The sequence below is a fragment of the Onychomys torridus genome, unplaced genomic scaffold, assembly GCF_903995425.1.
Source record: "Onychomys torridus unplaced genomic scaffold, mOncTor1.1, whole genome shotgun sequence".
NCBI lineage: Eukaryota > Metazoa > Chordata > Mammalia > Rodentia > Cricetidae > Onychomys > Onychomys torridus.
Genome location: NW_023414046.1, coordinates 632552 through 699827, shown reverse-complemented (window position 1 = coordinate 699827; position 67276 = coordinate 632552). Strand labels below are relative to the sequence as shown.

General features: G+C 40.6%; 1 protein-coding gene and 1 pseudogene across 1 annotated transcript; one reads left to right on the top strand and one right to left on the bottom strand.

Annotated features, from left to right (window-relative positions):
• The first annotated feature begins 14711 nt into the window (after window positions 1-14711).
• On the top strand, window positions 14712-48380 carry LOC118576617 (annotated as a pseudogene).
• Window positions 48381-55911: 7531 nt separating this feature from the next.
• Window positions 55912-66702, bottom strand: LOC118576682 (zinc finger protein 54-like). Its single transcript, XM_036176893.1, has 4 exons — window positions 66463-66702; window positions 62029-62119; window positions 59943-60069; window positions 55912-58275 (listed from the first exon to the last, which is right to left on the bottom strand). Exons 2-4 carry the CDS (start codon window positions 62056-62058, stop codon window positions 56435-56437), a joined length of 1998 nt encoding a protein of 665 aa, XP_036032786.1. The 5' UTR covers window positions 62059-62119; window positions 66463-66702; the 3' UTR covers window positions 55912-56434.
• Between the last annotated feature and the right edge of the window lie 574 nt (window positions 66703-67276).

Genomic DNA, 67276 nt, shown 5'->3' with positions numbered 1-67276 from the left:
AGAGAAGATCTTAATGCCCTTTACGAACAAGTCAGGAGAAGAAGTTCCCTGTCCCATGGTGAAGTCTATAGCTCAGACTCAGCTCGTCCTTCTCGCTTTCCCCTGGATCACCAGGACGCCGAGTCGGGTGGTCTCGACGGGTGATCGCTTTAAATCTCCACCAGACCTTTGGACTTTCCTAGAGAAGGACGTTCAACTCCCAACGAGGCAAGGGTCGAGCCCCACATTGGGCGCCAGATGCCCCGGCCAGCGGGGTGTCAACGGGGCCACCCACCTGTGGGAGAGAATGAAAGGACAGGGCGACACAAAGAGACAGCAGCAAGACAGTATTCTGATCAAGCCGCCAAACTTTATTGTTCTCCACATGGCTTATATAGCATAAGGGGGGAAGGGGCAGGAAGGAGGGAAAGGGAAAAAAAGGGGCATGTAGAACATGGAAGGGGTGCAAGACGTGTGAGGCAGATAGTGCACCTGCGAGATATTGGCTAAGGTCACTGGTCAGGGGCAGTATATTCTGTTGGTAGGCTGCCTGACCCTGGAATGCTCTTTACCTTCGGTTGTCATGGCACCTGACTGTGGGATGTTCTCTTATCTTGGGAGGCCTCTGGTTACTGCTCTGGGAAGGGGCTTATGAGTTGTTCTTTGGTTTAGCTAGTACTTTCTATGGTTCATGTTTGGTTCCTGACATCTTGGTCCCTAACAATCTTCCATGACTGTAAAGTGAGGAATCACTCGGTGCAGACCTGGCTGCAAAGGATAAGGCTAGGTACTCCTTGGGATTTGAAAACAGTCACATATTCCAGGGCAGGAGTCCTGGGAAAGTCACCAGTCAACAGCACCTTAGCAGGAAATGCTGGGCGGGGACACAGGAGGGAAGGGCTCCAGGGTTGGATTAGTTTCTCTGCTGACATAAGAAAACTGGTTTTGAGTTTCTGCTGTGGATGTCTTGCCCTTGTCAATAAATTTCAGATTATATGATTTGGAATAATTAATTAATGAATTGATTGATTAATTATTATTAAGAAATTTTCTATTCATTTTACATACCAACCACAGATCCCCCCTCATCCCTCTTCCCACCCCCCTACCCACCCCCCATTGCCACCACCTGCAAGTCAAGATCTCTCATGGGGAGTCAGCAGAGTTTGGTACATTCAGTTGAGACGGGTCCAAGCCCTTCCCCTCTGCACCAAAGCTGCACAAGGTATCACACCTTAGGCATTAGGCTCCAAAAAGTCCAGTCATGCACCATGGATGGATCCTGATCTCCCTGCCTGGGAACCCTCCAAGCTAAACAACTGCATCACTTACCTAGAGGGCCTGGTCCAGTCCTATGGGGGTCCTACAAGTATTGGTCCACAGTTCATGGGTTTCCACTAGTTTGGCTGGTCATCTATGTACATTTTCCCATCATGATCGTGATGTCTCTTGCTCATAAAATCCTTCCTCTCTCTCATCGATTTGACTCCTAGAGCTCTGCCTGGCACCAGGCTATTGATCTCTGTACCTGCTTCCATCAGTAACTGAATGAAGGCTCTATGATGACAGTTGGGGTATTTACTAATCTGGTTACTGGAGTAGACCAGTTCAGGCACCTTCTTGACTATTGCTAGTAGTCTAAGGTGGAGTCACCCTTGTGGATTCCTGGGAACTTCCCTAGTACCCTGTTTCTTCCTGTTCCCATGATGTCTTCATTTATCATGGTATCTCTTTCCTTGCCCTCCCACTCTGCCCATGTTCCAGCTTGAACCTCCCATTTCCTTATGTTCTCATCCTCCATTCATTGTCTTCCATTACCCCCCCAACACACACACCCTGTTTGCTCATGTAGATCTCACCTATTTCTCCTTCTCTGGGCTATCTATGTGACCATCTTACATCTGTCAAAATGACTAAGATCAAAAACATGGAAGAAAACTTATGTTGGAGAGGATGTAAAGCAAGAGGAACACTCCTCCACTGTTGGTGGGAATGCAAACTTGTACAGCCACTTTGGAAATCAGTATGGCAATTTCTCAAAATATTGGGAATCAATCTTCCTCAAGACCCAGCTATACCACTCTTCGGCATATACTCAAGGAATGCTCAGTCATACCACAAGTACACATGTTCAACTATGTTCATAGCAGCATTATTCATAATAGCCAGAACCTGGAATTAACCTAGATGCCCCTCAACTGAAGAATGGGTAAAGAAAATGTGTTACATATACACAATGGAGTACTACTCAGCAGAGAAAAACAATGACATCATGAGGTTTGCGGGCAAATGCATAGAACTAGAAAATATCATCCTGAGTGAGGTCACCCAGACTCAGAAGGACAAACATGGTATGTGCTCACTCATAAGTGTATACTAGATTTAAAGCAAAGGATGACCAGACTGCAATCCACAGCTCCAGGGAGGCTACCTAGTTAGGAGCACCCTAGAAAGGGTGCATAGATTGCCCAATAATGGAGAAGTGGCTATCTACATGAGCAAACTGGAGGTGAGGGGGGAATGGAGGGCAAGGGACGGGGAATGAGAGCTTAGAGGAGTGGGAGGTTCGAGGTGGAACGGGAGTAGGGTGGGAGAGCAAAGAAAGAGATACCATGATAAATGAAGACACCATGGGATTAGGATAAAGCAGAGTGTTAGGGGTTGTTCCCAGGAATCCACAAGAATGACTCCACCATAGATTATTGGCAATAGTCAAGAGGGTGCCTGAGCTGACCTACTTTGGTGATCAGATGGCTGAACACCCTAACTGTCATCATACAGCCCTCATCCAGTGACTGATGGAAGCAGATGCTGAGATCCAACGGCCGGGTCGAGAAGTCCAATCATTGAGAGAGAGGAGGGATCATATGAGCAAGAGATATAGAGACCATGATTGGGAAACTAGCCAAACTAGTAGAAACGCATGAACTCTAGACCAATAGTCAAGGAACCCCCATGGTACTAGACTAGACCCTCTGGATAAGAGAGACAGTTGTTTAGCTTGAACTGTTTAGGAGACCCTCAGGCAGTGAGATAGGGACCTGTCCCTAGTTCATGAGCTGGCTTTTGGAGCCTGGTGCCTATGGTGAGACACTTCGTGCAATTGTGGTGCAGGGAGGAGGGGCTTGGAACTGCCTCAACTGAATGTACCAGGCTCTGCTGATTCACCATGGGAGACCTTGCCTAGGAGGAGGTGGGAATGGGGGGGGGGGGTGTGAGGGAAGGCTAGGGGGCGGGAGGAGGGAGGACAGGGGAATCTGTGGTTGGTATGTAAAATGAATAGAAAATATCTTAATTTTAAAAAAAGAATTAAAAATTCTATTATTAGTTCTCTGTGTGTGTGTCTCTGTCACACACACACACACACACACACACACACACACACACACACCATTATATAGACACACTCTGTGTATGTGCCTCAAAAATTGTACATTCTCACTTCCTACCTCTCTGCTATCCTGATCCACAATTCCAACTAATCTCTCTATTGTTCTCATCTCCATTCATTTTGTTTGGGACCCATTTCCTGAGATTAACCAGGGCTTCATTGAGACTGTGGGTTTGGAGCTACGTGCTGGATCCTGATTGGCTCAACAGAGATTCTTCTGAGCAGTGATTCTTCTTTAATCCATCCATTGCCAACATTTGAGGTGTAAAGGGTCGGCCCTGTGAGCCTTTCCCTTTCCTAGACTGCTTGTGGTCTAGTGTGAGGTCCATGCAGGTCAGTACAGTTTCCGTTGGTTACTGTTTACAACAGCTGTGTGGAGTCTAGAGGATGGCATGTCTTAGCCCTTCCTCCCCTTTCCCTTCTTAATCCCTTTCCTTGTCCTCCTATCAGTGTTCCCAGAACAACAGATGGGATGCTGTAACTGGCGTTTTTAGGGTTTGAACCACACACCTTATTTCTGCATCCGGGACAGCCAATAGTCTCTGCATTCACCACTGCTTTGATTTTTTTTTTTTCTTATATTTTATGTAAAAGCGCCATTAGCGTTACTCCCAAAAGAACTTGTTTGACTTGGTTTAATGACAAGACCACCATCTAGTGGTGAGAGCGGTACAGCACGGAATGAACTCAGCACTGGGCTGATAGCAATGGGCTGACCACTGACTTTTGGAGATGCCTATTTCATTTCAAACCCCAAGTTCCTGAAATGTCTCTTCCCAAGCACAGTTGCAGTATTTTGTGTTGGCTTGTCATGTTTGTGTTGGAGATGGTACGCTGGCATCTGAATTTAGCCTGTTATAGTTTGGTGTAAGTTGGAGCCCAAGAGGCTGGTAGTCAAGTCGAGGTTAGGCTGCCTGTCTTTTATCTGAAGGGCTCCAGACTTACTGTGGGGCTCAGATACCGGGGTGCAGCGTCCTCTTAGATCCAGTTCTGGTCCAGGCTGGCAGCAAGCATGTGGGGAGGCTGTGCAGAGCGGGTCCAGGGCAGCCTGACAGCTGGAGCTGTGTGAAAGGCAGCCTGAGACCCAGTAGGAGGGACCGGTCTCCGTTGGCTGTTGGAAAGATGTAGCCCATTGGCTGGGTGTAGAGGAAGCGAAAGCGTGGGAGGGGTTGGAGGACTGAAGTAAAGGAAAACTGGGACACAATGTGGGCCGGGGAAGTTGGAGAGGAACCAAAGCAAGCGGTATTGCGTGCCCATTCCCTGTCGCTGCTCCGGGTCCTGCCCAGTGGGGAGCCGCGTGGTGCAGACCTGGGTGCGGAGGACACGGCGGGGTGTCGCGGGGACACGAAATCTCCCGGAGCCGCAGTCTCCGCGCGGGCGGCCTGGGAAAGTCACAGTCACAGCGCAGTGGCGGGAACCGCAGCCCGGCGGCCCTGGAACCTCCCAGGTCAGAGGAGCTGCGGGGCTGGGACGCGGGAGGGAAGGACCAGGGTGCGAGCAGTTTCTCTGCTGTTCCTAAGGAAGCCGACTCTGAAGTTCTACTGTGAACATCTTTCCCTATGGTGTGTTTTAGATCATATGGAATAAGCCTGGTTGTTTTTTGTTTTGTTTTGTTTTGAATTAGTCTTCTGATTGCTAAAATATTCTTGTAAAAATAATCTAATCGGATATTTGAATTTATCTGTTAAGATTTGGAAGTACGATTCTCTTTGCAATGATGGAAACGACCAAGCTCTTGAAATTTACAATCATCCGTACTAACTAACTTCTGTGTTGTATCATTTCCCTATTCAAGAAAGTGGCACATTTAACCGGAGAGTTGGATTCTTCAAGAGCTCTTGGATTACAGTCATGAAAGGACGCCTGCAAATTTCATTGAATCTGAAAGTACATTTTTTTCACGTCCCACAGTATATATACTTGTAAACATTAACTTTTAAAGGTAAACTTTTATTCACCATTAATTTTCCATCTGAGACATATGTATACTGGAATGTAGATACAGCATTTTGAAAAGTGTCTCTGCCAGACCTGGTTGCCCATGCCTTTAATCCCAACACTCAGAAGGCAGAGGCAGGTGGATGCAGTCTGTTGGAGGATGGCAATGTATACATAGTGACTTCAGGGACAGCCAGCACTACACAGAAAAACCCTGTTTCGGGGAAAATATAAAACAACAACAAAAAGATGTAGAATTATATTAGAAAACACCCTTTGAATAATTACAATAAGTCATCTATATCAGAAAAATGTCTACAATAGTCTTTTGTCTCCTTAGTACAAGAAAAGAAAAGCACTCTGTCCATGGACACATGACCCTACTGTGACTTTGTGTGTGTGTGTGTGTGTGTGTGTGTGTGTGTGTGTGTGTGTGTGTTTTCTGTGTTTGAGACCTGAACTCACAGTGTTACTCTGTCTAGCCCAGAACTCACCATGTAGACCAGGCTGGACTGGAAAATACAGAATTCCACCCAAATGTTTCTCTCAAGTGCTAGGATTAGAGGTGTGCATCAACAGAATGATTCAAACTGTTGATTTTTCCTTTATGATCTGTGGACATCCAGTAGCGTGACTGTGGACTTCTCCCGGGGGAGGTGTGGCATGCCTGGACCCTGCCCTGAGGGCTTTGTACTGGCACCAGATGTTGCAGAATTGTAGTAGAATAGTTTCTGTGGCTGAGAATTATTTGCTTGCAGTCTCCCTCAATATTCTTGACAAACTACTGTGCAAGTGTGTGAGCTTTGTGTGGATGAGTCTCACATCCCACAGAATAATGTGAAATCCTCAAAGGAAAAAAGAAAATTTTCATGAAATGTTCTCTCTTCTTCCAGTGTGTCCCTTTGGGAGGTGTAAGGCTTCACCACTACAATTCAGAACCTCACTAGTGTATAATATTCTCTCCCCAAATTGTTCAGTACGATTTCTGCCCGAGTTTTGACCAAGCTGTGATTGGAAGTGGGATTCAAGTTACAATAACTAAAAATGTTTTCTAATTGTTTTCAGGATTCTGACACTGCAGGACAGTGTAGGGTCATGGAATCCTCAGTTTGGGTAGCTGTTGCCTTGCTTGCTGACCTTGACCTTGATGTCCTCCCTATGCTGATTCCATGCTGGTCTCCACTATCCTGAATGCTTAAGGGAAGTTCCTTGTTTGTGTGTCCTGCATTTGTGGGTTAACAGCTTAGATGTAAGAAACATCAGTAGCAAACTTCTGCCCTCCAGGGTTTCTCCCATTGTGCTGTAAGCCTATACTTAAGGTTTCCTCCCTTCAATAAATGGCACTTGGCATTCTGACACAAATGACCCGCTGTCTTTTGTCTCTGTTTTGGTGAATGGGTGGTCGTAGCATGAGCCATTAGGTTCTACCGGGATCCAAGAAAGAAGGGTAGAGCTGATGGACACCTGAAGGTAAGGCTGGCCAGCAGTTTAAAAAAAGAGACGAAGCCGGGTGGTGGTGGCACACACCTGTAATCCCAGCACTCGGGAGGCACAGGCAGGTGGATCTCGAGGCCAGCCTGGTCTACAAAGTGAGTTCCAGGACAGCCTCCAAAAGCTATAGAGAAAGTCTGGGGGGGGGGGGGGACCGGGCCGTGGGGCGGTGACTAGAAGGATGAATTGAAGTGGATGCAGCTAGCTCACAGTCAGTTAATTGGACTGCTGAAGCAGGAAGGCACCGAAATTAAGAAAGGGCAAGACAGCTAAAGATTTAAAATGTAAAAAAAAGGAAATCTTCCCAATAGGAAAGAGGGATGGAAAGGAAATTTCCCATTAGAAAAGGGAGAAAATTTTTAATCAAGAAAAAAGGATTTTCCCGGTAAAAAGGGGAAATTTTAGAAACTGAGTCTAAAGTTTTTAGGGCCCTGTAGAGGAAGGATGAAGGAAAGAGAAAAGCCTCTTCCCAGTGGTAATGGAGGAAGAAAGGGCTCTTTCCAATGTAGAAGTTTCAGAATAGCTAGAGCTCTGAGCTCTTTCTGCCTGCCAGCGTAGAGCGGCAGCATCTGAGTTACAGGGAGTTGGCAGGTAGGCCTCACTGCTGCTGGCTGAACAAGCAAGCAAGCCCAGAGGTTCAAGTTTTGTTGTCTATTTGCTTAATTTTGGTTTAAATGTTTTGTTTTGTTTTTCCCTCAGAGTGGGAATAATTCAATATTTAGGATCCCTTCATGGGAAATGGTTTTCTGTTTTTTTCCCCGTATGGTAGGAATAACTCATTATTAAGTACTCTCTTCATGGGAATAAGAGGAAGTTTAAATGGGAAAGGCGTGTGAGATGGCCAGGAGAAGCAGGCAGGCAGGCAGGCAGGCAGGCAGGCAGGCAGGGACACTGTGAGAGGTGGAGCTGCAATGGAGTGGGGTGGGGTGGGGTGGAGCCCAAGCCGCAGCCTCAGCCTGCACCAAGCAAGCAGAGGCCTGGAGAGGGACAGGCACTGAAAGTTTAAATAGGCCCAACAACTTCTGGTGAAAAATGGTTTTGGTCAGGACATGGAATGCTAATTCAATGCTGTTTGAATATCCAGGAATATTAATCATACATTGTATAAAGGATGTTCTGTTCTTTTGATTGTCTTAATAAATGTTTGGATGAACGTTTGGATTTTCATGGTAGATAAACTAAAGGAACAGAATTCATAATTTTGAACTATATATTAGGTATGCTCTTGTCTGTTGATCATTACTGAAAACTCGGCTCTTTAAGTTGCTTTCTAGAAATTCTTGGAAATTCTATAGATATATTAACACCTGAAATGGATTGGGTTGTTAGCTTATTAAATAATGTTGTTGCTAAGATAAACCCATAAAAATAATCTCTTACTGATAAAGAGGTTACAAAATTATTTTTCCAGTAAATAAAATACAGGTAAATTGTTTGGTCCACATTGTTAATAATTAATGATTTACATTAATGTGTTACTTGGGATCTATAAAAAAAGGATTGTCTTTTTAAGATTTTATAAAAATAATCAAGAGTATTACCTAAAGTTACCTCTTCAAATCCTATAGAGATTGTATTTAATGCTTTTATAATAGGCATATGTAAAAAGGACCATGGAAATAGAAGCTGGTGATAGAATTGTTCAATTATTACTGCTTTCATATTTTAAATGCAAAATGGCACCTATATGTAGAACTGGAGGCTTTGGAAGTACAGGAGAAAAGGTTGATAGATAATTACATGTCCACATGGTTGGGCTTGCCCGGCGGACCACCTAACTATTTCCGGTTCAGAATAGCCGTCTCTGGGTCAGTCATCTCGCCGGACCGGGACTCTGTGGCCTTACATGGTTGCGTAAAGCGTGTGCACAGCCATGTAATCTACGCGCATGCGTGGAGTACCCACAGGAGTCCCTGTACACATGCGCGGCCCAACCTTTAAAAAGCCGGTGCCATCTTGCATGAGTCTCTTTTCTCTCTCTGTCTCTCCCCTCACGTGTGTTTCACACAGGCCTGTCACCTCTATCCTCTTTAATAAAACTCTTCTGTGGTTTTGTCGTCTTCGGGACGTGTTCCTAGCACCAAATAAATAACTAACAAAGGTGTTTTGACAAATAGTTATTAATGATAAACAGCCTAAATTAAAAATAAAATTATATGGGATTGAGATTGAAAGATTACTGGATTCTGGTGCTAGATATATCTATAATTTCACAAGAATCCTGAGATCCCAACTGGCCTCTACTAGAAGTCAGGTACATGGAGGCTATTGCAAGATCTTAGAGCTGTAAATAAAACCATGCTTCTCATGGGAGCAACACAGCCTGGTTTGCCTGCCCCTGTGGCAATTCCTAAACATTGGCATTTAATTGTGATTGACTTATATGGATAATTTATTGGCTGCTAAAGATAAAAACTTGTTTTTGATGCCTTTTCTAAATTATAGGAGGTTCTTAGCCTGGCTAATTTACAAATAGCCCCAGAAAAGGTGCAAGTATCCTTTCCCTGCCATTATTTATAGATCTTTCTTCTCCCTTATTGTATTTGATATTCTGTTTTACTCATTCACTTACTGGAGTGTTTTAGCAAACAGGTCCTATTCTATGGGTACATCCCCCAGCTTATCCAGTGAAAACCATTACTCCTTTATCCTCAGGCTGTTGCTCAGATTACATTTAAGGGAATCAAGATCAGTGTTCAAACTTTTTGTAAGGAGCCAGATATTGTGGTGACCACGTACACCCAGTCTCAAATAGCATGGTTGCAAGCTAATGAAGGATGTAAAGAATCATTGTCTTCATGCTTTTGCTTATATTGGGAGTGCCTAAATGCATAAAGACTGATAATGGTCCCCCTACAGCAGTACGGGATTTTCAAAATTCTGCCAAGATTTTTCTATTGTTAATAAGACTGGTATTCCTTATATTCCTCAAGGACAGGCTATAGTAGAATGCTGCCATTGTGCCTTAAAAACATATATTGCTAAAGTAAAAAGGGGGGAGCTAGGGGCTCATGGCTCCTCTCCACATTCTATTGTTTCCCTTGTTTTATACATTTTAAAATTTTTATCAGTGGATTCTGCTGGAGTATCCATTACAGATAAGCAATAGAGGGCTCTTGTTGCAAATCATCCTCTGGTGCGATGGAAGGATCTTTCTACTGGTACTTGAGGAGACCTGGTCTGGTGTTGGTGTGGGCCCAGGGATCTGTCTGTGTCTTTCCACAGGACAATGAGGTTCCTCTTTGGGTTCCTGAGCACTGTGTGTGCCCTGTGGCTGCTGCCAAATCCCAACATGGCGAAGACCTATTGGGCCTTTGTGAAAAACTCTCCCCTTCTAATGCCAATGGGGACTGAGAGCCCAATATGTCCAGCCTTGGCAAGCATTAACATAAGCCTAGGAACTGTAGCCATGTGGTCGGATTCTTCAGAAGGTAATGTATGGTAACTGCTCTTTCAAGTATGTTTGAGAACGTGTCACCAGACACCTTGGAGATTAAGGATAACCCTGAAGGTCACTGGCCTTCATTTGTTAACAGTAGCATACCAGCTAAGCCTTTTCATTTTTGCAATCCTCTGCAAGCTGGTGTAGTACCTACTTTCCAGGAGTACTGTGCAACATTTATTGGCCACCTGAAATTCATCTAACCCCTTTTGAAGATACTTCAAAATCCATGAGCCTGAATGTAGCCCTTATGAGACCATTAGTTCTGCTCCTTGTTTGCTGTCTTTTTTTTTTTTTTCTTTATGGTTCTTAGTTGTTCTTTTACAGAGCTTCCATCAGCTTAAGTTGTGCTAGGATCAAGAAAAATGAGCCTTCGTGGTTCGTGTTCCTGGAGCTGTGTCCGTGCCAGTGGACTGTGGCAGTTAGACACAGATGATGCTCACACGTTCCATAAGAGAATTTGACACCGCTGTTGCTGTTATTGCAATGGCGGCCACTGCTGCTACTGTTTCTGGGATTGCCCTTTCACTATAGCTAGCACAGTGGAGACCCTGGCAGCAAAAGTAGCTACCATAGTTAATTACTCTTTCATTCTATTGGGCACGTTAAATTTAATTCAGTAGTTATATACATTTCAATTGGCTTTGAATGTTATAAATTTATAAACTCAAGTTCCATTTGTTTTGGGGATACCATCTTACAAGGACTCCAATTTGCAGTAAGGCTCGTTAAGGAAGGGAATGGCTCAATTGCCTTTAGCCTACTGCCTATGGGTGGGTTAGGACTTCTGTTGGTCTTTTCTGTGTCACACAGATTACAAGCCCAGCACCACTTTGAGATCCTTGGCAGCTGTTAACTCTACAACTCATGTGGTTGAGCCTGTATGATAATGAGCATTCAGAGATGGGTAACGGGGGGGGGGGGGGGGGGCACTCACCAACCTAAGGCAGAGCACCTGTGTGGCCAGGACAGGTGTTTCCATGACAGGTAAGGTGACCTGTTGATGTCCCATGCAACCGAAGTCAGAAGCTCATTTTTTAGTAAAAAGGGGGGACCTGTAAGGTCCTGGAACCCCCAATTTGGGTAGCTGTTGCCTTGCTTGCTGACCTTGACCTTGATGTCCTCCCTATGCTGATTCCCTGCCGGTCCCCACCCTCCTGAATGCTAAGGGAATTTCCTTGTTTATGTATCCCGCATTTGGGTGTTAACAGCTTAGATGTAAAATTGTAAACATCAGTAGCGAACTTCTGCACTCCCATTGTGCTGTAAGCCTGTATTTAAGGTTTCCTCCCTTCTTCAATAAAGGGCATTCAGCATTCTGCCCTTCTCTATAGTTAAATCCTCACCCGTTTTCCCATTTCCCCCTTCAGACACCTGTTCCCTGTTACTCCATCTCTGTTACTCCCCCACAGCCCACAGTGATCTCTTCTTACTTTTCTGGTTACTGCAGTCACTCCAGGTTGTGTGCTTATATCTGAAGATTTGTAGCTAGGAACTTCTAACTCAGTGTTTGTTTACTTGAGGATTGTCTATTTTGATTTTCAGTATGGCTAGTTTTTGTTTATGGCATTTTTCTTTCCTATGGTCTTGTTTATGTTGTTGCTGGTCAGATTATTGGTTGTATTCTTTCTCCATTTTGAGAAATAGTAGTTTGCTGTCTTGCTCTTAGATGATTACTCTCCAGTTCTCCTGTATTTCTCTCTTCTTCACATGAAATTTATTATTTCCCATGTTCTCATGGATGATTCTCTGACTCTCCTGTGTATGTTTTGCCTTTATTTATTTATCTGTAGTGCTGCTTTAGTGAAATCAAGTGTGTTAATTGCTGACTATCTTGACATGCACTTATGTCTCCAATTTTAAGAGCATAATTTTCTTTGTGTAACAAGATGTTTGATGATGATTTTCTCTTTAGGCTTCAAATGTCTTTTCATGCTCTCCTGTCTTTGGGGTCATTGACTAGACACCTGGTAGAATTCTATTGCTTGGGTATTTCATGTGGTCTGACATTGTTCTCTAACAGCTTTTACTATTAATTTTAACTCTTCCATTTTGATCCCTTTATTTGAAAAGAAAGCAACCATCTCTTCATTGTTCATAAAAGAGAAACAGTTAGAAATGGCTGATTCTCCAGTAAGGTCAGTGGTCGTTTCCACTCTTTATCTAAAAATGTTATACTTTCATGTATTAAAAGCCTTTAATTTTCTGATTCTGATAATTTTAAAAAAAATTATGAATAATTCTGCAGAGAGACAAACAACAAAATCACACACTGAAGTTAAACAGTCCCAATGACTATGCAACTCAGTGTCCTTTTATACAATTAGAGTCATCATAGGGAAGAGAAGCTCTGGAGCCTCACAAGGGATTTTATATTTTCACAATCAAATATATTTTGATTTCCTTATCTACCACCAAAACCCAAAAAAACTTTGACAGAATTAGAACTAGAAACTTAGCTGTACATCCTTTTCTTTAACTTGTGTCCATTACCTGCATTCAGTCCCTGATAATTTAACTTTTCTTGTTCTTTCTTCTCCATGTTATATTGTGTCCATATTTGCACTGTTTCTATATACATATAGTATTGGGTGGATTCTGCATATGAATGAAAATGTGGTGTCTCTTTTCTAAAAGTGTATGACTGCACTTAATATTACACATTTTGGATCCATCCATTTTCCTTCAGATTCTTTTTCTTTTTTTTCTTTTTTTTTCCTTCTATTTTTTTCCTTCAGATTCTTATTTTTCTCTTCAGCTGAATTGTTCTCCATTTTATTCAGTTTTCATTGTTCATTCATCTATTGATAGATAACTATTCTGATTCCCATACTTTTCCTTCAGTGATTAAAACACAAGTAAACATGGGGTATAAATATCTCTGTGGTGGGGTGTGTTGTTCTCTGGGTATATGGCCAGGAGTGAAAGAGCTGAGTCATATGTAACTTCTCTCTTCAGCTTTTTCATTATCTCCAAACTGATTCCCACAGTGGCTGTATTAATTTGTGCCATCCCTTCATCAGCAGTGAATAAGGTTTTCTTTCTCTCCATATCCCCTGGAAAATGTGTTGTCAGGTTAGTTGATGACAGCCATTCTACCTAAAGTGAGGCAGTATTTCCAAGTAGTTTTCATGTGTGTTTCCGTGGTGGCCTTTTTGGGATCCTGAACATTGGCCATTTGAGGTCCTGTCTTTAAAAAGTGTCTATTTGGTCCATTTGACCATATATTGACTCGCAGTTTTATTTCCTCAGTATTTAGTTAATTTAATTTTTGGTAAATTCTTGTGATGAGCCGTATCCAAAATATCACTGATACAGCTGTACCCTAAACATTTTGTGAGTTTTTTTTTTTAACTTCCCTAAATTGTGTGTGTGTGTGTGTGTGTGTGTGTGTGTGTGTGTGTGTGTGTGTGTGTGCTGGCGCGCATGCGTGCCTGCTGAGGTCCAGAAGAGGGCACGGATCCCCTGGAGTTGGAGTTATCAACCCTCTGACATGGGTACTGAACTCATGTCCTCTGGAAGATCATTCAGTGCTCTTAACCACTGAGCCACCTCTCCAGCCCCGTTTTTTGTTTGTTTGTTTGTTTGTTTTTTAGCTGAGGATTGAACCCAGGGCCTTGCGCTTGCTATGCGAACACTCTGCTACTGAGCTAAATCCCCAACCCTTCCCTAAGTTTTTATTGGTCTTTGGGAGTGTAGGGACATATTCTTCAAAACTTCTGAAATTATTATTTGTCTCTATTGACTTATGCATATTATTAGGAAAATTTTGGATTATAGCAAATATGTCTGCTGCAGAGTTTTTTATCTGTTCTTAGTGGCCCAAATATTCTCATAAAATTAATTCAATAGAAATCTTATGTTAATGTTAAAATGACAGAATACAGTGCTGTTACAATTTTTGCTAGGGTGGAAAAAAAAACAAAAATTTTGGCTATAAAATCAGTCCTATATTCTGTCTTCTATCCCTACCCCTTGCTATTTAATGGAATAGCATTGTACCTAGAGTTTAAACATCACAACTGAGCCTGTTAGAATAGAGTCATGTAAGGCCCAAGTACACACAGGACTGATTTGGGTTTTAGCATGATCTATAGTAACTGCAATTAAAGCACATTTCCTCATCATGAATTTTCCTTCTGAGACATGTCTGTTGTGATCCTGTATAACATAAACACAGCATCCAATAAAAGATAACTGTGTGCAGACCTTAAATATATTTCTTGTTTCATGTATACTGCTTGTAAGACTATTGTCTCATCCTGTTTTCACAGAGTTAGAACATTCATGGTAGAATGTGACTATATTTGAAATCATCTTTTTGAGTAATTACCTTAGCTCACCTACATTCCATCTCCTTATATCTAGGAAAGCACATCCAGGTAACAAGTGGTCAAACCATACTTCTTTGTTTCAGGGTCTGATGACATTCAGGGATGTAGCTGTGGACATCCCCCAAGAGGATTGGGAATGCCTTCTACTCAGAAGGCTTTGTGCATTGATGTAATGGTGGAGAATTACAACAACCTGGTCTTTGTGGGTGAGAACACTTTGCTTGTATAATTCCTAACCCATCTTTTGTTTGTTGACTTCATAGAATGTAAAATCTGTTAAGCTGTCCTGAAAAAGATACAGGAAATAAGGTAAAATTTAGTAGTAGGCAAAAACTTTTTTATGCTATTTAGTTTTCTCTTTCCTTTTCCCATTCCAGAGGTGTCATCCACCCTTCATTTTGGTTCCAAGATTCATCCATAAACTCAGTAGCATATATTTCCACTCATATCTTCAAGCTCCATGTCCATTATTACAATTGACATAATTTTAGTGTGAAAGATATACACACCGAAAATAATAAATATACTGAAGACTTTGAAAACACATATCAATCAAGAAATCTTGCCTAAATTCCTCTGCTTTTTGTTTTCATGTACTGAGCTTAGTACAGTCTTAAGACTCCTGTATTCTTTGTAAAAGTTTTGGCATGGGTCATGGGCTACCTCAAAGAACATGTGGATTATGTATTGGAGGTAGGCATGATTGCCTGTCTGGAAAGAATGAGATTGTCCTGGTATGTGGAGAGAGGAGAGTAGCCATAACTAGGTTGGGCTCCTGAATGAGCAGGAAAACAATGAAGGCTTCCATGAAAGAGAAAGCAAAAGCCCACAATGGTTTTGCCATATTCAATTCCACTTGAAAGAATTCCTGATCATTTAACTTAGTGTTGTGCCTGGCTCCAGGACATATCAGTCTGTTATAATAGCTGTTAGAAGGATTGTGCCTATTGCACTTGAACTATGGTGACTTAATACTAGTACAAAATGAGTTTTATTTGATTCTGCTGAAATCAGATTGGAATAATTTTACAAAATTTTAAGTCTAACCTGAGTTCATGAAGTAGGATTATTCTGTAATTGCATTCCTTGTATGTATATCTTCATATTATATCCTTCATTTTCTTCCCAGTGGAGAATACACAGACACCCTTCTGGGAAATAATCCCAAGGGTCGGTGTATAGAGTGGACTTGAGAATAATCCTATGAGGAAAGTTAACAAATATACAGCAGTGTGTGGAAATAGTGGAGGTTAGAAATAAGCGATAGCTGCCCATGACAGCCCTGCCTCAAATGATCTAGAGCCTCTGATGTCTACCAGAACTCTGTTTTTGCACCCATTACTTTTGAAGAATCTAGTGTGTTTTTCTAGAGAGAAAAATAAGCCCTTTGATGCTTTTAAGTAAGACTTTAATCTTGAAAGGAATTGGGTCTTCTGGACAGTATTCTTCATTTCCTATCACTTAGTAAGTATAACCTAGGATTAGATTAAACTACTCTGCATTAATTTCTGAGAAGAAATATTTAAAGATAGGGACATGTATTCTAAATATAATCAGTCAGCTCTATCCCAAAGCTAACGCGCGCAAAAGGTTTATTTATTTATTATAGTGTTCTGCCTGCATGTATCCCTGCAGGCCAGAAGAGGGCACCAGATCTCATTGCAGATGTTTGTGAGCCACCATGTGGTTGCTGGGAATTGAACTCAGGACCTCTGGAAGAGCAACCAGTGCTCTTAACCACTGAGCCATCTCTCCAGCCCCCAAAGCTAATTCTTGGCTGTCAATTCTTTTTTACATCTTTTTCCCAGTTAGAGATTTTTTTAAAAAAAGATGAGATATCTGTTACAAATCACTGACCTTTGGAGGCTGTCATGCTGTTTTTGTGAGAATCCATATAATAATAATGAATGAAAAATGTCCACTATTGGGAGTTCTAATCTAAATAGTGCCAGGTTCATTTATCTTAAAAGTGAACTTAGGAAGACAGTAATTTACCGCATGTTTATTATTGTAACAAGTCCTATTAATCTAATTGTACTTATTTTCAGAGAACTATTGCAAATGTCATTCTGTCCATCAACATGTGAAGACTGAAACAGAGTCTTGTCAGTGTAATGAGCTTGGCAAATTGCTTCATGACCCCTCCATAAATGCAGTTTATAAAATAAGTGAAACTACAGAAATCTCTAATAACTGAAGATGCAGTAATCACAGGGATGCCCTTATTGACTCTTCAAATCCAGATAAACATGAAAGCATGCACACTGGAGAAGAACCTTGCAAATCTAAAAACTGTGAGAAAATCTTTAAATTTGAGTTCCAATATTACTCAAGATCAGAGACTCTACACTACAAAGAAAGAGCACAGGCAGCGAGAATATGATGATTATTTCAGTGCTGCATACAGTCTTTTGCAACAAACTATCTACATTGGAGAGACACCACACCAGTGTGGGAAATGTGGGAAATGTTTCAAGACTGCCTCGTACCTCAGTGTACATCAGAGAATTATACTGGAATTAAACCCTACAAGTGCAACGTTTGTGAAACATCCTTTACCTAGTTGTCAAGTCTTAAAATACATCAAAGACTTCTTACTGGAGAGAAACCTTACAAATGCAAAGAATGTGGTAATCCCTTTTTTGAATTATCACTTCTTAACAGGCATTACATAATCCATACTGGTGAAAAGCCTTACAAATGTGAGGTATGTGACAAATCCTTTACCTTGAACTCAACCCTTAGAAGACATCAGAAAATTCTTTACTGGGGAGAAACCTTACAAATGTAAGGAATGTGACAAATCCTTTATCGAACACTCAGATCTTAGAATACATCAGAGTGTTCATACTGGAGAGAAACTTTGCAGATGTAAGGAATGTGACAAGTCTTATACTAGCTGCTCAGGCCTTAGAAGACATCGGAAAATTCATACTGGAGAGAAACTTCACAAATGCAAAGACTGTGACACATCCTTTATCCATATTGCAAGGCTTAGAAAACATCAGAGAGTTCATACTGGAGAGAGACCTTACAGTTGTAAGGAATGTCACAAATCTTTTACTAGGTGTGAATATCTTAGAGCACATCAGAAAATTCATACTGGAAAGAAACCTTACAAATGCAAACTATGACATATTCTATATACATATTACAAGACTTAGAAGACATCAGAAAATGCATACTAGGATGAGAAATAGCATTGTAAATAATGTGATATAGCATTTATATGCTATTCTCTGCTTACAAATCACAACAATGTATGTAATAGAAACACAAAGACCAGAAATTTTTGAAAGCCTTTAATGAGGTTTAAATCTTAGAAAATATCAGAGTTTATGCTAAAATAAAATTCTCCAAATGTTACTCTAGTAAAAGCTTCTTATTTCTTTTAATGTGTACGTGTGTTTTGCTTCTGAGAGCTGCTGGTAGCAAAAGGACATGAGAATATACAGCAGGTGACAACTAGTGTTCAGAAGGTCATCCTGTCAGAACCAAGGATTCTGGTGGAGGGTAACATCATGCAAGGCATTTCAGAACTACTCCCTTTTGAATGAACTGGCTGTTTTCTTTTGTAAATTTCTTGTGCAATAACAGCTATGATACCTTCCCATTACGATGCATTTTCATAATATATATGTAATCTCATGATTACACCTCAGTCTTATGGGCACATATATCTGTGGGTGGTCAGGTAGATAACTTTTCATTTAGCTGTATAATTTGATATATAGAAAATATACTGGGATATGATTCATAGCCAGATCTGTAGCATGAATCTTAAAAGGTCTTATTAATAAAATCAAACCTGAAGCCAGGTATTTGGGTGAATGCTGGAAGATCAGAGAAGCAGAACAAGCCATAGCTACCTCACCTGGCCAACTTCTCAGCTGATCCTATTTCCTCAGACTGGAAGGCTCTCTCTCCTCATATCCAAATGGCACTCAGCTGAACTGCTTCGCAAAAGACTGAAAGCTTAACCTGCCTAAAAAGCTTCTAGTTTCTGGTCTTCACACCTTATATACTTTTCTGCTTTCTGCCATCATTCACTGGGATTAAAAGCTCACTTTCTGGGATTAAAGGTGTGAGTCACCATGCTTTGCTGTATCCTTCAACACAGAGATCCAGGTAGTTCTCTGCCTCTGGAATGCTAGGATTAAAGGCGTGAGTGCCACCATTTTCTAGCCTCTGTATCTAGTGGCTGTTCTGTTCTCTGACCCCAGATAAGTTTATTAGGGTGCACAATATTTTGGGGAACACAATACCACCACACAGATCCATTTTCCCATGATACTGTAGACACTTAAAGCCTGCTTTGTTCTATTTGCTCAGACTAACAGAATAATAATTTCTCTGCAGTCTAACACAAACTGCACATGTTTACCTCATTTTTACCTCAGAGTAACTTCAAACTAGACTAAAGGCCTTTTGACATAAATCATAAGTTTAAAACTTTACAGTTATACATAAGGTCAAAGCCTCAGGTGTCTAACACAACAGACCTTAAGAAAAGCCTGCCAATTCTTCACCTGCCAAGTCTGCTGATAAAAAGCTATGGCTCAGAATTTGACATATTGCACTCCCTCTTGTCCTGAGACTTTGGAACCTTGTGTTACTATGATAATGACTCTGCTCCTTAATGATCTATTCCAGGAATGTCCTATAACATTGAGGGTTTTGAAACTTCTCAGGATTGCAAGGAGTCTCCTGTTAGAAATATGAGGAGCTGCTCTAGGTCCCACCCCTGGGCACCAGCCATCCCAGGAAGACCTGCCCAACTTGGCCCCAGTTTCTGACCATTCAGCAGGCCCAGCAGGAAGGCTCCTCTTTTCCAAGACTGCAGGCAGACCCTGCAATCTCCACATCCAGCCCCCACACCCATCTGCCTGAGACCCCAGCCACTTCCTGAGACTCAGAGACCAACCCCCAGCTTCCATTCTGCCCCAGAACTCCCACCTGGACCAGAGGTGAGTGGCTGGGGTCACACCCAGAGAGGCCCACACCTAGGTCCAAGCCCTGGGCACCAGCCATTCCCAGAAAGACCTGCCCAACTTGGCCCCAGTTTCCAGCCATTTGGCAGGCACTGAGAGAAGGCTCCAGTTTTCCAAGACTGCAGGCAGACCCTGCAATCTCCACACCCTGCCCACACACCCATCTGCCCGAGACCCCAGCCACTTTCTGAGACTCAGAGACCAGCCCCCAGCTCCCATCTACCCCAGAACGCCCATCCATCAGGACCAGAGAGATACCAGTCACTTCTGGAGACTTAGAAAACAGCCCCTGGCTTCCATCCTGTCCTGGAACTCCTATCTGGACCACAGTCCCCAGCTACCATCTGACCTGGAACTCCCATCCTGCCCTAGAACTCCCATCTGGACAAGAGGAGCTCCCATCTGGACAAAATAAGGAGACCCCAGGGACTTCCTGAGACTCAGCCTTCAGCCCCCAGCTCCCATACAGCCAGCACTCTCATCTGGACCAGAGCTCCCATCCGGGCCCAGAGGTTCCATCTGGACCAGAGAGAGGCTCCATAAATCTGTGAGCTCTACCTGGACCAAGTGCACTGATAAGACCAAGAACAAATCCATAAGGAGATGGGCAGACGTCAAAGAAGAAGTACATACAACAAAATAAAGAGCCATACAGCATCACCAGAACCTAGCAATTCTCCAACAGCTAGACCTGAACATCATGAAATGGAAGAAGAAGAAGAAGAAAACAACCTTATAAGGAACATCATGAAGAGGCTAGAGCCTTATATAGAAGAAATCAAAAATAAAGTAGAGGAACAGACAAGCAAAACATGGGAAGAACAATATTAAAAACTAGAGGAAAGGACAATTAAAGCAGAAGAAAACAATAAGTCCTTGAAAGAAAATTATGAAAAAGCAAGGGAAACAGTCCAAGACCTGAAGAGGGAAATAGAAAAAATGAAGAAGACACTAGCAGAAGGAATGCTGGAAATAGAGAATCTGAGTAAACAAACAGGAACTTCAGATGCAAGTATAACCAACAGAATGCAAGAGATGGTGTTGGAGATACGATAGAAGAAATGGATTCATCAGTCAAAGAAAACACTAAAGTCAAAAAAGTCATGACCCAAAATGTCCAAGAAATTTGGGACACCATGAAAAGACCAAACCTCTGAATAATAGGGATCAAGGAAGGAGAAGAATACCAACTCAAAGGCACAAAAAATATATTTAACATGATCATAGAAGAAAACTTTCCCAACTTAAAGAAGGAAATGCCTATGAAGATACAAGAAGCCTATAGAACACCAAACAGACTAGACCCCCCAAAAAAGTCCCCTCACCACATATAATTAAATAACTAAATGTACAGAATAAAGAAAGAATATTAAGGGCAGCAAAATAAAAAGGCCAAGTGACTTATAAAGGCAAATCCATCAGAATAACACCCAATTTCTCAATGGAGACTTTGAAAGCCAGAAGGACCTGGACAGATATAATGCAGACACTAAGAGACCATGGATGCCAGCCTAGACTAATATACCCAGCAAAACTTTCAGTCATCATAGATGGAGTGAACAAGACCTTCCAAGACAAAACCAGATTTAAACAATACTTATCCACAAACCCAGCACTACAGAAAGCACTAGAAGGAAAATTCCAACTTAGAGAAGTCAGATACACACTTGAAAACACAGGCAATAGATAACACCACAGCAGTAAACCCCAAAGAAGAGAAGTACACACACACACACTACCATGAAAAAATAAAAATAATAACAGGAACGAACAATCACTGGTCATTAATATCCCTTAATATCAATGGACTTAATTCATCTGTAAAAAGAAACAGACTAACAGAATTGATATGAAAACAGGACCCATCTTTCTGCTGCATACAAGAAACACACCTCAAATTCAAAGACAGACACCTCCTAAGAATAAAAGGCTGGGAAAAGACTTTCCAATCAAATGGTCTTAAGAAGCAAGCTGGTGTAGCCATCCTAATATCCAGCAAAATAAACTTGAAACTAAAATCAATCAAAAGAGATGATGAAGGACATTACATATTCATTGCAGGAAAGATCCACCAAGATGAAGTCTCAATTCTGAACATTTATGCCCCAAACACAAGGGCACCCACATATGTAAAAGAAACATTACTAAAGCTTAAATCACATATAAAACCCCACACATTAATAGTGGGAGACATCAACATCCCTCTATCACCTCTGGACAGATCGGCCAAATTGAAACTTAACAGAGAAATAATGGACTTAAATGAAATTGTGACTCAAATGGACTTAATCGATATCTACAGAACATTCCACCTGGAAAAAAAAAAGAATATACCTTCTTCTCAGCACCCCATGGAACCTTCTCTAAAATCGAACATATACTTGGCCACAAAGCAAATCTCAACAGATACAAAACAATTGGAATAACCTCCTGTGTTCTATCAGACCACCATGGTTTAAAGTTAGATGTCAACAACAACAACAAAAAAAAAAAAAACTACAGAAAACCTACAATCTCATGGAAACTGAATAATGCTCAACTGAATCACCAATGGGTTAAGGAAGAAAGAAAGAAAGAAATTAAAGACTTCCTAGAGATCAATGAAAATTAATACACCACATACCCAAACTTATGAGACACTGTGAAAGCAGTGCTAAGAGGAAAATTCATAGCACTAAATGCCCACATAAAGAAGCTGGAGAAATCTCACACTAGTGACTTGACAGCACAGCTGAAAGCTCTTGAACAGGAAGAAGCAAAGAGTCCCAGGAGGAACAGATGCCAGGAAATTATCAAATTGAGAGCTGAAATCAATAAAATAGAAATAAAGAGAACAATACAAAGGATTAATGAAACAAAGAGTTGGTTCTTTGAGAAAATCAACAAGATAGAAAAGCCCTTATCCAAACTAACCAAAAGACAGAGAGAGAGCATCCAAATTAACAAAATCAGAAATAAAAAGGGGGACATAACAACAGACAATGAGGAAATCCAGAGACTCATCAGGTCATACTTCAAAAACCTCTACTCCACAAAACTGGAAAATCTAAAAGAAATGGATAATTTTCTGGATAGGTACCACATACCTAAGTTAAATCAAGACCCGATACACCATTTAAATAGTCCTATAATCCCTAAGGAAACAGAATCAGTCACTAAAAGTCTCCCAACCAAAAAAAAAAAAAAAAAAAAAAAAAAAAAAGCCCTGGACCTGATGTTTTCACTGCAGAATTCTACCAGATCTTCAAAGAAGACTTAATACCAATACTCTTTAAATTGTTCCGCACAATAGAAGCAGAAGGTATATTACCAAACTCCTTCTATGAGGCTACAATTACCCTGATCCCTAAACCAAACAAAGATGCAACAAAGAAAGAGAACTGCAGACTGATCTCCCTCATGAACATTGATACAAAAATACTCAATAAAATTCTGGTAAACAGACACCAAGAACACATCAAAATAATTATCCACCATGATCAAGGAGGATTCATCCCAGGGATGCAAGTGTGGTTCAATATTCGAAAGTCCGTCAATGTAATACACCATATAAACAAACTAAAAGAAAAAAACCACATGATCATCTCACTAGATGCAGAAAAGGCATTTGACAAAATCCAACACCCCTTCACGATAAAGGTCTTGGAGCGGTCAGGAATACAGGGAACATACCTATACATAATAAAGGCAATCTACAACAAGCCAACAGCCAACATCAAATTAAATGGAGAGAAACTCAAAGCAAAACCACTAAAATCAGGAACAAGGCAAGGCTATCCCCTTTCCCCATACTTATTCAATATAGTACTTGAAGTTCTAGCCAGAGCAATAGCACAACATAAGGAGATTAAGGGGATACAAATTGGAAAGTAAGAAGTCAAGCTTTCCCTATTTGCAGATGACATGACAGTATACATGAGTGACCCACAAAATTCAACCAAGGAACTGATACATCTTAGAAACACCTTCAGCAACATAGCAGGATACAAGATCAACTCAAAAAAAATCAGTATCCCTCCTATATACAATAGACAAACAGGCTGAGAAGGAAATCAGAGATACATCACCCTTTACAATAGCCACAAATAATATAAAATACCTTGGGGTTACTCTAACTAAGCATGTGAAGGACCTATATGAGAATAACTTTAAGTCCCTGAAAAAAGAAATTGAAGAAGATGTCAGAAAATGGAAATATCTCCCATGCTTATGGATAGGCAGGATTAATATAGTAAAAATGGCAATCTTACCAAAAGCAAAAGCAATCTACAGATTCAATGCAATCCCTATCAAATTACCAACACAATTCTTCACAGATCTGGAAAGAATCATACTCAACTTCATATGGAAAAACAAAAAACCCAGGATAGCCAAAGGATCCTGTACAATAAAACAACCTCTGGAGGCATCACGATCCCCAACCTCAACCTCTACTATTCAGCTACAGTAATAAAAACAGCTTGGTACTGGCATAAAAACTGACATGTGGACCAATGGAATCGAATTGAAGACCCTGACATTAACCCGCACACCTATGATCATATAATTTTTGACAAAGAAGCCAAAAATGTACAATGGAAAAGAGAAAGCATCTTCAACAAATGGTGCTGGCATAACTGGATGTCAATATGTAGAAGGCTGTAAATAGATCCATATCTGTCATCGTGCACAAAACTTAAGTCCAAGTTGATCATAGACCTCAACATAAATCCAGTTACTGTGAACCTGATAGAAGAGAAAGTAGGAAGTACTCTTGAATGCATTGGCACCAGAGAGCACCTTCTAAATATAACACCAGTAGCATAGACACTGAGAGAAACAATCAATCAATGGGACCTGTTGAAACTGAGAAGCTTTTGTAGAGCAAAGGACACCGTCAACAAGACGAAGTGACAGCCTACAGAATGGGAAAAGGTCTTCACCAACCCCACATCTGACAGAGGGCTGATATCCAGAATATATAAAGAACTCAAGAAATTAGACATCAAAATGCCCAACAGTCCAATTAAGAAATGGGCTATAGAACTAAACAGAGAATTCTCCACAGAGGAAGTTCAAATGGCTGAAAGACATTTAAGGAAATGTTCAACATCCCTAATTATCCGGGAAATGCATATCAAAATGACTCTGAGATACCACCTTACACCCTTCAGAGTGGCTAAGAAAAAAAACACACAAGACAGCTTATGCTGGAGATGATGTGGAGCAGGGGGAACTTTCTTCCACTGCTGGTGGGAATGCAAGCTTGTACAGTCACTTTGGAAATCAATATGGTGCTTCCTTAGAAAACTGGGAATCCATCTCCCCCAAGACCCAGCTGTAGCACTCTTGGGCATATACCCAATGATTGCTCAATCATACCACAAGGGCATTTGCTCAGCTATGTTCATATCAGCATTGTTTGTAATAGCCAGAACCTGGAAACAACCTAGATGCCCTTCAACTGAAGAATGGGTAAAGAAAATATGGTACATATACACAATGGAGTACTACTCAGCAGAGAAAAACAATGACATCATGAGGTTTGCAGGCAAATGGATGGATCTAGAAAAAATCATCCTGAGTAAGGTAACTCAGACTCAGAAGGACAAACATGGTATGTACTCACTCATAGGAGCATACTAGATGTAAAACAATGATGACTAGACTGCTACAGAACTCCAGGGAGGCTACCTAGAAAATGGGACCCTAGGAAAGACACGGGGATCACCCAATGACCGAGAAATGAATGAGATCTACATGAACAACCTGGACGACAGTGAGAACAATGAAGAGCAAGATTCAAGGGAAAGAAAGCTTAGGGGAGCAGGAGATCCCAGCTGGATCAAGAACAGAAAGGGAGAAAGAGGAATAACAGACCATGATAAATGATGACCACATGAGAACAGGAATAGGCAGAGTGCTGGAGAGGTCCCCAGAAATCCACAATGATACATCCTCTGTAGATTGATGGCAATGGTTGAGAGAAAGCCTGATCTGACCTAGTCTAGTGATCAGATGGCCAAACATCCTAACTGTTGTGCTGGAACTCTCATCCAATAACTGATGGAAGTGGATGCAGAGATCCTCAGCCAGGCCCCAGGTGGATCTCCAAGAGTCCAACTGGCGAGAAAGAGGAGGGATTGTATGAGCAAGAAATGTTGAGACCAAGATTGGAGAGGCACAGGGACAAATAGCCAAACTAATGGAAGCACATGAATTATGAACCAAAGGCTGTGGAGGATCAGCTGGATCAGGTCCTCTGGATAAGTGAGACAATTGAATAGCTTGAACTGTTTGGGAGGCACCCAGTCTGTGGGACCAGGACCTGTCCTTAGTTTCATGAGCTGGCTGTTTGGAACCTTGGGCTTACACAGTGATACATGCTCAGCCTGGAAGGAGGTGACAGGACCTGCCTGTACTGAATCCACCAGGTTTAAATGAATCCTAGGGGTGTCTTGGCCCTGGAGGAGATGGGAATGGAGGGGAGAGGCTGGGGGAAGGTGGGGAAGGGGGGTAAAATTTAAAAAAAAATATTGTACAAAAATACTAAAATAAAAATGATTTAAATGTAAAAGCTAAAAAAAAAAAGAAATACGAGAATGAGAGCAGAAATAAAAAATAAGTAGAACTAAGTGTCATAAATTGTGGCACAGGTATTTGAGTTCACAAGGATCCATAGAAAGAAGACTCAGAGGCACCTTAAGAATGAATTTAAACCGGGTTTTGGTGTCACACACCTTTAATCCCAGCACTCAAGAGGCAGAGGCAGGTGGATCTCTGTGAGTTCGAGGCCAGGCTGGTCTACAGAGTGAGATCCAGGAAAGGCACAAAGCTACACAGAGAAACCCTGTCTCAAAAAAACAAAAATAAAAAAAAATAAAAAATGAAAAATAAATAAATAAAGAATGAATCTAGCCTTTCATGGCTGCAGGGGGTCCCAGTCTCTAAGGATTGAAGCACTTTCCCTTTGCCCCGGGCATTTTTTTTATTTTTCTCAATATTTATACTTTAGCAACTTGATTTCCTTACGCTCAAAACTACCTGAAAGGAGCTCCCAAAGATACAATGCCAAGTGCAAATTCCTCGATTTATCAGGAATCACAGTTTGCCCAGTTTCCTGAACTAAGTTTTGCATAGGTCTTTGTATCCTTGAGAGACTCAGAGACAAAATTCACACAGGGCAACAAGAAAAACAAAAGGTATTGTTTAAACAAAAGATGGATTAGAGTTAGGTACTAGTCTCTGGAACCAGGCTAGGATAGCACAGCAGGAATGCAGCCACAGATCCCCCTTTCTATCTATGAAAATTAATTATCTTGACAGTTATGCACCCTCACAACAAATATAGCCTTGTTTCTATCTGTCTTACAATCTTACACAAGTACACCAAAACACATTTTAAAGCCAATAAAGTTTCTATTGCTAGAACAAGAGCAACACCTGCTAGGATAAGGAATCTATTAAAGTGATTCATAGAATTAAATGAGGTATTTGCTAGACTTCCCATAATATCCATTCCTGTCATATTAGGAATAACTTTTTTGCAAAGAGTTTCTTCAATTTCTTTCTGTAAATCATAAACCATCTTGCTCATGGCAGATTTTTATCAACTTCAATAGAATCCACAATTCTGTGGAAACATAAGCATAACCCCAGCCCCATCATAACACCTCCCCTTTTTGCAAAGCAGAAGTCATAGCATACTTATAGTATATAGGTTGATATAAATCAGCAGTTTTTACCATGGTCCAATGCCTTTCTGCTGCTGTTGTCTCTGTATCATTAACATTTAGAAAATTTAAGGTTAAATAGGCATTATGCAGTCTTATCTCTGGGGGGTCCTCATATCCCACTTAATGTTATGCCCAGATTGACAGGATCCCCCAAAAGAACACCAGAGAGACCGAATTCCATATGTTAAAGCAAAGAGCCTTTATTTTCAAGCTCGGAGCTTGGGCTCCCTGTCCAATGAAGCAGTGAGAGCAGAGAGCCCAGAAGCCATTCATGGTGGGGATTTTATTATAGCAGAGGTTGGGGTGAGGGGATTTCCAGGGTCCAGGACCATGATTGGCTGATATTTGTCTAAGGATATAGAGAATGTTTGGAATGTCAGGTATTTTCTCTTAGATGCAGGCCCCTCTGGGTGGGGTCAGCTTATGGCTTTTCCTGGGTCCAGGTGTTGCTTGCCAGAAGCTGTGTCTGGGCCTCTAAGCCTGTCATGGCAGCTATGTGGTCAAGCTATTTGCCCCCCTCCCCAAATTTCCCTTCACAAGTACCAATGACAGGACTCAATTGTGAGTCCTATCTGTCAAGGGGTTCAACGGTATTGGGACCTAAGAACCATTAGCTAACTTATTTTTCTAGGGCAACAACATCTTTATCTATTGCCATTCTTAAGGTCTTGTAGTTCTGATCTTTGAGTACAACCAGATTATGATCTTATATAATGTCTCTTTGATTCTGCACAAAGAAGGTCAAATGTCTTATCTTATTGCAAAACCATTTTAGTTAATAAATTTATCAGGTTGGGGATTTAGCTCAGTGGTAGAGCGCTTGCCTAGCAAGCACAAGGCCCTGGGATTGGTCCTCAGCTCAAAAAAAATATCAATTGACAACTCTGTACCTATTTTCTTGGTATGTCAATGGGCATTATAGTTGGCCATCTTGCCTCTATACCAGGGAGTTTATTTTTGACCCAGAATTTCAGCCTATTATGTACAGGGAACATAAAATGATCTACTCTCTTCTGGAACTGCTTCTAGCTGACATTGGGGTGCCATTGTCAGGGCCCCAAAATGGCTGAAAGGATAGTCAAAAGCTGAGCAATGAGACATTTGTCAGAAGTGTGTGGTTATCTGACCCAGCTGTGGAGACAGGGAACAACTACATTGGCTGGGCTGGTCCACATCAGCTTTTAGCAAGTCCAAAGCTCATAGTTGTCTGGAGCAGTGTAGTCAGCAACTGAAGCTTACAGTGTTGTGCCCAGATTGTGACCCCCAGAGAAACCACCAAAGAAGAGCATGCCAGAATGCAAAAGCAAGGTTTAGTTTGGGATATCCAAAAGCAATACAAGCTTAGGCAGGGACTTCGTCCAACAGATCCAGTGCAGTGGAGGCTGGAGGAAGTAGCCACATCTCTGCAAGCTCAGTTTTTAAAGGTAAAAAACACAATGTTACATCATTTAGGGGTGCTAGGATGGGAACAATTCTGATTGGCTCGCTTCTAGGGGCTTTCTAGAAATCATGGCTTAATCTTACTTCTAAGGGAATGGTTACCCGCCACCATTTCTCATTGGCTGCCCTCAGGTGGGGACATTTCTATGGTCAGTTACCCTGGAAACCTGGGTTGGAAAATTCTTTGGTCAAACAGTTGCCTAGGGAACCAGGGAGAAGACATTCCATAGTCCGGCAATCATTACCTTGTGACTACCTTGTGACTCTGTACTTTTACACTTCCTGGCTTCTGGAATCTGGGCTGACTGGTTTCAGTAACTCATGACCTATTCCAGTAACTCATGGCCTGTTCCAGTAACTCATGGCCTGTACCCAAAAGGAGAAATCTTAGGTCTTAGTTTTAGGATGAAAGCATTTTGGTCTTATTTCTAAGATGGCTCATTTTGGTCTCACAGGAGGTGTCTGCCAGCCAAGTCAAAATCTGTTGTGACAAACATAAACTGGAACAGAAGTTGAAATTTATGAACTTATTTGGAGGTGTTAGGCCCACATTTTTAGTAACTGGGAATAGCAGGAGTACTAAAACCAGGAAAGAGAAAAAAAAATACAATCCTTAGAAATAGAAAAGTGCCGCTGGGTGGTGGTGGTGGTGGTAGTGGTGGTGGTGGTGGTGGTGGTGGTGCATGCCTTTAATCCCAGCACTCGGGAGGAAGAGGCAGGTGGATCACTGTGAGTTCAAGGCCAGCCTGGGCTGCCAAGTGAGTTCCAGGAAAGTCACAAAGCTACACAGGGAAACCCTGTCTCAAAAAAACCAAATAAATAAATAAATAAATCTAAAATGTTGAGCTTGTGACTGAACAGTAAGTAGTCATTGCTCTACCAGCTTATCAGAACTCTATTAAATGTTAAGCTCTGAACTGTTATATCATAGAAGGGAAAAGCAATCTGAAAGTTTTTTCATAATCTAAATCACTTATTTATACCTTTACAACTTGCATTTATGTCTTAAATCATTTTCTGAGATCTTCAAAGCTTATAAACTTTCATATTGTCAGACCTTTATATATCTTAAAACATTTTCTTAAAAATGAGCTAACAAGCTGTAAGCTATAGCCTTACAGAAGGATCTGGTTGTCTGATGCTGTCAAGCTGACAAAGTTATAGCTAGCCTAGCCATCAGTACTATCAGAGATCAGAGAAGGGTAAACTATATCTGAGTGCAAACCAAGCAGCTTCCAATTCTATAAATGACAGGGGCCTGTCCATACCCATGTCTCCATAGTGTTGGAGGCACCAATCAGAACAGCATCAATCTTCATTGGCCATCAGGCACATAAAGCAGAATTTTTTCTGTGGAAGAGAGACCCAGGGAAGACTCTTCTTACTTTGTCTAGGCAAAAGAGTGCAATCAATTACAGTGTCCTGCTGCTTGTCCACAGTCTGGGCTGGGTCTTGGCCTGGTGGCAGACATTGCATTGGGGCATCTTGCCCGGTGGTCAGTATTACCATGATCCAGGCAGAGATGTTGTGGCACCTCATATGTAATCTTCTTTGGAGACCTTGGGTTGCTGCTAAGATCTGGGAGTCTGTCTGCTATAATAAACTTTTAGATCAACATTTTAAACGCCATATTATTATTTCTGAAGTATGAGAGCTATTCAGAGATATATCTGAATAGACAAACTTTCTTTGTAGTTAGTTGTTTTAAGCTCAACCCTGAAAACATAAGCAAGGAACTGAGTAAAGCTTATCCCTGTAATTAATTACATTATTACTTAGTATGACTACAATTAAAGAACTTGATTATTTATGACTGACTATTTACGTATGTTCTCTAACAGTCTACAATAAGTAGCCTTAAAAACAATGATTTTCAAATTGAAGCTCTTCTAATATCAAATATAGATTCAGTAAAGAAACCAAAACAAAAAGCAATATAAAACATTTATATGACTCAGTTTATCCAAATAACTTAAGCTCAAAATATGGAGAAAAAAAAGAGGTTAGGCATACAGTCTTAGTCCCGAATAGACCTTGAGTAAGGAGAAATATTCTACAAGTCACTGGTTCTCAATTTTCCCAATGCTATTTCATAACTGCAGTTTTGCCACTGTTATAAATCTCAATGTAAACATCTGGCATACAGGTGGTCCCAGGCCACCCCGGTAAAAAGGTTTTTCCAACCCCCAGAAGGTCAGTACTCATCGAGTCAGAAGCTGTTCCAAGTCATTTGCCTAGGTCATTGTCTTGCTGCATCACCAGAAATGAACATCCCAATTCCTGGTGACTATCACCTCAGTGGCCCTTAAATTACAAAGTTTAGCTGCCAGAGCAAGGTATATTCTTGTGTATAAAATCATTGAGGTGCAGCTTTAATATTTATCAAATATCTTATTTATTAAACACATGTAGTCATCTATTTGAATTCTCTAGAAGCTTGCTGTTAAACACTTGGCAAAGACATAAGAGCTTAAGTGTAAATCTCTAAGTTAGCTTTTTGTTAACCTGAATAAATCCTTATAACCTTAGTAAAAGATGGCTGCCAGCCACATAAGCTGCCTACACCTACCTATGAAGTCACCAGCCAAGATGGAGGAAAGACATGTGGTTGCTGCTTAAAGCATGTTTTTCTAAACAATAATTACTTGTACACATATGCACAGTTGAATCCAACTTGTATACACATACATACAGTTAAAGCTAGCATAGATTTATATAGAGAGAAGTTCAAGTCACATACATATCTACATACACACACACACACATATATATCTCCATTTTTAACATAAACAGTTTGCAGTAAAGAATCATCAGCTAGGGTTGGGGATTTAGCTCAGTGGTACAGTGCTTGCCTAGCAAGTGCAAGGCCCTGGGTTCGATCCTCAGCTTTAAAAAAAAAAAAAGAATAATCAGCTAACTTTAAAATGAAAACCAACCAGAATTAACTTTCAACTTCAGTATTTGAAGGTACAAGAAACCACAACAAACATAGTTCACATGCATCCCCTTTGACCTTCTACACCTTCCCTCCTTTCCTTTGATTCCCCAGACTTTTACTTCAGACAAATTCCACTTTTCCTTTCCTTCTCTTTATTATTTTAGTTTCCTGCTTTCTCTCTTATTTTTAAAACACAGAAACTCTTACCAAAGTCTTTCTTGTGATTTCTCTCAGTGGTCTAAAATACATTGTAAAGCCACAGAAATACATGCATATACCATAACAAGAATCTCTAAATTTGTGTCCACATTGTTACTGGCATGCAGAATCTATTGAATATGAATGGTCAAGGCAGCTCTGGCTAAAGCATGATAACTTAGCCACTGTAGCATAGCAACCATAGGCAGTGACATTTCGTTCTGCCCTTGGAGCCAAACTGTAGTCAGGTTTAGAAGGCAGTCTCAGGGTGGGTCATGGAAGCCCCACCCATCAGCAAGACAGAAGAAGGTAATGGCACGCAGCATGAGTACAAAAGATCAGATTGCTTTCACCCCCAGACTCTCAAGTGCATGAGAGCAGCAGCTGGAAGGGACTCTGTGTCTGGCCAGGCCCTTCTGGAGTTATGACCACAGAGGGGCAGTTCTCTTCAGCCCCAAGTCCCACAGTGCACCTTGGTCCATGCTAAGTGAGTCCCCACCACCAGCAGCTCCTGCCTTCTCCGCAACACTGCAAAATCTCCACCTTGTGGCTCCTCATGCGGAGGTCGGCCTCGAACCCGCTGTGTTTGGGTAAGTGGTGTCCACAGCCTACCCCAGAAGCTGGCCACACTGAGTCCCAACATCTGCTGCCCATACTGTGCTTCACCACAACCATGAGTTACCCTGCCTGCTGCCTGCACTCTGGCCAGAGAACAAGGAGGCAATGGGGCAGGAGCATTCTTGGTGTGCCCCAGGCCAAACAAAGGGATCCTCCATCCCTTCCGCTGGCCATCTAGGCCCAAAGGCTATCCATCAAGGGTCACAATTTACATGTACAAGCCCAGGCATAAAACATGCATACCTGTGGCCATTTTCTCACACATTCATAGAGGCAGGACATTCCAACAGAAAAGCAAAACATTTTCCCAGGGAAACAGTGTCAGCTGATCACGAAGAAATGTGGGGTTTTCTACCCCAACTGCCGGAATCTGAAATGCCCTTCAGCCTGTTGTGATCACAGTCCTTGGGTGTGTGCACCCTTTAACTGTTCCTTATCACAATCCCCGATTTAGGCATGCCACAGAAATGAAACTGAATACAGGCTAGCAGGACAGACAGACACTTACTGGCTGGCTTCAGGCTCTATGGGCAGTGGTTCCAGTGGGCTTGGGGGATCCCTGATGGACCCCAAATGTTATGCCCAGACCCCTAAAAGACCACCATGGAGACCAAACCCCACATATAAAAGCAAAGAACCTTTATTTTCAAGCTCGGAGCTTGGGCTCTGTGTGATGCAGCAATGAAAGCAGAGAGCCCAGACACCAGGCAGGGTGGAGTTTTTATCAAAGCAGAGGTTGTGTGGTGAGGGGATTTCCAGGATTCAGGACCCTGCTGTGGGATAATACTTTTTGTACACTAGGTTAATAAAATGCTGATTGGCCAGTAGCCAGGCAGGAAGTATAGGTGGGATAAGCAGATAAGGAGAATTCTGGGAAGAGGAAGGCTAAGTCAGGAGATGCCAGCCTGCTGTCCACGGAGCAGCATGTAATTGCACACAGGTAAAGCCACAGAACATGTAGCAACATATAGATTAACGGAAATGGGCCGAGTTTAAGTGTAAGAGCTAGTCAATCATAAGCCTGAGATAATGGTTGAGCAGTTTTAATTAATATAAGTCTATGTGTTTGCTTGGGTCTGAGCAGCTGTGGACTGGGCAGGACAAAGAAAACTTCAGCTACAGGACCCTGATTGGCTGACATTTGTCTAGGGTATAGGGAGTGTTTGGAATGTCAGGTATTTCCACTTAGATGCAGGCCCCAGTGGGTAGGATCAGCTTATAGCTTTTCCTGGGTCCAGGTATTGCCTGCCAGAGCTGTGTCTGAGCCTCTAAGCCTATCATGGCAGCTGTGTGGTCAAGCTGTTTTGCCCCCTCCCACATGTTTAACAAGAATCTCTTTTAGGGTGTGGTTAGATCTCTCTATAATTGCTTGTCCTGTAGGATTGTATGGTATCCCAGTAACATGTTTTAAGTTACAATGTGCAAAACAGCAAGGCGGTGATGGTGTATGCCTTTACACCTGGCAGAGCCAGGTGGATCTCTGTGAGCTCGAGGCCAGCCTGGACTACAGAGTGAGTTCCAGGAAAAGGCGCAGAGCTACACAGAGAAACCCTGTCTCGGAAAAAAAAAAAAATGTGCAAAACATTGTTTTATTTTACTGGAAACATAAGCTGGGACATATTGGACATTATCTTAATTTATGCTGGGATGCCCATTACAGCCATTTTTTCTAATAAATGTATAATTATAGAATCTGCCTTTTCAGAACTAAAGGGAGACGCCCATTGGAACTCAGAATAAGTATCAATGATATAATGAACATATTTTAATTTTCCAAAATCTACTAAATGAAATACATCCATTTGCCAAATTTTATTCTCTTGAGTACCTTTAGGATTCTAGCAGGTAAAGCAACTTGGTTATAAAAACAACAAGCAGGACAGTTTTTTATAATTTCCTTAGCTTGTTGCCAACTAATAGAAATTTTTTTCTTTAAGCTCCTACTATTAATGTGGTGTTTCTTATGAAATTCTGAGACTTCTAACACAGAACCTATCAACAATTGATCAATTTCTGCATTTCCTTCTGCTAATGGCCCAGACAATCCAGTGTGGAATTGAATATGGGTAATATAAAGTGGGCAATCTCTTTCTTGGATTGTCTGTTGTAGTTGTACAAATAATAAAGTTAGTTCTGAATTATCAGGAATAAATTCAGCAGTCTCTATGTTCAACACAACCCTTTCAACATATTGAGAATCAGTATTCATGGTGAGAGGCTCCTTAAAGTCTAATAAAACCATCAGAATGGCTTACAGCTCAGATTTTTGAACTGAGTCATATGGACTTTGAACAATCTTACTGATGGCTTATTACCAGCCATTCCTCATTTATTTGCATCAGTAAAAATGTAGGAGCCCCCAAAGCAGGTGCCCATTTTATTATGCAGGAAAAATCCATTCAGTTCTTTTTGTAAACTGAATTTGCTTACTTTGTGGATATTTGTTGTTCATTTCTCCCAAGAAATTACTACAAGCCCTTTGCCAATCATTAATCTCTCACAATTACCTAATTTCAGTATTGGTATAGGATACCACAATTTCAGCTGGATTCATACCTGACAATTGTCAAAGTCTTAATCTTCCCTTTATGATTAGTTTAGAAACTTTTTCTATATAGGTTTTTAATTTTTTACTCAGTTTGTAAGCCAAGAAAATCCACGCCATAATCCTCTCTTGGCATAATGAGTCCAGTAGGGGAATGATTTTAAAGTAAAATTACTGAACTACACCTTTTTGTAAGGTCTAATCTATCCACATAGGTGTTTTGTAATTTTTGTTCTACCAGGGCTAATTCTTTTCAGCCTCAGCTGTTAACTGTCTTGGACTGATTAAATCTGAGTCACCTTGCAAGATTTGAAACAAATTAGTTAATTCTTGAGTAGATAATCCAATTGTAGGCCATAACCAGTTAATATCATGCAATAATTTTTAAAAATCATTAGGAATATGCAGGCAATCTCCCCTAATATATACCTTCTGAGGCTGAATTCTCAGTTTTCTTAATTTATAGGCTAAAAAGCTAAGATAATCTCCTCTTTGTAATTTTTTAGGAGAAATTTGTAATCCCCAACAGGGTGAATTTTTCTGTACTACATTAAACATTTTTTCTAAAGAACCTGTATCAAAAGCAACAAATAAAATATCATCCATAGATAAATAATAGACTAAGGCAATTATTTACAATTCATTTCCAGTGGTTGATTTACAAAATATTGACACAAAGTTGGGATACTGGCAGTGGTCCCTACTCTAAATTTGGATAGCCAATTCCTGTCCTATCTTGCCTTTGTACAACCTACATAGCCTGTGACCTATCCTTTTAATTCTTCCCAATGCTCTTGCAATTAAACATCAATTTAAACATCCCAATTTAGACAGTTCAATTTAAACATCAATTTATGATCTGTTTCTGAAATTATAGGAATATTAATTTGAGCTCCTCATTGTTGTAACAAATCTGTTCCCCATAAATTTGACTATATCAGCCATATAAGGCTTTAATATCCCTTCCTGTCTTCCAGCCCTATACATTTAATCTACTCTACACTCTTGTTTTACTTGAGATAAGGTTACAATGCCTACAAATTGATTGGAGACTTGTAGTAGAGGCCAGTTGGGATCCCAGGATTCTTGTGAGATACATCAATATCAGAATCCAATAATCCTTCAGTCTCAATCCCATTAAGTTTTATGTTTAATTTAAGGTCATTCATCATTGATAAATGTTTGTCAAAACATTTTTTTCCTGTACTTACAAAGCCTCCAGTTCTACATATAGGCACCACTTTGCCTTTAAGATATAGAAGTAATAATAATTGAGCAATTCTATCATCAGCTTCTATCTGCATAGCCTTTTTTCATAAGCCATTAAAGACATACAAAATAGGGGCTGGAGAGATGGTTCAGTAGTTAAGAGGTTCCAGAGGTCCTGAGTTCAATTCCCAGCATCCACATGGCAGCTAACAACTGTCTGTAACTCTAAGATCTGACACCCTCACACAGACATACATGCAGGCAAAAAACCAATGTATATAAAAGAATAATAAATAAATTTTTAAAAAAGACATACAAAAGAATTAAAGGCAATCTCTAGAGGATTTTAAGAGGGACCTTTAGGCAATACTTTGGAGTATTTTTATAAAATCTTAAAAAGAAGATTCTTTTTTTATAGATCCCAAGTATTATGTTAATTCAACTGACAAATTATTAACAATGTGGATCAAACAATTTATCTGTATTTTATTTAGTGGAAAATTATTTTTTAACCTCTTCAATGAGATTATTTTCTATGGGTTTTTATCCTAGCAACTACATTATTTAATAAGCTAACACCCCAGTCTGTTTCAGGTGTTACATTTCTATAGAATTTAAACAAGAATTTCTAGAAAGCAGCTTAAAGAATAGTGCCAAATTCTCAGTAACGAGCAACAGAAAAGAATATACCTAATATATAGTTTAAAATTATAAATCCTGTTTCTTTAGTTTATCTATCATGAAAATCAAACATCCATCCAAACATTTATTAGACAATCAAAAGAGGATAATATCCTTTATATAAGGAATGATTAATATCTCTGGAAATTCAGACAGCATAAACTTAGCATTCCATGTCCTGACTGCAACTGTTCTTCACTAGAATTGGGGCCCATTTAAACTTCCTCTTTCTCCCATGAAAGGACTACTGATAATGAGTTATTCCCACCATTAGGGGAAAACAAAAAACATTTCCCATGAAGGGATCTTTAATATTGAGTTATTCCTGCTCTGAGGGAAAAATAAAAAACTTTAAACCAAAGTTAAGCAAACAGACAACAAAAGTCTGAGCTCCCAGCTTGCTATTCAGCCAGAAGCAGTGAGCCTGTTGTACCCATTTCATGAAGCCCCCAGAGACCACCAAGGAGCCCTTTTCCGATGCAAGCACATAAAGGTCCTTTTTATTCAGGTTCAACCTCGGCCACCACACAGCAGATGGAAGGAAATGTGGCAGTGGCCATGAGTGCAGGTATAGAGGGTTTTTATAGGAAAAAAACACAAGCCGGGAATTGGCAATTTGGGATTGGGTAGAAGGGCAAGGTGATTTTTTGAAACTATTGGTCTACTTTTGGCGGGGAACCACAATCTGCACAATTGCTGAAGGATTATCTGGACTGCTCAGCAAGATTATCTAGATATCTCCAAGGGCCATAAACCACAGACAGGATCCTGTTAAGCTTTCCTTTCCTGTATAAACAGCAGACAAGATGTCTGCAGGAGTATTTGAATCCTGTTAAGCTTTCCTTTAAACAGCAGACATGATGTCTGCAGGAGGATGATGCTCTGTATCTATTCGAGTTATCATGGCATATTTCTGAGCCTGTAAAGTTAAGTCTAGGCCTTCACAAGCTCACCTGTTGATTCTTTGTAATTCAAATGCTGCCACTCTGTGCTGAGAGGCAGGAGCTCAGAGTTTTGGCTCTCCTGAAATTTTGATACAGGAAAGAGCCTTTTTTTTTCTTCCTCTATTTTTGCTGGTGTGGAACCAAAATAAAACCAAAATGCTTTCACCCTAAAACTAAGGCCTAAGATTTCTCCTTTTAGGTACAGGACATGAGTTACTGGAAATAGGCCAAGAGTTACTGAAATCACTCTGTCCAGATTCCAGAAACCAGAAAATTTAAAGTAGAGTCACAAGGCAGTCATGAGACAATGACTGCCTGACTATGGAATGTCCTCTTCTTGGTTCCCTAGGTAACTGACCACATAATGTCCCAACCCTAGTCTACATAGTGACTGTGTAATCACCAGATGTCCCTGTTGGTTAAGCTCATGGCCATGCCAACGGAAGAGAACACTGGATGTTGCAGTGGCGGAAGAATCATGAGCCATGGTTACCTTTTTAGAGCTTTATTAGAAGAGAGGAGAGAAAGAGACAGAGAGAGAGAGAGAGAGAGAGAGAGAGAGAGAGAGAGAGGAGAGAGATCACACAGAAGACAGAGGGAATATGGGGAGAGAGGGAGCACAGAAAGGGCACGCCCGCTTTTTAGGCTGGGACTCCATCGCAGGCTGGTGACATAATAAGGACATAATCCTTATATCCTAGAATTTCACTTATTAAAAAAAAAAGCAGGTAGATTGGAATGGGGGCATCGATTCTCTCAAAAGCTGTTTGGACAAGCCGGCAGTGGCGGCACATGCCTTTTTTAAATTTTTTGTATTATTATGTGTTTTAATTTTATACATCAGCCATGGGTTCCCCTGTCCTCCCCCCTCCCACTCCCACCCCCACTTCCCCCAGCCCCTCCCCTCCATTCCCATGTCCTCCAGGACCAAGACACCCCTGGGGATTCATTTAAACCTGGTGGATTCAGTACAGGCAGGTCCTGTCCCCTCCTTCCAGGCTGAGCATGTGTCCCTGTATAAGCCCAAGGTTCCAAACAGTCAGCTCATGCACTAAGGACAGGCCCTGGTCCCACAGACTGGGTGCCTCCCAAACAGGTCAAGCTATTCAATTGTCTCACTTATCCAGAGGGCCTGATCCAGCTAGGGGCTCCACAGACTTTCCTGTGTCTTTCCTAGGGTCCCGTTTTCTAGGTAGCCTCCCTGGAGTTGTGTAGCACTCTAGTCATCTTTGTTTTATATCTAGTATCCTCCTATGAGTGAGTACATACCATGTTTGTCCTTCTGAGTCTGGGTTACCTCACTCAGGATGATTTTTTCTCCATTGTGTATATGTACCATATTTTCTTTACCCATTCTTCAGTTGAAGGGCATCTAGGTTGTTTCCAAGTTCTGGCTATTACAAACAATTCTGATATGAACATAGCTGAGCAAATGCCCTTGTGGTATGATTGTGCATTCCTTGCTTATATGCCCAAGAGTGCTACAGCTGGGTCTTGGGGGAGATGGATTCCCAGTTTTCTAAGGAAGCACCATATTGATTTCCAAAGTGACTGTACAAGCTTGCATTCCCACCAGCAGTGGAAGAAAGTTCCCCCTGCTCCACATCATCTCCAGCATAAGCTGACTTCTGTGTTTTTGATCTTAGCCACTCTGACAGGTGTAAGGTATCTCAGAGTCATTTTGATATGCATTTCCTGGATAATTGGGGATGTTGAACATTTCCTTAAATGTCTTTCAGCCATTTGAACTTCCTCTGTGGAGAATTCTCTGTTTAGTTCTATAGCCCATTTCTTAATTGGACTGTTGGGCATTTTGTTGTCTAATTTCTTGAGTTCTTTATATATTCTGGATATCAGCCCTCTGTCAGATGTGGGGTTGGTGAAGACCTTTTCCCATTCTGTAGGCTGTCACTTTGTCTTGTTGACTGTGTCCCTTGCTCTACAAAAGCTTCTCAGTTTCAACAGGTCCCATTGATTGATTGTTTCTCTCAGTGTCTATGCTACTGGTGTTATATTTAGAAAGTGATCTCCAGTGCCAATGCATTCAAGAGTACTTCCTACTTTCTCTTCTACCAGGTTCAGAGTAACTGGATTTATGTTGAGGTCTTTGATCCACTTGGACTTAAGTTTTGTGCATGGTGACAGATATGGATCTATTTGCAGCCTTCTACACATTGACATCCAGTTATGCCAGCACCATTTGTTGAAGATGCTTTCTCTTTTCCATTGTACATTTTTGGCTTCTTTGTCAAAAATTATATGTCCATAGGTGTGCAGGTTAATGTCAGGGTCTTCAATTCGATTCCATTGGTCCACATGTCAGTTTTTATGCCAGTACCAAGCTGTTTTTATTACTGTAGCTCTATAGTAGAGCTTCAGGTCGGGGATTGTGATGCCTCCAGAAGTTGTTTTATTGCACAGGATTCTTTTGGCTATCCTGGGTTTTTTGTTTTTCCATATGAAGTTGAGTATGATTCTTTCCAGATCTGTGAAGAATTGTGTTGGTAATTTGATGGGGATTGCATTGAATCTGTAGATTGCTTTTGGTAAGATCACCATTTTTACTATGTTAATCCTACCTATCCATGAGCATGGGAGATCTTTCCATTTTCTGACATCTTCTTCAATTTCTTTTTTCAGGGACTTAAAGTTATTCTCATATAGGTCCTTCACATGCTGAGTTAGAGTAACCCCAAGATATTTTATATCATTTGTGGCTATTGTAAAGGGTGATGTATCTCTGATTTCCTTCTCAGCCTGTTTGTTTAATGTATATAGGAGGGATACTGATTTTTTTGAGTTGATCTTGTATCCTGCTATGTTGCTGAAGGTGTTTCTAAGATGTATCAGTTCCTTGGTTGAATTTTTGGGGTCACTCATGTATACTATCATGTCATCTGCAAATAGGGAGAGCTTGACTTCTTCCTTTCCAATTTGTATCCCCTTAATCTCCTTATGTTGTCTTATTGCTCTGGCTAGAACTTCAAGTACTATATTGAATAAGTATGGGGAGAGGGGACAGCCTTGCCTTGTTCCTGAGTTTAGTAGTATTGCTTTGAGTTTCTCTCCATTTAATTTGATGTTGGCTGTTGGCTTGCTGTAGATTGTCTTTATTATGTTTAGGTATGTTCCCTGTATTCCTGACCGCTCCAAGACCTTTATCGTGAAGGGGTGTTGGATTTTGTCAAATGCCTTTTCTCCATCTAGTGAGATGATCATGTGGTTTTTTTCTTTGAATTTGTTTATATGGTGTATTACATTGATGGACTTTCGTATATTGAACCACCCTTGCATCCCTGGGATGAAGCCTACTTGAACATGGTGGATAATTGTTTTGATGTGTTCTTGGAGTCTGTTTGCCAAATTTTATTGAGTATTTTTGCATCAATGTTCATGAGGGAGATCGGTCTCTAGTTCTCTTTCTTTGTTGCATCTTTGTTTGGTTTAGGAATCAGGGTAACTGTAGCCTCATAGAAGGAGTTTGGTAATATACTTTCTGCTTCCATTGTGTGGAACAATTTAAAAAGTATTGGTATTAAGACTTCTTTGAAGATCTGGTAGAATTCTGCAGTGAAACCATTTGATCCAGGGCTTTTTTTGGTTGGGAGACTTTTAATGACTGATTCTATTTCCTTAGGGGTTATTGGACTATTTAAATGGTTTATCTGGTCTTGATTTAACTTAGTATGTGGTACCTATCCAGAAAATTATCCATTTCTTTTAGATTTTCCAGTTTTGTGGAGTATAGGTTTTTGAAGTATGACCTGATGAGTCTCTGGATTTCCTCATTGTCTGTTGTTATGTCCCCCTTTTCATTTCTGATTTTGTTAATTTGGATGCTCTTTCTCTGTCTTTTCAGTAGTTTGGATAAGGGCTTGTCTATCATGTTGTTCTTCTCAAAGAACCAACTCTTTGTTTCCTTAATCTTTTGTATTGTTGTATTTATTTCTATTTTATTGATTTCAGCTCTCAGTTTGATAATTTCCTGGCATCTGTTCCTCCTGGGAGACTTTGCTTCTTCTTATTCAAGGGCTTTCAGATGTTCTGTCAAGTCACTAGCATGAGATTTCTCCAGTTTCTTTATGTGGGCATTCAGTGCTATGAATTTGCTTCTGAGCACTGCTTTCATAGTATCCCATAAGTTTGGGTATGTGGTGTATTCATTTTCATTGATCTCTCGGAAGTCTTTAATTTCTGTCTTTCTTTCTTCCTTAACCCATTGGTGATTCAGTTGAGCATTATTCAGTTTCCATGAGATTGTAGGTTTTCTGTAGTTTTTTCTGTTGTTGAAATCTAACTTTAAATCATGGTGGTCTGACAGAACAAAGGAGGTTATTCCAATTGTTTTGTATCTGTTGAGATTTGCCTTGTTGCCAAGTATGTGTTTGATTTTAGAGAAGGTTCCATGGGGTGCTGAGAAGAAGGCGGATCTTTGTGAGTTCAAGGCCAGCCTGGTGGACACAGCCAGTTCCAGGAAAGGCGCAAAGCTACACAGAGAAACTCTGTCTCAAAAAACCAAAAAGAGAGAGAGAGAGAGAGAGAGAGAGAGAGAGAGAGAGAGAGGAAAGAAAGAAAGAAAGAAAGAAAGAAAGAAAGAAAGAAAGAAAGAAAGAAAGAAAGCTGTTGGACTGTTGGTTGGCTCTTGGGGGAATGGGGAAGGGGAGTCTTCTGAGGTAGACAGACATTGTGGGATTCTGTCTGCCATCCATTGCTCTGGAGACATGTATCCCTCTTTGCTGTGGCTGGGAACCTTCTGTCTGACAAGATGCTGGTGATACAGAAAAAAAAGCTTAGAGAGAAAAGAATCATTATTATTTTATGTCGGCACTTATCTGAGATAGATCCAGCCTGTCTAGATGGATCTCTGAAACATGTTAAGCTTTATCAGAGACAGATTATTTTAAAGCACCTGTTTCCTTTACTAGTTTGGCATCCAGGAGACAGGTGATCAATTGTTAAAAGCATCTCACAGTAATTTATGTTTACATTAAAGTCTTTTTTGTAGCGCCCAGATGCTTTTGGGTCTGGGGGTGTAAATACCTTTTAGCTATTCCAATTTTTTACTTGATGATCTCTGCACTCTGGTTCTATGGTGGTCCTGTACCATTAGTTGAACAGTGAGTTAGAACAGGCAACTGGGAAGAGAAAAGTTTGTGGTGCATGAGAACTTATTTTTTGGAATTAGGGACAAGGCAAAGATCAGGGCCCTGTCTCTGTTCATGCGATAAACACAGGCAGTAGATCTGGAGTGAGACAATGAAATGAAAGCTCTTCTCTTAGTTGGAAATCTTTTTTATTAAGGAACTCTGAAAGTGCAATTAAATCTGGTGAGGTGGGTAAGGCTGTCCTCTGTACCCGACAATAGAGAAAGGAGAAGTGACATCCCAAAACTCCCAGGAACAAGTCAGTGGTTTGGGTATCCAGAAGGGAAGAAATGGATCACTTCCCTGCTGCGTTCTGGGTTCCCTGCCATGTCTGTAGCCAACCCTAGATCTGCTGGAGGTCTTAGCTTGATGTACCCTTGCATCTTGGTGCCTAGGGGCAGTCAGCTGACTGGTTTTTGTTGTTGTTGTTTGTTTTTTGTTTGTTTGTTTGTTTTTTAAGGCAGTACTTTTAACAAGGCTGTTGATCGCTTGGTAGGGTATTTGCTAGCCTGTGGCCTTTTTCCTCACTTAAAACAGGGACCCAATAGCTTTCAGGAATCAGCGAGTGCCAGCACTTGGCAATTTTGTTTTCAGGCTTTTGTCTCTTCCCTGGCACACCTTAAATGCCACAGATGACTCTTTTGCTGTAGCAGTAACTGTGTGCAGGTCTGTCTGTCAAAGAGAAAAGCATCAATCTGGGAGAGTCCGCTCCCCAGCATCAGAGCAGTCCCTTAAGAGAAAGTGTTGTCTTCCAGCTGGGACTAAGTCTTTCAAAGATTTTTTCAAGAGGAAACCAAAACTGTGCTGCAGAGATGGCTCAGGTTGTTGAAATAAGCATCGAGAAGGACAGTGACTCGTGTACCATCCTGGGAAGCAGGCTTGCCTGAAGAGACTCCTACTCTCAAACATTCCTGCTCCAAAAAGACCCAGAGTACATTGGATACTGAGAAAAAGTTTGGTAGAACTCGAAGCAGTCTTGAGAGGCTAGAGCTGCACTATGGAGTCAGCTCCATGCAAGACATAGACAGTGTTTCCAACCAGGTGGTCAGGAGCCGCTCTCCAAGGCAGAGGATCCAAGACACTGTGGGTTTGTGTTTTCCCATGACAACTTGCAGCATGCAGTCAAGCCTCTCTTTTCCAATAAAAGAGAAATTCATCGTTCTGAATTAATGCTGGAGAAATGCCCTTTTCCTGCTGGCTCAAAAGTGGCATTTGATTAAACAGCTCCTGTGAGACCACATTCAATATTTTTTTTTTGATACATTGGATCCCTCACTAGTGTCTTCAGAAGATGAAGAAGATAGGCTCTGAGAGAGAAGACGGCTCAGTACAGAGGAAGGGGTGGACCCCCCTCCCAATGCACAAATACACACCTTTGAAGCCACCGCACAGGTTAATCCCTTGTGTAAACTAGGACCAAAGTTAGCCCCGGGGATGAAGGAAATAAGTGGAGATGGTGCTGCAGTTCCGCAGTGCCACAAGTGAATTAATTGTGTCTCAGAAGAGAATTCAACCACCCTGTGTCTGCAGACTAGGAGGCAGAAGCAGCACCAGGTGTCCGGGGAAAGCCACTGGCTCATTAGCAGATTGGAAAGTTCATAGGCGGATTGCACAGCCTTGTGCCGGATTTGCTTCAGATCACAGGGAATCTCTGTTACTGGGGTGTGATAGACTGAATGGAAGCAGAAGTCCTTCCAGAAGGAAAACCTGAAGGCATGTTTTTCCTCAGGGACTCTGCACGGGAGGTCTCCCTCTTCTCAGGGAGCTTCTACCACCTCAACAGAGCCCTGCACGCCCAAATCAAACAGTGGAACCACAACTTCCGCTTCGATGCCCATGATCCTTGTGTATTTCACTCCTCCACTGTCACAGGACTTCTGGAACATTACAAAGACCCCAGATCTTGCACGTTTTTTGAACCATTGCTTACAATATTACTGATTAGGACTTTTCCTTCTATCCTGCAGTGTATCTGCCCTGCAGTGATCTGCAGTTGTACTATGCATGATGGGATTGGTGGGCTCCCTCGGCCATCAGTGTCACCGGATTTTTTAAAAGAGTATCACTATAAACAGCTAGTTAGAGCAAAAACCAGTCAAGGCAAAGTAATCCCTGTCCCCAAAGTGCATTACCTATGTCTGTTCTCAAGTGCATCAGACGTACACCTATATGAAGCACAGAGTCGGCTGCTGGGACTTTTCACCCAGAATGTGAACCTAGTCACAAGCCTCTAATCAGTGGGATCTTCTGCTACACAGACAAAGGTGCGTAGAAACAACAGATGGGTTGCAGGTGTCCAGGGCTGGGAAAATACAGCTAGTTAGCGAGCAGTTTAGTTTTAAATGGTTGTGACACCTGAGTGAGGCAACTCTGGAGCATTTGGTATGAAGAATTCTATTTCTTACTGAAGAACAAATTTTTTTTGAGCTGAGAATTGAACCCAACCCCTAAAGAACAAATTATTAATATTGGATGGGTGTTTCAACAGTGTGACTAATGTTTGAAAATATTTTTTCAAAGAATTTTGCAATAACCTTCCAAAAGTAGTGGTGTGTGTACTTAACTATAAATCAAGCTTTGAAAGTCCAAAACAAGTAAGTAAAGAAAAGACTGCCTTCCTTTGAGAGTAAAAAAAAAAATGCATTTTTTTCTGGCCAGAGGGCATTGTGCAGTGTTGATGTGGTTTATGGTCAGTCTCCTTTTCTCCTCAGAGATAGACTCTCAAGGAAACCAATGTCTCTAAGATAGTTCTTCAAACTTCAGACTTAAAGGTTAGTAGTAGAGTCTTGTTTCAAAGCCCTCAGTATTCATTTGTGATAAGTGCTGTGACTTCAGACAGTCATGCAGTTGGAATTTCTAGTGGGGTTTTTCCTAAGTTGACATGTGCAGTCCACAAATTGTTTCATCAGATCTTTTCCTGTGTCCTTGAGTTTGTGAACCTGGAGGGAAATGAGACTAGACCATGCCCAGAAACATCAGATAATAGTGACTACACTGGTTGCTAAGGTTGAGTTATATTAAACTATAAATAATCATTTGAGCAGCAGTATTTATCTCTTTGTTGTAACCTCATAGCTGAATTACTTAAGTACAGTTTGTATCATTTTAGTGCATTAATTCTTCATAGAAAACCTAAATTGCAGATTTAAAGGTACTGTACAACCATGTCTGTAAATAACATTACTTGGCACCTTTTTGTCACTTAGAATAGTGGGTAATACAACTTGAGTGACCGCTTCGGGAAGTTCCGTCACAGTCTAGGGTTGCATCCTCAGTGTCGGACTGAGTTCTCGGCTCTGTCCTAGACATTTGCACTGCTGTAGCCAAGTCCATTCTCGTTGTCTGTCACTGTGCTCTGTGCCTGGTGGTGAGCGCTCCTGGGTCCACGCCAGCTGCTGCAAGGGTTATTTGATGTCCCTCTGGTGATTGTCAGGCAACTGAAGAAGTGCTGTACTTGTATGGAGCACTAACCCTTTGACTGCTGATGTCTGTTTCTGTTTGCTGTGCCTTGTTCTAGATGCTTTTTTTGGTCTAAGAAAGTATGTTTGGTGTTCGCCTTGTTAAAAAAAAAAATCATGAAAGATACAGTAAAGTATAGTTGGACTTTCTTTTCAGCTTGCAGCCCCCAAATAATGACACAGAGACTTACTAATTGTGAAAGGATGGCCTTCAACTTAGGCTTGTGCCCAACTAGCTCTTATAACTTAAATTAACCTGTTTCTATTAATTCATATTCTGCCACATGGCTCTTTTCCTCCATAATGACTTGTTCCATGGCTCACTGGCTTTTCCCAGGCACCTAGATTCATTTCCAGTTCCTCTCTCTCCTTGGAAGTCCCACCTATTCCCTCCTGCTTAGCTATTGGCCATTCAACTCTTTATTAACCAATTGGAAAATGCCTTTCACACAAGTGTGATCAAATATCCCACAACAACAAAATGTTCTAAAAAATTTTCATATTTTGTTTACCTTCAAAATAAACCTTATAATTATCCAGAAGGTAACAACTTGGTCATGCTCAAATACAGCTTAGAAATCCCCAAAGGCCAAGGGTGTGGTCATGAATGTTTTTAATCCCAGCATTCTAGAGGTGACTATAGTAGATATTAGCTGTAAAGTATAGGATAACCATGCTGCAACACATATACCTATAGAGGGTAGGTAACAAGGAGGGCCCAAGAGAGAATGCATAGATCTTCCAGGGAAAGGGAAATAGAAGAGGTCTCATGGGTAGACTGGGAGCAGGTACCGATGGGAACATGGGGGGTCAGGTTGGGGACTGAGTGGAGGAGGAGAGTACAGAAAGAGATGATTGGAAAGTAGGGGCATTTCATGGTCAGGTTGAAACCTAGTACAAGGGAAACTCCCAGGTATCTGCAAGGATGACCCCAGCTAAGACACCTAGCAGTGGTGGATACATAGCCTGAACTGGCCATCTGTGACTGGGAGGGACTTTTAATGGATGGATTGTGACACCTGCCTAACCACACAACCTTTGACCTACAGTCTGTCCTGTCTATGGGAAGTGCAGGCGGAGGGGTAAAGGTGGCCCAGAGATTGTGGAAGTGGGCAGCTAATGACTGGCCCAGCCTTAGACTCATACCACAAGAGTGATTCCACTTCCGACACTGCCTAGAGTGCCAGGACCTGTCACAGCCTGCTGACAGCCAGCTGGGTAGCTGGGTAGAGGTGTGTAGATTGAAGAGACAAAGAAGACAGAAAAGAGTCAAGAGGTCTGCTGATCAATGCCCGACAGCCTTGAGTTTATTTCACAGCCAGCTTATATCCAGTCTTGAAGGACAGAGGTAGAACAATGTACAGCACAGGCATTCAACCACTATCTATCCTGCCTTGCGTCAAGGAGCAGGCAGTTTCATTTTCTATCTCGATGTACCTCTGGCTGGCATCAGCAGCCTGTGTCTAGCTAGATAGTGTGTTCCTTCATGTGGGCTAATTAGGACTTTCTCACAGCCCTTCAAGGAGACTCTTTGGGCTAATCAGGACTTTCTCACAGCCCTGGAGCAAGCAAGCTTGAACTCTATTGACTCAGAATAGACTTCAGATTCAAACTGGGAAACTGAGTCAGTTGTGGGCTCCCACAAGGACCCAGAGGCTGGATAGCCCAAAGACTTAGGATAGAACCAAACATGATTGGGAAGAGAAAAAGAAAAAGAAAGTCAACATAAAGATGCCTAATATTACTCTGATAAAGTCATAGATTGGTAACTCCCCTAATTGTGATCAGAGAATTTTCATCCAGCAACTGATAGAAACAGATGCAGAGAACCACAGACAAACATTGGGCCGAGTTCTGAGAATCCTGCTGAAGAGAGGGAGGAAGGATTGTATGAGCCAGGGAGGTCAAATATATCACAAGGGAACCCACAGAAACAACTAACCTGGGCTCATAGGAACTCACAGCCAGGGAGCCTGCATGGGACCAACCTAGGCCCTCTACATATGTGTGACAGTTATGTAGTATGGTCTAATTGTGGGACTCCTAGCAGTGGGAGCAGGGGCTGTCCCTCTTGCTTTGGCTGTCTCCCTCATACTGGGTTGCCTTGTCCAGCATTAAAACAAGGGGAGGAACATAGTCCTACCTTAACTTGATATGCTGTACTTGGGATATGCATGGGAGGCCTGCCCCTTTCTGAACAGAAAAGAGGAGGAATGGATTGGGGAGATGGAAGTGAGGTGGTAGGAGAAAATGGGAGGAGAGGAGGAAGGGAAAACTGCAGATGGGATGTAAAATAAATGAATAAATTTAATTAATAAAAATTAAAATAACAAAAAGTTAGTCCAAGGTAGATGACCAGGACCTGGTACAGAAAGTTTCATCTAATAGCCCTGATGTCTGGAAGCAGCATTATTTACCCTGTTTAAAGTTTTTAAATTATATTTACTATTAACTTGTAAAATAGTGAGATTTCATAAAGCTTCACACAGCCTTCCTTTTGTGTAACCCACTCACACTTCCTCCTTGCTTCCAACCCTATCCACAAGTAAATATCTAGCACACTTTATCCAATGCCCCATTTTCTTAATATATCTTAATATAACTATCCTTTCATAATATAACTTTTACCTGGGTTACAAAATGAGACATTCCCATGTAGTTTCTTCATGGACATCTCATTTGAGTTGACCTTTCCCCAGTCCCCTCTATTCCCCACACTGTACTATGTATTTGAATCATTATACCCCTAGTATTCTCACTCTCTAATTTCATATCACTTATATTCTACTATCCACCCTCTCTTCTTGCATCCCTCCATTCATCTTTCCACACACAGTCTTACATAAATACACACAATAAGTTTGAAGTGAGTACCCACATATTAGATAACCCGTGTATCTATTGATAGATATCTACGTTAATTCCAGATCCTAGATACTGTCAATAGAGGAGCATTGAACATCATGGGCAGGTGCTCAGTGATAAGATGGAAAGTCTTCGGAGTTCATGCCCAGAAGTGATTGTTGTGTATCACTTTCCTTTTAGAAGAAACCCTTCGATTTTGAGAAAACTCCCTAAAAACACAGGACTTTAAAAGAAAGGTAAAGGAATGGGATGAAGAGAGTTGGAACAGTACATCCAACTGAGAAGCTCCCAAAGCTCAGAAACAGACAACTTCATATGTCACAGAAACAGGCAAGATTCACTAGAGCCCTCCTACCTCAAGCATAGAGTAAGGACTGCTAACTCTGTCAGACAAGCTGAACTGCACAGAAGATGCTCAAACCAGCCATGAAGCAGACACAGTCAAGTTGCCTGGACCAGACAAGACAAGAGAAGCTGCAAGGAGGAGGTAGTCGGTGGCTTGAAAGACACTTCCAACCTCCTTTGAGCTGCCTGCAAGCTGTGCAGAGATCCCCAGGTTTCCAGATTCCTTAGCCATCACCCTCACAGGTTGATGCAGCTGTCATTGAGTTCTTTCTGCTTCTATAAGTAACCCCTACACTCTTGTAAGTCACCCCAATAAAACTCATATTTAAACTGCGCTTAGGGATGACTCGGTGGTTGAGAGCACTGTCTGCTCTTTTAGAAGACTCACTTTGAATTCCCAGCACCCTCACATGGGCACTTAATCTGTAACCTCAAATCTAGAGCATCCAATGGCCTCTTTTGGCCTCTGCTGGCACTAGGAACACACATGCTGCACAGACAAACATGCAAGAAAAACATGCCAAAACAGAAAACAAACAGAATCCTCATTTGTTTCCCAAGTTAGAATTTTTTGGTTCCCAACTTTGCTTTGTCATTGGATCCTTATCTGTAATAAGTATATCTGTCATTGTTCAGCAGGAATAATGTCACACATCAGTGCTGTAATTGGGTCCCACAGGCATTTTCTTTCTCTTATTCATTTCTTTAAGAACATATAGACTGACTTCAAAAGTTGATTCTCTAGTTCTCACTCCCACTGCTGTTTTCCTCCTTTCTCCACATTGATGCCAATCAATGTTAGCTATCGTTTCTATTCCTGACGATGACCAGTGTAGCTAGGGCAGCATGCAGACTTAAAGGCTAATGTGCATTTCCTGATAGGTATATAACTTGTTTTTTGTTTGTTTGTTTGTTTGTTTGTTTGTTTGATTGATTTTAGCTTGGATTCTTGTTATCCTTTGTTCATTTGTTTTATCTTTGTCTTCCTTTTTGACAATATTTACTTTGGGATTATTATATAATTACAACTTTTCTCCTCTTGTGTTCATTCTACAAAATCTTCCAATATGCCTTACCTGGTGTCTTTCAAATACATGGCTTTTTTCTTCATCAATAGTTAATACATACATATATGAGTATTATATGCATTCCTACACTACTCAGTCATTACAATGTTATTGGTATGTATGTTTTCAAGGCTGACTATTTGATACTCAATAAACAAGTGGTGTGTTCTTCCTAAGGAGAGACCATTTCTCTTTCTCCCAAGACTCCCCTGATGTTTTTAGTTCTCTGTGTAGGGTTGGGGACTGTGGGCTTTTCTTTATCCACTTTGGCATGTTCATTGTTCTTGTCCTTGTTTTGCTCACATTATGTGGGTGTGTTGGTGAGATTTTAGAGATGTAGTTTCTGACATTACTAGGTGTGATAGCTACTCTTGATTGTCAGCTTGACTGCATCCAGAATGAACTACAATTCAGAAATGGATGGCACATCTTTGAGAGATTATTTTTGCTCGGTTCAAGGAGGTGAATCCACTTGTAGTCCAGAGCTTTGAGGTGGAAAGACACGCACCTTTAAAAATTATCTTGAGGCTGGAAGTCACACCTTTAAGCTAGGCTATACCTTCTTCTGGAAACCTATAGAAGGACAAGGAAGAATAAAGTATTTTGCCCATTGTCTGCTTGTTGGCTCATTTCTTTGCTAGCACATCCATTGCTTCAAAGCATTGAAGCCTACTTCTTTGGGATTCCAGTATATACTGAAGACCAACTGAATCATTTGTCATTGGGAATGGAGCAACTATTGGACTTTTGGATTTTCTGTTCAAAACTATCCATTGATGTATTAGCTGGACAGCAGCCTGTAAATTATTCCAACAAATCTCCTATGTACACACACACACACACACACACACACACACACACACACACACACACACACGAGAGAGAGAGAGAGAGAGAGAGATTCATTCTATAAGTTCTGTTAGTCTAAATAACCCTGACTATATAGATTTTGGCACCAATAGTGGCTCTAGAACAACAGAAGTATAAGGATGAATCCTTTAAGTACCTGGAATATGCTTTTCAATTTAGCAACACCCTCAGATACTGAAACCTCTCCAGTCTTCTTGGAGCTTGGAGAGTACTGAAAGTCCATGGTGTGAACTATATTACAAAGGTAAGGAGAGAAATGCATTTTATTATCCTGATTCATCAATTGTGAGTAGCAATGTATTTGGGGAATCTGTATATAAAACTTTTGATCATTTGTGAGAAAATAAAGGAAATGATGTAGTTAGTTGGTTGCTCTTAGCAACTCTGGATAAATTGATACAGGATAGAAATGAGCTCCTTGATAAAACTAACAAATTTCTATCATTTCTGACTACTGTGAAGGACAACAAAGAACTTACTGATAAAACTGACCAGCTCCAGATGCAAATAAATAGTTTAAATGTTTCTGTGTGAGCTGGAAGAGAATCTTCTCTCCAACAGGTATAGAGCTCAAGTTGCAGAAAATCAAACTGAAGTCCTCATTATAAGGTAGGCTAAACTACAACAAAAATTCAAGTCCCAGCTTCAGACAGTGTAGGCAGTTGAAGTAATGGTAAAGAATGGGATCCTGTAACTTGGGGGTGGGGAGTGTGGAAGGACATTATTAAAACTAAGAACTTTGACTCCTCAGATTCTCAAGGGTTTATCTTACCTGAGGAAGTAGTACCCTCAGCCCCACCTCTTGAAATATTACTTTTTCCACATTTGATGAAGAAACTATTGTTTCTTCATTGTCTGCTAAACCAGAAGTGACTTTCTCTGAAGGAAATGTCAGGCCAGATAATACTGATGTTCTTCGGGGTCCACTAATTGTTGCTTCTAGACCTATAAACTTATAGCCAAGCAGGCTCTTAGAGGGATGGTAGTAAGTGTAGTCCATGAGGAGGTGTGCTACACTACTAAAGGGCTTAATGATTTTGCTAATTAATTCTAGCATAATTCTGGGAATATGTGTAGGAATTGGTTTTAATGGTGTGAGATAATGGTGGAAGGAACCTAAAACTAGATCAGGTTGAGTTTATTAATATCCCCCTGAGCGGAGACTCTGGGTTTAATAAGTTAATCATATTAACCTGCATAGTTATTTAAGGTGTCAAAAGTCTATTTGAATGATTGGCTGAAGCATTTGTCAAAAGATGGCCTACTCAAAGGGACTTGGAGATGCCTGACATCTCTTGATTGAGTGTTAAACAAGGGATTTTAAGGCTCAGAGAAATTGCAATGCTAGATGGGGTATGCTGTGTAAAACCTGTTCCTCAATCATGGGAAGGCCAAGAAGAAATGTCCTTTACTAATTGTATAAGATGCAAAATGATGAAAGTGGCACCAGCATATTTGAAGTTTGTTGTCCCCCTTGTTCTTGTGCCAAACCTTATGGTTGGAGATGCTGCTGCTCTATTGGATGAATTAAATGCACTGGGTTTAATTAGGCCCTGAGGTAGCATAGGCCACAAGGCAGCACTGAATCAATCACCACAGGAACAGTGATAGTATTTATCATAGTGGGTAGCATAGACAAAAAAATGTTTATAATGTCCTAACCCTGAATGATCAGCATATGCAAAGTGAATTTTATGGTGGTATGTCTCTTTTGGACCTTTGGTACTGGCTAACCAATCATGGTCTCTCCAGGCATAAAATAGAGAAGCCTAATGAATTTTCATTTGACATCTATAAGCAGAAAAATTCTTAAACAAATGAAAGAATGACTACACTGGATTGTGACAAAAGGCAATCTAGGCCACTGAGTACATTCCAGACTTGAGCCAAATTGCAAACCCAGAAACCCTTAAAAGGGATAGTGCGGTTTCCCTGAGAAGGACCATCATAGAATATCTAAGAAGTTTTACTGTTAGCAATTCTCCATTCCTTCCTCAAGGAGACCTATGGCTGTGCACAAGGTACCATACACTGGGAGAGTCGAAATAATCCTACTTTCTGCTACTCTAGAAGTCTTGATTCTAGACAGGGGAGCATTCCTGTCAGGACTGAAACAAGCATTCTATTGAAATGGAAGTTCAGACTCCCGCTGGTCACTTCTAATACCCTTAAACCAACAGGCTGAAAAAGAAAAAAAAAAGTAACTGTGGAAGATTTATGTGAATATGTGTCACTGTGATTGGATTAATAAAGAAGCTGCCTGGCCAATAGCTGGACAGGTAACGTTTAGGTGGGAGTTGCAGAGAAAAGAGAACATGAAGAAGGGGAGGAACTTCTTGGAATTGCAAGGAGATGCAGAGAGATGAACTTGCCATACTGAGAAAAGGTACAAAGCCACATGGCAGAGTATAGATATGAAATATGGGTTAATTTAAAATGTAAGAGTTGGCTAATAACAAGCCCGAGGTTTGGTCTGAGCATTTATAATTAATATTAACCCTCCTCATGGTTATTTGGGAGCAGCTGTTGACACACTGTGAAACTCTGCCTAAAACTAACAACTCTTAACAGTGTTAGGAGGGATGATTGATCCTGTCACCATGGGGAAATAGGAGTGCCTCTACACAATACAGTGAGGATTGTGTCTGCAATGCAGATCCTTTGGGGAGTCTCTTAGTGCTACCATATCCTGTGATTAAAATCAACGGGAAACTACAACAGCCTAACATAGGAAAATTTATAGAGGGCACAGACACATCAGAAATGAAGGAATGGGTCACCTTCCAGGAAAGGAGCCAAGACTCGCCAAAGGTTGAGGAAATACAGAATGGGTAGTAGAGGAAGGTAGTTATAAATACTTGTTCAGGCCATGTGACCAGTAACAGAAGGGAAGATTATCATTGACATTAGTGTTTCTATTGTATTTTCCTAAGAATGTTTTTGTACAGATAATTGTTTTTTTCCAATTTCTTTGTCAAGTGATGTAACATCAACTAAAAGAATATCAATGGTTATCGTATTTAAATTCTTCATACTAAAGGCCTGTCCACAGGAGACATTGACATCTATTCTAAATTACAAATGGGTTTGTAGTATATGAGAGCAAGTTATATCATGTTAGGTATAATTATGACATGGTTAAAAATATAATGCATTTGCAATTCTATTTGATATAGTTATATTATGTTTACCTGTTATTATGACCTGTTTATTTTCAATTGGAAATTAATCATGACATAAGGAGATACAATTATGTGTCAAGTTGACAAGAAATGGACTTGTAATGGCTACACTTGTCTAATTTACTACATCAAGAATGAACTACAGGGCTAGAGAGATGGCTCAGAGGTTAAGAGCACTGACTGCTCTTCCAGAGGTCCTGAGTTCAATTCCCAGCAACCACATGGTGGCTCCCAACCATCTGTAATGAGATCTGGTGCCCTCTTCTGTCTGCAACATAAATAAATAAATCTTAAAAAAAAAAAAAAGAACTACAATCCAGAAAGAGATGGCACACCTGTTAGAGAATATGTTTTGGTTTGGTGTGTGAGTTCACTATTAGTCCAGACCTTAGAGGTAGGAAGATAAACACCTTTAATCCATATCTTGAGGTGGAGGACACATGCCTTTGAAAACAATCATGAGGCTGGAAGATACACCTTTAGTTTTTGGGTTTTGGGGGGGGGGGGTGGGGGAGGGGCATACCTTATGCTGGAAGTCTATATAAGGGCATGGAAGAATAAAGCTTTTACTCTTTGCTTGCCCTAGCCTTTTTAGCACATCCATTCCTTCACTGGCATTGAAGCCTACTTCATTAAGATTCCAGTATGTACTAAAGATCATCAGAGAAAACCAGCATTGTGGATGGAGCAATGACTGGACTTTTGCTATGTGTATGGTTTGACTCTAGTATGAAGATTCTGAAGGTGAATAAAAAATTTATCAAAGTATTTTCCTTAATGATGAATATTCTTTTATCTCTGCAATTTCAGTACTATGTGAAGGGCTTGTCAAATTCAATTCATTTGGGGAGCTGAGATGGACAGAAATGGGGAATATATATTCTCTACCTTTATGTTTTCACAGAAGTATGAATTTTGTTATGCTCAACACAATTAGATGTGAAAGCAAAGGTTTTATCATTTTATTAATGCTACTTTATTAGGATTCTTTTTGGTTTTGACAAAGAGTTTATGTAGTCCTAGCTAACCTGGAACTCAGTATGTATATGATGTCCTCTGACTCGAGATCTTCTTGCCTCTGCATCATGAGTGCTGGAAACAAAGGAGCGCACCACTACACCTGGAATTAGTATGAATTTTTGGATGCTGAACAAGATAAATGTTTTTATTACATTTCTTTATCAGAGGCTGGTGACATGGCTTAGGGGTAAGAGCACTGGTTCCTCTTCCAGAAGACCAGTGTTCAATTCCCAAAAACATGCATGGCAGTTCACAATGGTCTGCAACTCCAGCTTCAGGGGACTTGAGGACCCCTTCTTGTAGTCTATCTGAACAAGGCATACATGTAGTGCACATACACAGTTGCAAGCAGAGCATACATACACATTAAAAGAAACAAAAAGCATTTTCCACTGTTACACTGCAGAACTCTATTTTAATATAAACTCTAGGATATTTTTTAAAATTTAAAACTTCATAATGACTTACATAAGTTTCTTGCTGTTTCCATTTTGTATACTATTGTGACTTGTAAGCAGAGAATACTGTTTTACTGGAAAATGCTATGTCACATTATTTACAATGGTATGTTTCTCTAAAGTATGAATTTTCTAATATTCCTAAGCTTCAAAATCTGGGTAAAGGATGCATCAGTTTTTGCATTTGTATTGTTTCTCTCCATTATGGATTTTCTGATGTCTCCATAAACCAGAAGAGTAGGCAAAAGATTTGTCACATTCCTGACAACTGTAACGTCTCTCTCCAGTATGAACTCTCTGATATTTTCTAAGATTTGAGTCATGGGTAAAGGACTTCTCATATTCCATTCGTTTGTAAAGTTTCCCCTCAGTGTGAACATTCTGATGTCGTCTAAGATTTGCTCGAAGGGTAAAGGATCTGTCACATTCCATACATTTGTAAGGTTTCTCCCCAGTATGAACTCTCTGATGTCTTCTAAGATCTGAGCAATTGGTAAAGGATTTGTCACATTCCTTACAACTGTAAGGTCTCTCTCCAGTATGAACTCTCTGATGTTTTCTAAGACTTACAATATGGATAAAGGATATATCACAGTCTTTGCATTTGTGAAGTTTCTCTCCAGTATGACTTTTCTGATGTTCTCTAAGATATGAGCAACTAGTGTAAGATTTGTCACATTCCATACATTTGTAAGGTTTCTCCCCAGTATGAACACTCTGATGTCTTTTAAGATGTGAGCAACTGGTAAAGGATTTGTCACATTCCTTACAACTGTAAGGTCTCTCTCCAGTATGAACTCTTTGATGTATTTTAAGACTTGCAATATGGATATATGACATGTCACAGTCTTTGCATTTGTGAAGTTTCTCTCCAGTATGAATTTTCTGATGTGTCCTTAAACCAGAAGATTGAGCAAAAGATTTGTCACATTCCTGACAACTGTAAGGTCTCTCTCCAGTATGAACTCTTTGATGTGTTTTAAGATGTGAGTCCCGGTTAAAGGATTTATCACATTCCATACATTTGTAAGGTTTCTCCCCAGTATGAATTTTCTGGTGTCTTCTAAGGGTTGAGTTCAAGGTAAAGGATTTGTCACATACCTCACACTGGTAAGGTTTTTCACCAGTATGGATTATGTAATGCCTGTTAAGAAGTGATAATTTAGGGAAGGATCTGTCACAGTCACTACATTTGTAAAGCTTCTCTCCATTGAGTCTATAATGCCTTCTAAAATGTGAAAGCTGATAAAAGAACTTGCCACATTCTTGATAAGTACAATGTCTCCCAGCAGTATGCATTTTTTGATGTTTCTTTAGAGTAGAAGAGTGGGCAAAGGATTTGTCACATTCCTTACATTTGTAAGGTTTCTCTCCTATATGCCTTTTCTGGTGGCTTTTAAGTGCTGACAAATGACGAAATGACTTTACACATTCTTCGAATTTGTAAGGTTTCTCCCCAGTAAGAAGTCTTTGATGTATTTTAAGACTTGAACTCTGGGTAAAGGATTTTTCACAAATGTTGCACTTGTAGGGTTTAATTCTAGTATGAATTCTCTCATGTTCCGTGAGGCTTGAGTCAGTACTGAAGCATTTCCCGCATTTCCCATAATGGTATGGTTTCTCACCAATGTAGATTGGGGTTTTTTGCAAAAGACTGTATGAAGAGCTGATATAGTCATCATATTCTCCCAGCCTGTGCTCTTTCTTTGCAGTGTAGTGTCTCTGATCTTGAGTAATGTTGGAACACAAATTTAAGGATTTCTCACAGTTTTTCAATTTGCAAGGTTCTTCTCCAGTGTGCATGCTTTCATATCTATCTGGATTTGATGAGTCAATAGAGGCATCCCTGTGTTTACTGCATGTGTAGTTATTAGAGTTTTCTGTAGTTTCACTTGTTCTATAAAGTGCACATGTGGAGGGGTCATGAAGCACTTTGCCAAGCTCAGTACATTGACAAGACTCCTTTTCAGTCTTCACATGTTGACGGACAGGATCACATATGCAATAGTTCTCTGAAAATGAGTACAATTCTGATTAATAGGGTTTGTTCCAATAATAAACATGTGATAAATGACTGTCTTCCCCAGTTCTCTTTTAACATAAGTCAACATGGAACTATTTAGATTAGAGTTCCCAGTAATGGACATTTTTCATTCACTGAATTATATGTATTTTTCCCAAAAACAGCATGACAGACTCCAAAGGTCAGTGGTTTATAACAGATATCTCATCTTTATCAAAAATCTCTAACTGGGAGACAAATGGAAAAAATAATTAAGATTGTAAATTAGCTTTGGGATACAGCTCACAGAGATTATATTTAGAATACATGTCTCTATCTTTAAATATTTCTTCTCAAAAATTGATGAGAAGGAGTTTAATCTAATGCCAGGTTCACAGTATTTATACTTACTAAGTGATAGGCAATGAAGAGTACTGTTCAGAAGACACAATTCCTTTTAAGATTAAAGTCTTGCTTAAAAACATCAAAAAGTTTATTATTATTATTTTTTTCTAAAACAAGGCATTAGAATCTAGAAAAGTAACGATGCAAAGACAGTATTCGGCCAGGCATCAGAGGCTCTAGATCATATGAGGCAGAGCTGTCATGGGCACCTATTGCTTATTTCTATCCTCCACTGTATGAGCTCCATACACTGCTGTGTTTCTTAACTTTCCTAAGAGAGTTATTCTCAAGTCCACTCTGCACAGGGAATCGTGAGATTATTTCCCAGAAGGGTGTCTGTGTATTCTCCATGAGGAAGAAAAAGAAGGATGTAATATGAAGATATGCATACAAGGAAGGCAATTACAGAATAATCCTACTACATGGCCTCACGTTAGACTTAAAATTTTATAAAATTATTCCAATCTGTTTTCAGCAGAGTAAAATAAAACTGCACTTTGTATTAGTATTAAGTCACTATAATTCTTGTGTAATAAAACACAATGCCTTCTAATAGTTATTACAACAGACCAATACATCCTGGGGCAGGACACTACACTAAGTTAAATGATCAGGAATCCTTTCAAGTGGAATTGAATATCACAAGACCATTTCTCTTTCACCTGAAGTGTTCACTGTTCTCTTGTTCATTCAGGAGCCCACCCTAGTTGTGGCTACTCTCTCCTCTCCACATTCCAGGGCAATCGGATTCTTTCCAGACAGGTGATCACCCCTACCTCTAATACAAAATCCACATGTTCTTTGATGCAGCCCATGACCCATACTAGAACTTTTAGAAAGAATTCAGAAGTCTAAGGCAGTACTACACTCGGTACATGAGAACACAAAACAGAGAAATTTAGGCAAGATTTCTTGACTGATATTTCTTCTCAAATTATTCAGTATATTTAGTATTTCCCATTGGTATATCTTGAACTTTTCTCAAAATTAAAACATGTTAATAGTGATCATGGATATGGAGCTTTAAGATATGAGTGGAAATACTATATGCTACTGGGTTCATGGATGAATCTTAGAACCCAAATAAAGGGTAGATGACACCTTGAAATGGAAAATGGAAAGAAAAAGGAAATATCATGAAACAGTTCTTTCCTACCACTAAACTTTGTCTGGTCTCCTGTTGGTTTTTTCAGGACAGCTTAACAGATTTTACATCCTATGAAGTCAACAAACAAATATGGGTTAGCAATTCAACAAACAAAATGTTCTCACCCACAAAGACCAGGTTGTTGTAATTCTCCACCATCACATCAATGTACAAAGCCCTCTGAGCAAAGTCCAGGCATTCCCACTCCTCCTGGGGGAAGTCAATAGTCACATCCCTGAATGTCAACAGGCTCTGAAATGAAAAAGTGTGGTTTGACCACATGATACCTGGAATTGCTTTCCCGGATATAAGGAGACAGAATGTAGATGAGCAAAGATAATTACTCAAAATATGATTTCTAATACAGTCACATTCTATCATGAATGTTTTAACTCTGTGAAAACAGAATGAAACAATAGTCTTACAAACAGTATACATGAAAGAGGAAATTTAAGGTCTGGACATGGTTATCTATTTGTTATTGGATGGTGGGTTTGTTAACAGGATCACAGGAGACATGTCTCAGAAGGAAAATTCATGATGAGGAAATTTGTTTTAAATACTGTTCCTGTAGACCATGCTAAAAGACTGACACAAATCAATCCTGTGTACTTGAGCCTTACAAAACTCTATTCTAAAAGGCTCAGTTGGAATGTTTAAACTCTAGGTCCAACGCCACATCATTAAATAGCAAAGGGGTAGGTATGAAAGGCAGAATATATGACTGATTTGATAGACAAAGAGTTTTGTTTTTTTCAACATTAGCAAGGATTGTAATAGCACTACATACTGTCAATTTTAACATTAACATAGAAGTGTTCTATGGAATTAATTTTATCAGAATATGTGGGCCACTATGAACAGATACAGCAATCTGCATCAGCTATATTTGAAATAATCTAAAATTTCCGTAAGAATATGCATAAACCAACAGATACAAATAACAATTTCAGAAGTTTTGAAAAATATTTCCTTTTTCTCTGGAAGAGTAAGAAATATTGAGGGAAGTCCAAAAACACATCAAAAAATGTTTAAGTATAGCTAAGAGAATCTTACCAGTGACACTTTGGATAAAGTATTTACCAAAAAATTTAAAACATTAACAAGAATTTACCAAAAATTAAATTAAATTACCAAGGAAATAAAACTGCAAATCAACAAATGGCCAAAAAACATTTTCAAAGACAGAATCTCAAATGGCCAATAAACATTAAAAAATCATTCAGGATCCCAAAAAGGCCATTGTAGAAAAGCAAATTAAAAGTACTTGGAAATACAGCCCACCCCAAGGCTAAATGGCTGTTATCAACTAACCTGACAACAAATGTTTGAGGAGATACAGAGAGAAAGGAAGCCTTATTCACTGTTGATGGAGAGCAGAGTGCAAATTAATACAGCCATAGTGGCAATCAGTTTGGAAATTATCGAAGAAACTGAAGAGGAAACTAACAAATGACCCAGTTCTTTCTCTCTTGGCTATAAACCCAGAGAACAACCCACCTCAAAATAGATATATTTATACCCCATGATTACTGCTGTTTCTTAACAAAAGAAAAATTATTGAAATCAAACTAACTATCTATTAACAGATGAATGGCTAATGAAAATTGTATAAAATGGAAGACAATTCTGCTAGAGAAAAAAATAGAGTAAAAATTTTCAGGAAAATGGATGGATGCAAAATGTATAATATTAACTGTGGTCACATACTTTTAGAGAAAAGACACCACGTTTTCACTCATATGCAGAATCCACCCAGTAATATACGTATGTAGAATCAATGCATATGTAGACACAGTATAACATGGAGAAAAGAGAACAGAAAAGGTTAAATTATCAGGGACTAAATGCAGATAATGAACACCAGTTATGAAAAAGGATATAAAACTAAGTGCTTTCCTAGATCTAATTCTGTCAAAGGTATTGGGGTGGGGGGGGGGGTAAGGAAATCAAAACGTATTCAATTGTGAAAATATAACATCCCATGTGAGGCTCCAGAACTTCCATTCTCTATGGCAACTCTAACTGTATTAAAGACATCCAGTTGTATAGTCTTTGGTCTGCTTAATTTCAGTGTGTGATTTTGTTGTTTCTCTGTTTGCAGAATTGCTCATAATAAAATTTTTAAAAATTATCAGAATCAGAAAATTAAAGGCTTTTAATACATCAAAGTATAACATTTTTAGATAAAGAGTGGAAACAACCACTGACCTGCGACATGTTTACTGGAGAATCAGCCATTTCCTACTGTTTCTCTTCTTTGAGTTTCTCTTTCAGGAAAAATGAATAGATGGTTGCTTCCCTTTCAAATCAAGGGGTCAAAAAGGAAGAGTTAAAATTAATACTGTTTAAAGAACAATGTCAAACCACATGAAAGACCCAAGTAACAGAATTCTACCAGGTGTCCAATCAATGATTCCAAAGCCAGGAGAGCATGGAAAGGCATTTGAAGCTTGAAGAGAAAATAGCATCAAGCATCTTGTTGCACAAAGAAAACTACTCTCTTAACATTGATGGACACATAAGTGCATTTCAAGGTAGTCACCAATTAACACAATTGATTTCACTAAAGCAGCACTCAGGTAAATTAGAGGCAAAACATACTCAGGAGAGCCAGAAGAATCATCCATGAAAACATGGGAAGTAATAAATTTCATGTGAGGAATAGAGAACTACAGGAGAACTGCAAAGTAATCATCCATGAGCAAGACAGCAAAACACTATTTCTCAAAAAGAAGAATACTACCAATAATCCAACCAGCAACAACATAAAAATGAAACCATAGGAAATAAAAATGCCATAAAAAAATAGCCACACTAAAAATAAAAATAGAGACTCAACTAAATAAACAAACCTGAAGCTAAATAAATTCAGCACATAACCCAGCTGTTCCTTTCCTTGGTATAAGCTCAAGGGACTTGACATCCTACTCCACAGATACTTGCTCACCAAAGTTCATTGCTGCTCTACTCACAATAGTTACAAAATGGCAACAACCTAAATGTCCTTCAACTGACAAATGGATAATGAAAGTGTGGTACACATACGCTATGGAATACTATTCAGCTGTGAAGTAAATTAAAATCATGAGCTTTGCAAGTAAATGTAGCTGGAGTTTTCTCTTTGTAGTTAGAGTTTTCCTGCCTGGCCCACAGGACAAATCTCTCTTACCGGCGAGTCCCACAGCCACTCAGACCTAACCAAGTAAACACACAGAGACTTTTATTGCTTACAAACTGTATGGCCATGGCAGGCTTCTTGCTATCTAGTTCTTCTATCTTAAATTAACCCATTTCTATTAATCTATAATTTGCCATGTGGCTCGTGGCTTACCAGTACCTTATATCTCGCTTGTCATGGCGGCAGCTGGCAGTATCTCTCTGCCTTAGCCTACCACTTCCCAGAATTCTCTTCTCTCCTTGTCCCACCTATACTTCCTGCCTGGCTACTGGCCAATCAGTGTTTTATTTATTAACCAATCAGAGCAACACATTTAACATACAGAACACCCCACAGCAAGTAAATGGATGGACCTAGAAAAGATCATATTGACTGAGGTAATCCATACCCAGTGAGATGGACATTGCATGGTCTCTATCAGAGAAGTTCCTAGCCACAAATCTTCAGATGTGAGTACATAACCTAGAGTGACTGCAGTAGCCAGAAAAGTAAGAAGAAATCACTGTGGAGTGTGGGAGAGTAATAGAGATGGAGTAACAGGGAACAAGTGATCTGAAGGGGGAAATGGAAAAACGGGAGTGAGGATTTAACTATGGAGCAGGTATGAACACAGATATGAACACAGAGAAGAAGGGTAAAATAACAGTAAGCATGTCTGTAAAATTCAGAAGGAATCCATCTATTTCTTGACTATTATCCATCCATCAAAAATGCCTATAATATATCTAAGTCTCTGTAAACATATACATTTAGAGTATAAATAAAAATTTCCCAACTGGATTGATGATGCTCCTCTCAAGAGCCACAGAATTTCTAACAAAATGACCAACACCAGGGGTAAAAAGCCTGTTTTGAAGTTGTTGGTCAGAGTTGTCCAAAAGACTTCAAAACATTGCAGGGTACTGCTGTTGTCCATGGTTGCCACCCAGGGGCAGAAGTTGAGTCCCTGATGTTGAAGAAGCCACACACTTCGGACAGAAATCCTAGAGGACTCCAGTAGGATATGACCTTAAAGCTCTGTAGTATGAATCTTAAAGATACTTGTTAATAAAACTCAAATCCGAGGCCAGTTATTGGGGTGAATGCTGGAAGATCAGAGAAGCAGAACAAGCCACAGCTATCTCACCTTGCTAGTTCCTCAGGTGATCTTGTTTCCTCAGGCTGGAAGCTTCTGAGTCCTCCTCCACATGAATCTCAGCTGAACTGTGTTGCTCCAAAGCTTAAACTAACTACATGCTTTTTCCTCCTTAGTTCCTGGTCCTCACGCCTTATATACCTTTTTCTTTCTGCCCCCACTCCCTGGGATTAAAGGTGTGGGTCACCATGCTTAGCTGTTTCTAAAGTGGCCTTGAACTCAGAGATCTGGCTAGCTCTGCCACCCAAGTGCTGGGATTAAAGGTGTGTACCACCACCGCCCAACTTCTGTTATGGCTTACTCTTCCCATTTTCTAGCCACCATTTCTGGCTCTGTTCTAGTGGCTGTCTGTTCTCTGACCCCAGATATGTTTATTTCGGGGAACACACAATATTTCAGGGAACACAATACCCACCACAAAGCTCCCTGCCTAGGGACCAACTTTCATGGTACTAGAAGGCAACATGCAACCTTCCAAAGGAGGGAGCCAGTCAACTGTCCTACCCAGCTATGACACCTATAAACCACAACAATGATTTGCACTGCATGATAGCCCTAAGGGTGCAAGAGTGGCACACAGACATTGGTGATAACCAACAGCTTCGAATGAAATTTAAGACCCTCTCAACAAGAGGGAAATCGTGCCTGGTATTGGAAACCTAGCCTATTTCCCAAGCGCTAGTAAAGGCATGGATCTTGGAGGAGAACCTATAATTCCCCAACTGTCCTGCAGGATCAGAATACTGAAAACAAGAAAGCATTTTTAGTTACAGTAACTTGAATCACTCTTCCAATCACAGCTCAGTCCAAACTCAGGGGCAGAAATGGAACTGAATGATTGGGAAGAGAATATCATACACTAGTGAAGTTCTGAATTTATCATGGACCAATAATGATGAAGTCTTACACTTCCCAAATGGATACACACGAAGAAGAGAGAACATTTCATGAAAATTTTCTTTTTTCCCCTGAGAATTTCACTTTATTCTGTGGGATGTGAGACTCATTCACACACAGCTCACACACATGCAGAGTAGTTTTTCCAGGAACTCTCAGCAGGAGCAAGGGAGACTGCAAGCAAACTGTTCTCATCTACAGGAACCAGACTGCTGCAATTCTGCAATACTCAGTCTCTGTACAAAGTCCACAGTCACACCACTGGCTGTCAACAGATCACAAAACAAAAAAACCAGTTTGAATTGTCCTGTTGGTGCAAACATTTAATCCTAGCACTTGGTAGAAACAGGTGGGTGGAAGTCTGTGCTTTCCAGTCCAGTCTGGTCTGCATGGTGAGCTTGGGCCAGACAGAGCAACATGTGAGTTCAGGGCTCAAGGACAGCAAACACAAGAACCAATAAATAAATAAATAGATAGATAGATAGATAGATAGATAGATAGATAAATAAATAAATAAATAAATAAATAAATAACAGTTTGCTCATGTGTCCATGGACATGCTTTTCTTGGACTGAGGAGATAAAAGACTATTGCAGAGATTTTTCTGATATAACTGAGTTATCGTAATTATTCAAAAGATGCTTTCTAATATCATTCTGTACTGCAATGCATTTAAATTTTGTTAGTTTGTTTTCTATTTTTCCCCGAAACAGTGTTTTTATGTGTACTGCTGGCTGTCCTTGAAGTCACTATGTACACTTTGCCAGCCTCCAAACAGACTGCGATTCACCTGCCTCTGCCTTCTGAGTGTTGGTATTAAAAGCCTGTGCCACCAGGCCTAGCAAAGACACTTTTCAGAACTCTGCATTTACATCCCAGTGTGCATATGTCTTATATGGGAAATTAATAGTGGATAAAAGTTTATTGTTAAATGTTAATGTTTACAAGTAAACTGTGGAACTCGCAAAAAAAAAAAAAAATTTCAGATTCAATTAAATTTGCAAGCGTTTCTTTTATGACTATAATCTATAATCTAAGAATTCACTCCCTCCAGTTAAATGTGCCATTCTTGAATAGAGAAGTGGTATAACACTTAGTAAGTTAGTACGGATGGTTGCAAATTTCAAGAGCGATGTCGTTTCCACCACAGCAAAATGAATCATACTTGCAAATCTCGAGAGAAATTCAGATATTCGATTTGATTATTCTTACTAAAATATTTTGGCAATCAGAAGATCAACTGAAATAAATAAATAAATAGATAGATAAATAAATAAATAGATAAATAAAGTTTTATTCCATATGATCTGAAATACACCAAGGGAAGACACCCACAGCAGAACTTCGGAGCCGCCTTCCTTAGGAACAGCAGAGAAACTGCTGGCACACCCGGTCCTTCCCTCCCGCGTCCCAGCCCCGCAGCTCCTCTGACCTGGGAGGTTCCAGGGCCGCCGGGCTGCGGTTCCCGCCACTGCGCTGTGACTGTGACTTTCCCAGGCCGCCCGCGCGGAGACTGCGGCTCCGGGAGGTTTCAGGTCCCCGCGACACCCCGCCGTGTCCTCCGCACCCAGGTCTGCACCACGCGGTTCCCCACCCGGCAGGACCTGCGGCAACCACCCTGAATGGACCCTCAGTACCGCTGACTTTGGCTCCGCCCAATTCTCCAGGCTCACACTGGGTCCCAGCTTCCGTTTACGTCAGTCCTCTAACCCCGCCCACGCTCCACTCTTCCTCTACACCCAGCCAATTGTGCCACATCCTCCCAACCGCTGTTCCGGGTGCGTTTCTACGCCTCACGGAATTATTCCTCCCACTGGGTCTCAGGCTGCCTTCCACACAGCTCCAGCTGTCAGCTGCCCTGGACCCGCTCTGCACAGCCTCCCCACATGCTTGCTGCCAGCCTGGACCAGAACTACATCTAGGAGGACGCTGCACCCTGGCATCTGAGCCCCACAGAGAGTCTGAACCCTTCAGATAAAAGACAGGCAGCCAACCCTCGACTTGACTACCAGCCTACTGGTCTACATACTTACACCAAAGGATAACATGCTGAATTCAGAAGCCAGAGTCTCACCCCCAACACAAACATGACAAGCCAAAAGAAAATACTGAAATTGTGATTTGAGGAGAGGCATTTCTGGAACTTGGGTTTTGAAAAGAAATAGGTGCCTCTAACAGACCATGGCTGAGTTCATCCCGCGCTATACTGCTCTCACCATTAGATAGTGATCTTATCATTTTACTAT

Coding starts and splice junctions, on each gene's coding strand:
- LOC118576682 (XM_036176893.1), bottom strand. CDS start 62,058: ATGGCTGATTCTCCAGTAAACATGTCGCAG. Junction 60,070..62,028: donor CTCCAGTAAACATGTCGCAG/GTCAGTGGTTGT, acceptor TTTTCATTTCAG/AGCCTGTTGACATTCAGGGA. Junction 58,276..59,942: donor CAACAACCTGGTCTTTGTGG/GTGAGAACATTT, acceptor ACTCATTTTCAG/AGAACTATTGCATATGTGAT.